The sequence below is a fragment of the Lolium rigidum genome, chromosome 7, assembly GCF_022539505.1.
Source record: "Lolium rigidum isolate FL_2022 chromosome 7, APGP_CSIRO_Lrig_0.1, whole genome shotgun sequence".
Taxonomy (NCBI): domain Eukaryota; kingdom Viridiplantae; phylum Streptophyta; class Magnoliopsida; order Poales; family Poaceae; genus Lolium; species Lolium rigidum.
Window position 1 is genome coordinate 39,303,002 of NC_061514.1, and position 71,272 is coordinate 39,374,273.

Sequence of the window (71,272 nt, forward strand, 5' to 3'; positions counted from 1 at the left end):
ACATTTGTGATATTATTTTTTAAATCATTTTAATTTGTGAAGAATAGTTACTATGAAATTTCTAATAATACCATGTCACATATTTGCTAATTAAAAATATTTTGAAAATGACTAGAAGAGACCGGGCCGAAAACAAAATAGTGCACGGTTACCAGAAAAGTAAAGAACGGACACGGCGCGCGAAAAGGGAATTGACTCGCGCGGGTGCGAACCCTTCCGTCGAGGCGTCGACAGGAACCAACCGGTCGAGCAGTTGAGTGCGAGGGAGGGATTTCGAACAGTATGGGCCCTATCCCGCTTCGCCCTTCTTGCCCTGGACGAGGGCCGGCCCTGATGTATTGCTCCATGGAAGGCAAACGTAACTATGAAACGGCAAGTAGATCAGAATCTACGGTGCACGGGATGCTGCATGGAAGGCGAATGTAATTATGAAACGAAATTGACGAGGGAGGTAATCCAGGGATTAGCGATACTTTCCATTGTTCGCTGATCGCCTACTTATTTTCTCGCCTATAATCTCCTATATAAACAGCGCATGTACTTACGGGGAATAGCACGTACGTCTTCGAATTGACCAGAGCAAACAGGAGTAAGGGTTGCGAGATCCAGCAGCAGTACAATGCCGACGGTTGAACTCCAGATGGACTGCTACGGCTGTGCGAAGAATATCTCCAAGGCCCTCAAGAAAGTAGCTGGTAACTATCCATGCATGCATGCATATACTGTATTACACATACGTACGCTTCAGTTCATTAGTTGATGATATCTTGGTTGCAGGGGTGGAGGACGTCTGGTGGTCGAGCTCGGAGCAGAAGGTGTGGGTCCAGGGCACGGCGAGCGCGCAGGAGCTCAAGACGCGGCTCGAGACCAAGCTGAGGAGGTCCGTCAGCATCCTCTCCCACCGCGTGATCGATCCGCCGGCACCGTCGCGCAGGGCGCCCTCGCCTCCTCCACCTAGTCGGCCGGCACCGTCGCGGAGGGCGCCCTCGCCTCCTCCACCTACTCGGCAGGCACCGTCGCGCAGGGCGCCCTCGCCTCTTCCACCTACTCGGGCACCGCCGATGCCTTCTCCTCGCTACAGGCCGCCGACGTCTCCTCCGAACTACCCGCCGCCACCCCCACCTCAGAGCAGCTACGGCTACTACGACCAGTATGGCGGCAACGGCTACTACGATCAGTATGGCGGCAACGGCAGCAACTACGACCAGTACGGCGGCAGCAACTACGACCAGTACGGCGGCAGCAACTACGACCAGTACGGCGGCAACGGCAACGGTAACTACTACGACCAGTACCGCGGCAACAGCACCGCCAACCTCTACCACAACTACGTCAACTACGTCGGCCACCCCGCGGGGCCTCACTACGTGCCGAACGACGCGCCGGACACCTTCAGCGACGAGAACCCCAACGCCTGCTCAATCCAGTAAATGACGGGCGAGCAAGACGATCGACGTCTGCGACTACGGATCCAAGGTTGCACACCACGTCCAGTTTCAGTTTTATTAGAGCTGCTGTCCCCTATGCTATGCATGTACTAATGCATGCATGTCGTGCTATATATATAATATCGAATAACCGGGATGGAATAAAACCCTATCACCGATCGGCAAGTACCCATTTCTGATTTGCTATCTACAGTTCGAGGAAGGAACAAAACATCCATCGGTGTCTCACCAGCATACTCCTGCCGCCCGAAAATTACGTGTATCAAATCTAAATTAACTGAATATACTTATATTATAATCTGTCCTTACAAGGAAATATACTAATTCACCTTCCAATTAACTCCTGCCTCCCGAAAATTATGTGTATCAAATCTAAATTGTTTTACACTAGTGGAGAAGGGCCAATTGTCCCCGCCCGTGAGAGGCTTTTGTCCGGGCTAGGCAACCGGGACAACAAATCCCGACCCGCGGGGACATATAGTCCAGCATGTTGCCGCCGCGGGGCGCCCAGGGGTCACCCCCTTTTGTCCCCGCTGGTAACACAGACCGGGACAAAAGGTCTTCTACGTGACACGCACATCATGCTACGTACTCCTTTAGGGTTTAGGGGGCGTTCGGCAGGGGTGCAGCCACCCCCGCCACCACCCCCTTTTATTTCCTTTTTTCTATTTCAAAATAATTTTCATATATTTGTACACTACTACAAGCTTTACATGTTCATGCATTATGTATATATCAGATAACTTGTATTACGATCGAGCAAATAATATACTTCCTCTGTTCCTTTCTATAGTGCCTATAGATTTTTGGTATTTGTTTCAGAATATAAGGTTGTACCTTGGCTTTTTTTCAATTACCCCCTCCCCCGTTCAGCTTCCACACAACATGCGTGAGAAAAAAATCCATACAAAATTGGAAACAATTAATTGAGATTCCTAATGCATGGCCCAACGATTCCTTAAAATTAGGCAGCAATGTTTTACTTTCTTTAATTGAACTTGGATGCACATATATGGAGAATCAACAAGAGAGATTTGTGGGATTTGTTATGGTAAGTTAGGAAGATATGGATTTTCCAAATTTTACGTTGATCTCAAATCGTTCAGCTAGAGGGTCTTGTGTAAAAAATACTCTTGCGCTAATTTTTGTGACAAAAAACTTAGACACTATAGAATGGAACAGAGGGAGTATATAAATTTTGTCCCTTACATACATGGAGCTCAGGACTACCGGGACTAGAGCCCGTCGTCTATTTGAACTATTACATGGGGATCATCAGAAGCTCCTATTTACACCAATCAAGCCCTTGTCATCTATTATTTCTATCTTCAACAGTCCCGCCAGTTCCTCCGTAATTACTAGTAGGCGTTGCTGTGGTTGAGTTCTCCCGCATGTACTCGACCTATATAGGAAAATGAGATCAAAATGAATATATCAATCTTGATAACAAAATATTGACGGTAATAGATTAAAGTTGTGAATGTATTGCTTACATCAAATCTACGATCATTCATCTCAGTGCTTAACATGCGAATGGACTCGCAAACATAGTATCCACATAGATTCGTCCCCTATGACTGCTGGGCGCACGATACATGAGTAAATGTTAGCTCCTCTTTGAAGGTAGTACCCTTAACCATCTTCTTGAACCCTCTCCAAACCCCGCCAGGCAAAAAAATGATTGAATGAATGGATAATTACATGATATCTCACGAAAGAGATCGATATAGCGCGACAATGATTGAAATTACCTCTGGAGCAACTCCTGCAATATGCGGAACCCTTCCAGGCCTCTATTCAATGGGTCCCTTACTTCAACTATTCCCTTATCAACTTGAATGTCCAGCAGAACCGAGTGAAAACTGCACATGTTTATATATACGTCAATAACTCATGAATTACACTTAACACCGAGTAAGAAAAACTGATTGTGTAGAACAGAGTAAGACTCTCACCTGTAGTTGTAAGGAAACAATATTGAATCACAGTAATGTTGCTCCGTTAAAAACCTTAGCAGGTTTCCCCCCGTTTCATCGGGGTTATCCCTTACCGTCTCATGATGTACTTTATCTGGGTCAACAAACCCAATATTGTCTATATGCCTTCTTTTACATTCATCGATCTTCAGCCTGCATAATAGAGTACAAAAGGATATAATGAGTATCATTACATGCAATGAACAGGAACAACCGAATGAACTGAAACTTATATGTAGACAATGAATTCAACAACTTACATGCAATAGTAACTCATGAGAGATTTGTCGAGGGCATCTAAATTGAATAACTACCAGAGTTCGCACATCTTAATATGGATATCCTCCCTTCGGAAGTAATATTCTTCTAGGACATTCGTCACGATGTATCTTTTGTTGACCTTGCAGGCATCAAGGTACCACTGATGCAAATTCCGCATATGCGTTGGCAGTTCTTCAAGCCTCTTTTTGCTAACCAAGTCATCCCCGTACACAAATTTAGGGACTATATCACCAAAGGGTAGTGCATTATCTTGGGAACTAAGCAATTGCTCCACAGTATAATTCATTTCAGCCGCTAGCTTCGCAGCTACTTCTATATCCAAACCACCCTGGTACACCGAGGGAACATTATCACCTTGAGGGGTGGGATCGATTGTTTGGCCTATTCTCCGAGCTGGGGAACGTCCTTTTGTCGTGGATGTAACCACGGCAGGTGCTACATGGTGCAGCACTTCATTGATGCGGGAGCAAGGGGACATAGCCATCTGCGGAACGAGGTAAACCCCCGAGCTAAACCGTAGAACCATACCATCAGAGATCCAATCTCCCCCTCATTGCACTTGGCGTAGCCGCCGACTGAGCACCCCCATTGTGATTCTCCACTGAGCAATATGATCTAGTAGGACGTAGGCTTTTTACTCTCCGGAGGGGATGAACATGGGTAAAACCTTGCGTCCTGTGCACCTCGTTATCTCTGATGGTATGGTTCTACGGTTACATGGAGATAAGTCTGAATCATATCAGTTGCTACTAATCCGGGATTCGTTGCTCCTCTTCCAAGCAAGCTTCGTCTTCAGTCGCCTGGGCCTTCAGCCCAGTCGCCCCTGAGGGTTTTTGGCCCAGTCACACCAGGGGCTTGGGGCCCAGTCGCCCACGTCGACTGGAACTCTCCTTTGGGCCTCCTTTCCTGCGCCGAGTGAGACTGGTGACACACCCCCTAGGGTATATCCCCATCTCCTTTATTTTCCTGTTTGCTCCTCCTTGCTGGGCCTTGAGGGGTGCACTACTTGTACTTGATTTGTTCCCGGCTGCACTTTTAGATAATGATTTGCTCTCGCTAGCACTTTTCCTCTCTTTCTTGCTCCGCTCAATTTACTTCGCAAGTGTGCGTGTATAATCATCCTGCTTCTGGTGTAAGTCATATTGCGATGGTGTATTAAGAAAACCAAGAGCATATTCTATTTGCTTCTCGGTGTATGGCGATGGGTGCTCGGGTTTTTCCTTATGAAAATGTGCATGTAGTTGGCTCTTTGATATGGCGTTAGTTTCCTCATCAGTACGATCGTAAGCACGGGGGGGGGGGGGACCTTTGGTACTCTTGGGAGGGGCGGCTGTTGGCGGATAGGACTCTTATCACACTTCCGCTTACGGGTGTCCGCCGAGTCTTAGCGGGCACAGTCGGCGTAGATGGCTGAGTCGACGGTGGAGACCGAGATGGACTAGGGCTGTGGTGGTCGTAGTCATGGGGTGATCGTGACCTGTGACCACCCAGAGGAGGTGATGGTGACCTGCGACGACTCGGAGGAGGTTATGGTGATCTACGACGACTCATAGGGGGTACCCAGCCTGTAAGCTTGATGTTTTTCTTCTCCCAAAGAATGATGTCACCCAGTACTTCTCTGAGTGTACCTTGACCTTCACCTCCAGGGATTACAAGCTCCATTGACTCAAACGATGGTACAATTGTATCCACCCCGACACGAGCATAGCCAGGTGGAATCTCATTGCCATGCCATAGTGCCGGCTTACCTTCAAGTCCTAATGAAGGCAAAACAAAGTAAGCCGCCACCTTCAGAGATAGGTTCTTGAACTCCTGATGGACATCACAACGTGTCTGCTCCTTGATTCCATCTACGGGGTAGCCGGGACCGCCATCTATCATCCATGCACTGACAGACAGGTCCTCAGAGTTAGCCATGTTGCTTTGCCGTTGAGATGTGCCGGCGGAATTATCTAGTTGGCGCCCTCCTCTAAGTTCGTCAATCTCCCGCTGCTGCTGGTTAAGTCGGTGTTGGAACTCGGAGAACCGGTCATTCTGCAGCTCCTCCTATCGTTGTTTTGCTCTCGCTCGGCTTCTATGAATCTCCACGTTGTTGGGAAACTCAATCGGCCACGGATAACTAGAGCCGAGGCCTCGTGTTCATCCTCCCTTTTCGGGATTCCCGAGGACCAACGTCAGCAAGTCATTCTCTCTATCGGGAACAAACTTAAATTTCCCCTTTTTAATATCTTCCGTCACTTGAAGTCATCTTTCCCTGGGTATCTTAACCTTGTCACTTTGAACAAGGTTCCCTGTTCTTACGTCATACTCACACCCATGCGCAAGGAACCAATTTCTTGCCCTCAAGTCCCAGTTTTCTCAGATGGGTTCTGGAGTGACCCCATTCCGCGGCATCTCAGCCTCTTGTTCAGCCCACTTAGGCATGGCTTTTTTGTAGCCCCCTTGCCCTGTTTTATGGTGATATACCTTTTCATCTACATTCTTCTTGTTTTTCTTTGACAAGGCCTCAGCATCCTCTGAGGTCTTGTACTCCACAAATGCATCCCAATTATGCTCCTGCTTCGCTAGATAGCCTTCGAATTTTGGAGCTTTCTTGTCCTTCTTATAAGTTTCCCATAATCGCTTCTTCCACTGCCGAAATAGTTCGCCCATCTTCATAAGAGCCCACTTCTTCACTTTCTCTCTTTGTTTGTCCAGCTCAATCTGCGTCTCCAATTCTGGTAGGGTGAAATGTGCCATGAGGTCGTCAAAAAGATTGTCTTTGAATCTATCGGCAACAAACTCACTTTGGGGCATCTTTCTGGTCTCGTTCCATTCTCTAACACTGAGCGGGATGCGATCCCTAACCATAACTCTGCACTAATTTCTAAATATCGTTGCGGCCTTTGTGGGTTATCGGTTCGCCACGAGCTAATATAACTGTAATTGTGAAGTTGTCTTTTTTGCCCAACTTCTTGGTCGGGCCTCGTTTGTCAAAGTTATCTTGGAAGGCCTAAGAGAATAAACATTCATTAATTTTTATATATATATATATATATATATATATATATATATATATATATATATATATATATATACATATATAATTTCATTAATGGCCCTAGTGATCATATACATGTATATATACCTCGCCGAAGCCGTCGGATTCTCCTTCACCAGAGCCATCGGCTTCTCCATCACCGGAGCCGTCGGCTTCTGCATCAACGGAGTAGTTTAGATATTGCGATGGAGATTCGGCTTCTCGGTCGGCTTCGCAGATTATGTCCTCGACCAAGTCTTTCTGTTCGAAGTCTCGACAGAATGGATCCATTGTTTCTGCAAAATATTAAATCGATAAGTACATGATTAATTTCGACTTAATCGTGAGTACATGATAATAATGTCGGTGTAACGTAATGGATCAGACTTCAGCAACTAAACATGGTTAAGCATATCATATATACGGCTCTAGCGATGCATACAAGATCAAACCTAGTTTTGCTGGAAGCGGTGGATCAGGAACTTTAGGCTACAAGGATGGAATATGCACACATAGGATAACTACAACTGCCAATAAAACATATTTGACGTGTATGCAATATGTAAGTACCAGAAGTAAAAGCATTTCGAAACCATATATGAACCAGTTAGGGCTTGCCTTGTCCCTCGTTGTTCGGGTGCTGCTCTTCGGTGGCGTTGATCTCAGGCTCACGTTCGGTCCCTATCGAGAAGAACCAACTACCGGAAAGGAAGAGCACAATCAAGACATGGCACAATGCAATGCACAAACAATATGATGACATGTCATATTAAAGGGGTTGGGCAAACCCTAGGTGCATTGACTGAAATTAAAGGGGAAACAGCCGAGGAACGTGCGCGCGACGGAGGCAGGGAGCTACCGTCGGCAAAGAAGGGCAGCCTGGCGGCGTCGGGTGCGATTTTGGCCTCCAATGTCCCGGTCGGTGGCTTCGACCAGTATAGTGGTTCCGCTTATATACCCCCCCTTTTGACCTGGCTGGTGGCTCGGGCCGCGATAAAAGACGGGGTGCTTTTGTCTGGGCTGGTGGCTCAGGCCGGGACAAAAGGGGTGAATCTGTGGCATCAAGAAGATCCAACCGGCCGTTTAAATCCAATGTCCTGGAGCTCGATCCGTGGACTGGGGCTCCAGGCCAGTGGAGGATTTTCTAGTGTTTTTTTCTAGCTTTTTTTTCTAGTGTTTTTATGGGTTTTTTCTAGTGTTTTTTCTATTTTTTATAGTGTTTTTAATAAGATATTCATTAAAATCGCGTGGGAAAGTTTCCCACTCCCGCCATGACGCCGCGCTGGATAGTTTCCCGCTTACACGCCTCTATAAATAGCTCCTACGTCCCCGCCTCCCACTTCACTCACCGAACCCTAGCCCATTTCACAATGCCCCTGCTGTCGCACCCGCCGCCGGTGGAGGTGGACCAGCAACTTGCGGAGATAGAGGAGTGGGAGGCGGCGACGCTAGGGGCTACCATAGAAGCATTTGAGAGGCAGAATTTCCAGGATCTACATAAGCGGTGGCGTGTGGCGGAGCTGGATCGTGAGAAGATGCATAAGCGTCGCCGTGAGGAGGAGATGCAGCAGCTGCTGCGGCAGGAGGCGGCGGCCAGGAGGGCAGCGGATGCGCGGAAGAATTAGTCGTAGTTGTTTTAGTTTAATTTTAGTGAAAGTATTTAATTAAATTTCAATTAAGTTGTAGTCATTATTTTAGTAAAATTTAGTTAAAATATTTAGTTAAATTTCAATAAAGTCATTGTCCTTGTTTTAATTTAAATTTAGTTAAAGTAATCTGAGGGAGGCTTATCTGGGGTGGTGACTTTGACCGAGATGGTGGGTTAGTTTATATACCCCCTTTGTCGAGGGTGGGGGCTCAAACCAGGACAAAAGAGGGGGGGCTTAATCTGGGGGAGGCTTATCTGGTGTTTTCCTTATCTAGGGAGGGCTTATCTGGGGGGCAGGGGATTATCTGGGGGCACACCGATATATATTGCTCATGGTACAAGAGGAGGGGAGAGCAGAGAGAGCTTTCTGGGAGCTGGTATACACCCGGCGACGGTGACCAGGAAGGAAAGAGCCTCTCCGGCGGAGCTTCTCGAAGATGTCTTAGATGGCCGGCCATCTTAGACATCTTCGGAAGCTTCGCCCGAGGGAACTCTTCCCGCAAGCAGGGCTCCCGGCCGGGAGCTGCTAGTACACACCCAACAACCAATAGCTCAGGTTACAAGAGGAGGTGAGAGCAGAGAGAGCTTCCCGGGAGCTGGTATACACCCGACGATGGCGACCATGAAGGAAAGAGCCTCTCCGACGGAGCTTCTCGAAGATGTCTTAGATGGCTGGCCATCTTAGACATCTTCGGAAGCTCCGCCCGAGGGAACTCTTCCCGCAAGCAGGGCTCCCATCCTAGAGCTGCTAGTATTCCGACTGCACATAACCGAACTGAAACCGAAAATCGAACCGAAAAAAACCTAACCGAAACCGAATTTCAGTTTTTATGGTTTTATGGTTAGGTTACAGTTAGCAAAAGTGCTAACCATACACAATTAGGTTAATTCGGTTTAAAACCGGAAAAACCACGGTTAACCGAAAAAAACCGAACAGCCTAGCCCAACAACGAATTTTACTTTCAAGGCCATCCCTAATTCATGTAAAACGTTTATATTTGTTGACAAGTGCATAATACACAATAGATGTGCCACAGCGTGGTGGTTTGTATGCAGTACTTTACGTGAAATGCTTGACAGGTCTTGAGTTCAATTACTTAGCAATGCTTGACAGGTCTTGAGTTCAATTACTTAGCGTGCATTTTTTTTAAAATTTGGTTGCATTCTCATTTTTTGTAAGTCTGTAATATGCATCATTTTTTAATTTGGCCACATTCTCATTGTTTTAAGTCTTAAATGTGCAGCATTTTTAAATTTGGCCGTATTTTCATTATTTATCATTTCTATCTCCTATCAGTTTGGCCTTTAAGAATATAGAACCGAAACATATGCCCATAAAAAATAGGTGTATTTAAAAATTCGCGTCAACTTTGGTTAATTTGGTTATTACCGAAACCGAACCGAATTAATATGGTTATTGCCGAAACCGAACCGTATATTTATACGAAACCGTATTTACCGAAGTATAGAAACTGTATTTACCGTAAAACCGTATTTACCGAACCGAATTAACCATATTAACCGAACGCGCAGCCGGAGCTAGTATACACCCAACAACCAGTCGCTCTGGGTACAAGAGGAGGGGAGAACAAACTGAGCTTCCGAGGCAAATTTTGGCCAAAACAGCGACGGATCCAGTTCATGTTTAGGTGTTGCATCTTCCAAAAGGAAAAATGGAGGGTTCTCATTATTACATAAATATAGAGATTGTCTTGGGAACTATTTAAAATACATTATTACATAAAAGGTTTAAATATCACCAACATCGCCATCTACTGGTGTGGTTTTCTTCTGCGCCATAGCTATGGAGAATCTTCATCATTTAGCAGGATGCTTCAAGTTGTAGTGTCCACAAGTGAATTGATAAGTTAAGTGATCATGCTGGCTGTATGTATATTTCTTAAAGCTAATAACTAACGTAAATATGTAGTTTTAAACTTAAAATAAATTCCAGCACTGCTAACTACCATTTTTAGTATTAGCATGGTACCTGTTCTGCAAAATATTACAAACTGATGTGTTCCATATTTATTCATTATTTGTTTTTTCTTTAACGCAAGTAAGATTGTTTTATGCAGAGGTATAATTATTTCTAACTACCCTGATGCTAAGAAGTACATATTTTGGCCAATGTTGAACAATTATTGATCGTGATACAAATGGTTTAGTACCCACCTTTAATTTGTAAGACTGACTAAATGAATACTCTTATTTGAAGATATATCAGTGATATTTCAAGTTTTTTTTTTGCAGAAAGTACTTTTGCAGAATGTTAATGAATCACACCAGAAGACCACTTGGATAAAATCTACGTGATGCACTGAAGACCCATCAGTGTTGATGTACATGGAAAAGTTTAGATGGATTTCAAGCTAGTCGGAAGTACATTAGTACTTAAGTATTTTTTTGTTCGTGCCCCTCTATCTGTATGTATGTACAATTAAGTTGTAAAGGACAAATTTTCTCGATTAATATATTTATTTTCTCTATCAAATTTCATGATTTGCAAGTTGTATGTATTTTCTCCATTCATCACTACATAAGGCGATAATATGCTGAATTTAAAAAATTCAAATGATTTTGTTGAATAATGCACGCAAAGCCTTGGTAGCCAAATGCACCATTAATTCCGAAGTTTCCATTAATGTTTCTTCCGCGTAGTATATCAAAATTAGCGAAGAACCTTACATATTTCCTTTGTTTTTTGGCTAATGCCATGGGTTGTCTTACAAATCAACTCAAACATGCACCATTACATTTTTTTTATTCCAACTCATACCACTGAAAACCTGTCGAAGTAAATCATATGTTGATAGAACTGGATGGAGGCACGCAGCTCTTGCAAGCTCAGTGTGAGGGGAAGGTGGCCGAGACGGGACTCCTCACGGTGTGCGTGTCCGACACCCACCGGATGGCGCCCTGCACCGCCGTGGCGCTGGCCTTTATCGGGAACACGAGCACCTTGAATTTCTGCATCTGGACCTTACCGCCGAACCAGAGCACGTTCGGCGTAACGGTGACGTTCACGGCGCTGCCTGCTGGCATGTCGACCTCGGCGCGGTACATCGTCGTCGCCTCCCCGACGTTCTTCACCGTGCGCTCGACTACCACCGGAGCCAACGGGTTCCAATCCTTCACGAACGCCACCGATATTGACGGGTAGTTCAGCGCGGACTGCGAGATCACCGCCACGGCACTGCAGTCCACTGGGCGGCGCGCGATCACCGAGCACTCCCGATTAGTGTACAGCCCGCAGAGGTAGCCGATGTAGCCATCGTTGTACATGTCGTAGACCAGGCCAGGGTCCACGGCCTTCTCCGGATTGACGAAGCCGGCTCCGGTGGCGAATAAGTCGGCTGGCTTATGCTGCTCGTTGAGAATCGGTGCGCCAGAGCGGTCATTGAAGTCGGCGGTGGTCATGATGGCGGACTTGATCGCCGCGGGCGACCAGTCTGGGTGCTTGCTCTTGATCAGCGCGGCGATGCCGCTGAGGTGCGGCGTCGACATGGAAGTCCCGGAGATGATGTTGAAGGTCGGCCGGAAGTCGAGCCTTGGAGGGCCGACCTGAAACGGCCACGCCGCGAGAACGCTGACGCCGGGGCCCGTGATGTCGGGCTTCAGGATGCCGGGGTTCTGGATGCTCGGGCCACGGGAGGAGAAGGAGGTGATTGCCGGCGCCGGCGACGTGCCGAGCACCGTGCCTCCGAATGAGATCTGGGCCGTCGGGTTTGCCGTAGAATTGATGTAGGTTTTGATCGCCACTCCCGCGGCGTAACTGACGTGTGAGGCTGGGAGCACGTGCGCGTCAGCGAGCGTGCTGTAGCCGTCGATGAACTGGTTGGTCAGAATCATGCCGGCGCCTCCTGCTCTCAGCACCTCGGCGCCCTTGTCAATCCTCGCGACGTTGTTGCCGCGCTCGCAGAGCACGATCTTGCCCTTGACGTCGAAGCCATCCAGTGAGCCGTTGCCACAGAACTGGGCGAAAGGTGTTGAGCTCGCGCCGGCGTAGACCAAGGGGACAGCGGCCGACGAGGTGTTTGGCTGGTACACGGACTCGCCGTCGAAGGAGACGCCGTTTCCGAGGATCACCTTGGAGAGGATCAGACGGTCCATTGTGCCGGCGGCGACGGTGAGCATCCAGGGCGCCTCATTCGACAGCGTGCTGTTGAGTGGACCCGAGTTTCCAGCCGCCATGCTGACGAATATCCCCTTCTCCGCGGCGGCGAACGTGCCGATGGCGATGCTGTCTTGGTAGAACGGCAGCGACTCCCCACCCAGCGACATGGATATGACGTCGCAGCCGTCAGACACGGCAGCGTCGATGCCCGCGAGGATGTCCACGCTGGCGCAGCCAAAGTCATCGCATACCTTGTACATGGCTAAGTGCGCGCGTGGCGCCATCCCGGATGCGATGCCGCTGGCCTGACCGAGCACCTGAGCTCCCGGCACGATGGCTCCCGCCGCGGTGCTCGACGTGTGTGTGCCGTGCCCTTCCTCGTCCGTCGGCGGGGTGCCGGGGCTGCTGCCGCTGATGAAGCTCAGGGCGCCGATCAGCTTGTTGTTGCATGCGGAGCCGTTGAAGTCGCACCTGCCCTTCCACTTGGCCGGCGGCAGCGGCATGCCTGCGCCGCTGAAGGAGGGGTGGTTGGGAAAGATGCCAGTGTCGAGCACCCCGACGATGACGCCGTCGCCCAACCCGACGGAGAGGTTCCTCGTGCCCAGGTCCGTGTTCAGCCCGAGGAACTGCGGGGTGTGCGTCGTCTGCACATGGTAGATCACGTTCGGCACCGCGGCGAGGAACCCGGGCATGGCAGCGATCGCGTCGAGCTCGCGCCGCGTCAGCCGGGCCGCAAAGCCGCTAGCGACATGGTGGTACGAGTGGAGCAGACGGCCGTGCTCTGGGAGAAAGGACTGGTGAAACGCCTTCCGGTCGTCGGACGTGCCGAACAGGTGGCTCTCCTGGGGCTGCACGTGGATGACGTACGCGCTAAGCTCGTCTCCGGTCTCTCCCGCGGCGACAAGGGCGAGGAGGAGGAAGGGGAGAAGGAAGGCCAGCAAGCAGAGCTTGAAGCTTTCCATGGCTAGGTAAAGTTGCTTGTGATGGTCTCTGTTCTAGTGCGCGCGTACGTGCATGGGTTTTATAAGTGAAACGCTACTGTTAGATTGCAGGCTCTTGTTGTGGCTGTACGTGCGTAGCCGCGTAGGCATCGGTGTGATCGAGACACGGAACTTTGCAGCTGTGAAATATCACAACAATCTGGAGATGTTTGCGAGGAAGACTGTGTATTGGAGATGATTTGGCTGCTTGGGAATTTCCGTACGTTCGGAGGCATGCACAGGACAAACTGGCGACCAATCTGATATAGGTCGCGCTGAGCGTCCCGGAGATCAAATTGATCCCTTGGATCGCCAGCCGTATGATAGTCAGAGTCACTACCGAAAACCTGTACGTTTTTACACGCGCCGGAGTCTATTCCTCCAATCAGGCAACGGCAGCGATGCAAGTACATATACCCTGCCCTTTTTTGTGTGTGGCGTGCCTACTTTTCAATCCACTAAGAATTAGCTTCATTCTCAGTTAATCAAATCATGGCATCAAATCTTAGTTGAAAGTTGAAATCCATGTTATAACTCATGACTAGCACAGATTTTAAAAGAATTCAAATAGTTCGGAGCATTTTTCTTAGTTATATCTCCACTTGTAATTAAAAATATATCTCAGTTGCATCCCCACTTGCAACTGAAAAACTCAGTTGCAACTGAAAAACTCAGTTGGAACTCAACTTGCAACTAATGCATGAATCACGATGCAATCGAATGGTGTAGAACTAGCCGGTGCACAAACCTAGCTGAGAATTAGCAAAACTGAAGATGATGCAGGGTGCTGCTTAGATTCTGTCTTGTTGGTTCAAAGACTATGTTTATTTAGTTATATCATTAGTTTGTGATGTCTGTAAACTTTATCATGTGACTATAAATGCTTTTGCAACTGAATTTAAATAGAATTTGGTATTATTGTGAGTTTGACATGTCTGCGAATGCTGTGAATTTTATCAAGTTATTAGTGCATTTGTAAAGGGTGCAAGTCCTCCTACTCCAAAGATGCTATTGATCACATCTACAACGATAACTTCTTGCAAAAAAATCATAACTTCTCTTGTTTACAAATATTTACTAAAATTCGAGCTTAAAGTATAGCTCTAGATCACATATTTCTCTTGTTTACAAATTTTTAAAATACTAACAACACATCTTTTGAATTCGAGCTAAAGTTATAGTTCCGTGTCAGATATTTTGAATTTACAATATACCTTTTCATTTGACTTAACTTATTTTTCAATTAAATTCGAGCTAACCTTATAGTTGTAGATCACATATGTTGAATTTACAAAAAAAAAATCATTTGATTTATCTTTTTTAAAGTGTGTTTATATATTAATCACACAGCATATTATACATTACAATCACGCTCGATCAAGCTCACCACGCAGGGAGGCGCTGACCCCAACATCACACCTTCAGTTACATTACTATGACAAAGCCTAGCTAGGTGGTGAGCAACTTCGTTCCTTGATCTATGTATTTTTGACAATTTGTATTCTGGCAAATTTTCCATTAGGCTTCTAATACCCCTCACAATTCCTAATATATCGGATTTGGTGCTTCCATCTCCCATAAGCTCTATTAGAGAGGAACAATCATTTTCCATGTGGATTGATCCTGCATATACAAGCAAGATGACTCCGATGCTCTGTAGGCCCACGATGGCTTCAGACATTCTAACGGACATCTATCAATACTGCCCCAAGCAGTTAGCAAGGTCTATCATGTATCGTTTCGAAGGATAGGACCCCATCCTCCTTTGTTATAGTTGGCATCCCAGTTTAATTTCACCCAACCCACATTCGGCTTAGCCCAAGTACCTGGTACCTCATTATCATTTGTATTTCTGCAGTTAGCCTCCGGGAGTATGGACCTTTTTTCTTTTGGATCAGATAGCATCTCCATATCTGTTTTGTCATGATTTGTAGCTAGCATAGATTGCAAAAAAAATAGAGGATTGTTCAATTTTGCACTTACTATCGTCGAAAATTAAATTATTTCGTAGATGCCAAGATCTCCACCAAAGAAGTAGGAGTTTAGCCGCATCCGTTCAGTCATCTGTTCAGTCATCTGACTCAGAAGAACTACCACCCAATCCTGCCCAGTATATCTGAAGGTTTGTTTGTCAGGTAGGTCCCAGTCTTTCCTCAAACACTGATGTAGTGTTTTCGCCTTAATACAATTGACCATGGCGTGATAACTAGTTTTGGCGGGATATCCTTCTAAATCATATTCCAAAGCTCCCTTTCTCCAGCATTTTTGTTACTCAAGCTAGAATCATTGTTCCTGGATTTTCGGTCCATGGCCAACCTGTATGCGCTCTTAACTGTGAACAAATCCAATTTTTCATAGTGTCAGGCTAGGTAGTCCTCTCCAGAAAAGAAAGGCAGTTTGATCTGTAAAATATGTCCGAGCATCTGGTAGATAAAAGATATTTAGAATCAGATCTTAATTCCACATTTTAGTTGTTGGCTCAATGAGATCAGACACCCATTTCCATCTATTTCGCGACGCTTTCCCCATAGTTTTGAGGCTCCCTAGGAATCAAGTTATCGCGCCAAATCTTAACTTTTGTTCTGTTGTTTATTCAACGGATCATACCCTGCTTTAGGAGGTTCAGCCCATGTACTATGCCTTGCCAACATTGAGAGGAATTCTGTATGAAAGCAGTGTCAATCAGATGCCCAGAAGGGTAGTATTTTGCCTGAAGAAGCCTAGCACATAAGCTGTTTGGGTAGGGATGGCACCCGCAGGGTATGGGTACGGGTAGAGCCATCTCATACCCGTACCTATCGTGTTCAATCATATCCGTCACCCGTACCCATACCCGGCGCCAACAGGTACAAGTTTTTCCCATGTCCTTCACCCGGCAGGGTAAATGGGTACCCGCGGGTAAAAATACCCATGCTTAAACACATCAAATTAATCAAAATAATATGACATGAGATGAATCAATCATAATAAGGGCTCTAATCATCACTAACCTACCAATGACTGTGAGACCGAGAAGCGTGAGGTTCAACCCTAGCAACGTAAAGGCGTGATTAGGAGTAAAACTAAGTACTTTAGAATATTACAGAGGCTCACTTGTCAGATTTAGATGGGTAAATGGGTACGTGGGTATGGGTTTTAAGATCCCATACCCATACCCCCTCTACCGGATGGGTATAATATTTTCCCATTTACAAAACCATGGGTAATGTCCCATACCCATATTCCTATTGGGTTTTTACCCGGCAGGTACGCGAGTGATGGGTACCCATTGCCATCCCTATGTTTGGGTACTCAATGCCTACCACTTTCGGGGAAAACCCTGGCAATATACAAAAGGGAGTCCGTCCACCACTTCAGGGTAGAGGCTAAATTGCGAAATAATGGTTCTTCTTCTCCACCGCGTAACCTCTATCATTTCATAGTTTTCCCAAAGTCTCCGCCTTATCACCGAGCTCCACCGCACCACATCCCTGCACCGACCCATCACGCCACCGCCCTCCAAAACGCTACACCATTCCACCTCCCTCCACCGTGTTGCATCTTGTCACACAGATCTCTATCTCCATCCACTGCACTTTCCGAGGATCCGCGTGTAGAGGGTGCGCCGAGGATCCGCATGGCGAGGGTGTGTCAACTATCTGCGTGGAGCGGAACTATGGTGAATCTACGTGGAGTGGCAACGAATGTGGATCCGCGTGGAGTGGAAACAGAGGTGGATCCGCAACGCTCGTTCCTCCGACGATTTCCAACCTCCAACAACGAGGGGTTGAGATCCTCTTCGTGTGTGTACTCTTCATCTCTCTGCCAATTTCACTATAATTTGGTCAATTATTCCTCTACCGATGCAACTCTGGTAGCGCGTCTGGAGTGTACGAGCATTAGTGGTTTCTTGGAATGATTCATGCGTCACTCTAGGGAGAGAATAATTGGCACGGCTTGTTGTTCCCGCGTCACTGCATAGGAACTTAGTTTATATGCCCTAATTATTTCATCCCTGCATTCTAAATTTCTTATTGAATAATTGTTGGATATTAAGATGTCTTTTAGGAAACCTCTAAAACCATTTAACTAACGTACATGAAAAATTATACTGTGATTGTACTTATAATTTTATAGTGAGCGGAATTCATTAAAAATGGATAAGGCTTGGATGCAAGCTCCAAGGTGTCATGATGAATTTACAGCTTGGAAAAGAATAAGATCCTTTGCCCATGCAAAGTATGTGGCAACAGATTCTAGTTTGATTTAGAAATTGTCTAGGACCATCTTATTTGTGATGGTTTCATGTCCGGATATAAAAGTTGGTTGTTTCATGGGGAACAGGTTGTTAGAAATGAACCAAATACATGATCTAGTTCATAGAGGATCCTGGTGATGTCAGAGATGAGAGTGAACAACTTCTCTTAGATGTATTTAAAATGTACCTATGATAGAAGTTCTTTATAGTCAGCAAAAGAAGAAGGCAGTGATATTTGTGATGAAAGTGAAGATGAAGATGTCAAATCATATATGAGGTTAGTCAATGATGGTGGCTTGTTATTGTACCCAGGCTACAAGAACTTCTCTAAACTGTAGTTTCTAGTGAGATTGCTCAACGTAAAAAATGCTAGGGGAATGACGAATGCTGTCTTTGAATATGTGTTGACACTACCATAACTTGCAAATGAAATTTCATGAAGCTAAACGGTACATCAAGAGGAGTTGGTCTTGGATATGATACTTATGATGCTTGCTTCAATGGTTGTATAATTTTCAGACAAGACCATGCCAGTGCTAAGGAGTGTCCAATGTGCTAAACAAGCAGATGGAAGACTGAAAGAACTGTAGTAGGTGGGAAGAGAATTAGCAAGGTGGCAAGGAAGGTTATTAGGCATTTTTCACTTAATATGTTGTTATTTTTATTTAAAAATTTAGTCAACTTTAAAAATATTTGACTTCTAAAAAAGGAAAACGTAGACTTATTCGCGAACGGAGGGAGAATGCAATGTGGATGGGCTTGGTTTCGTTACAAGCCTAACAAGCTATTCTTCAAGATTGCAAAGTCTAGTTCGGCAGGAATTTACTTGGGCTGGAATCTAGAACACTACTTCGTGTATCAGCCAACAAGAAAGATGCATGGCCACCAAAAGAGAAGGGACAAGCTAAGACGTTTGCATCATGATGCAGTATTACGTTGTAGATCATATGAAAGGAGTCTCACATCTCACGTAATATTTAAATATATTTAAATAAAAATATTAATCGGGTGACACATGGGTAGCGGACACAATCTTATACCCATACACTACCCATGATTAATCGGTCGCCATGGTACGACCCGTGGGCGAAAAAGATGACCCATACTCTGTCCATTCAAGTTAGGTGCCTATGGGCGGCCGAACCGATGGGTCAAACTGCCGGATGGGAGGACCAAAGATGAATTCATGAGGCGTCTAGCTGATTCACCCACTAGAAAAAACTTTGACAACAAGTACAAGTGGGTCAGTAAAGAATCAAGGAACATTAGATTCGGATTAGGAACAGATGGTTTTAATCCATTTAGGAACATGAACCTCTCTTACAACATCTAGTCTATCATTTTGATCCCATACAACTTCCCACCTCGGTTGGCTGTCATGAATTTTAGCGCCTAAGGTAGTGAATAAGTGATCTATTTCAACAACCTTTGGACTTATAGGGTGCAGACCACGGTCCATTTTGCTATACCTACTTGGTAACTCTTGTTTATAACACAAATAATGCAACTACGCATATATTTTTTAGGATAGCTCATATTAGATCATTTGATAGTTATAATAAAAGCAAATGGTGAGGCGAGCCTTTCAATCTTAACGACAAAGATTCCTCTTTTATTTCGGATAGGTACAACACGCACGATTATTACATTTCTATTCGAGCTCCAACGTGTCGAAGGCAACTAAATATTGACGTTACGGAAGAAGTTGCCAAGCAGTCCAAAGCTCTATTCCGCAGCAAAGGTGGCTGAAATGGGGATCCTCACGGTGTGCCTCTCCGACACCCAGCGGACCGCGCCCTGCACCGCCGTGGCGCTGCTATTCGTCGCCGACACGATTATCAGGAACCTCTGCTCGTGGTTCGTCTGGGCGAACGAGAGCGAGCTCGGGAATACGCTGACGCTCACACAGCTGTTCGCCGGCATGTCGACGTGGGGGTAGTACACCGCCGGCTCCTCTCCGACGTTCTTCGCCGTGCGATACACCCACTTCGTAGACATCTGCGCCTCCTGCGTGAACAGTACAGAGACCGACGGGTAGTTCAGCTCGTATTCCGAGATGGCCGTCACGGCTGAGCAGTGCACCCGGCGGCGCACGATCACCGAGACCTCGTGGTCCGTGTACTTGCCGCAGAGGTAGCCGATGTAGTCGTCGGTGGAAATGTCAAAGACCAAGCCGGGGTCCACGGCCTTCTCCGCGTTGACGTGGCCGGCCCCGGCGGCGAAGAGGTCGGCGGGAATGTGCTGCTCGTTGAGTATCGGCGTGCCGGAGCGGTCGGTGGCATCGGCGGTGGTCATGATGGCGGATTTGATCTGCGCCGGCGACCAGTCCGGGTGGTTGCTCTTGATCAGCGCCGCGATGCCGCTGAGGTGCGGCGTGGACATGGACGTGCCGGAGATGATGTTGAAGGTGGGCCTGAGGTCGAACCTTGGCGGACCGACCTGGAATGGCCACGCCGCAAGCACGCTCACGCCTGGGCCCGTGATGTCGGGCTTAAGAATGCCGGGGCTCTGGATGCTGGGTCCGCGGGAGGAGAAGGAGGTGATGGCCGGCGCTGGCGACGTGCCGAGGACCGTGCCTTGGAAGAAGGAGATCATTGCCTCCGGGTTCGACGTGGATTTGATGTAGGCCTTGATCTCTAGTCCAGCGACGAAGCTGACGTGCGAGGCCGGGAGAACGTGCGCGTCAGCGAGTGTGCTGTAGCCGTCGATGAACTGGTTGGCCAAGATCATGCCGGCGCCTCCGGCTCTGAGCACCTCGGCGCCCTTGTCCACCCTTCCGATGTTGTTGCCCCGGTCGCAAAGCACGATCTTGCCCTTCACATCGAAGCCGTCCAGCGAGCCGTTGCCGCAGAACTGGGCGAAGGGCCTCGCGCTCGCGCCGGCATACACAAGCGGGAAGAAGAGAGGCCCCGAGAGGTTGAACGCCGGATGGTACACTGACTCGCCATCAAAGGAGAGTCCGCCTCCGATGATTACCTTGGCGAGGATCAAACGATCCATGGTGCTGGCGGCGACGGTGAGCATCCAGGGCGCCTCGTTTGACAGCGTGCTGTGGAGTGGACCCGAGTTGCCGGCCGCCATGCTGACGAAGATACCCTTCTCCGCGGCGGCGAACGTGCCGATGGCGAGGCTGTCTTGATAGAATGGCATCGAGGGCCCGCCAAGCGACATGGATAAGACGTCGCAGCCATCGGACACGGCAGCGTCGATGCCGGCAAGGATGTCCACGCTGGCGCAGCCCTCTTCGTTGCAAACCTTATACATGGCTAAGTGCGCACGTGGCGCCATCCCGGACGCGTCTCCGCTGGCCTGACCAAGCACCTGAGCGCCCGGCACGTGGGCTCCTGCCGCAGTGCTGGAAGTGTGCGTGCCATGCCCTTCCTCGTCAGTCGGTGGACTGCGGGCGCGGCTGCCACTGATGAAAGTCTGAGCGCCAATGAGCTTGTTGTTGCATGCGGAGCCTTTGAAGTCGCACCTCCCCTTCCACTTGGCCGGCGGTGGCGGCATGCCCTTACCGCTGAAGGAGGGGTGGATGGGGAAGACGCCGGTGTCGAGCACCCCGATAATGACGCCTTCCCCGAAACCGACCGACAAGTTCCTCGTGCCCCGAGCCGTGTCAAGCCCGAGGAATCGCGGCGTGTGCGTCGTCTGTGTCTGGTAGATCACGTCTCGCACGGCGGTCACGAATCCGGGCATGGCGGAGATGGCGTCAAGCTCCCGCCGTGTAAGCCGCGCCGCGAAGCCGCTGGCGACATGGTGGTACGAGTGCAGGAGACGGCCATGCTCGGGGAGGAAGGACTGGTGAAACGCCTTTCGGTCGTCGGTCGAGCCGAACAGGTGGTTCTCCTGGGGCTGCACGTGGATGATGTACGTGCCGAGCTCCTCCCCGGCATCCCCGGCGGCGACAAGGTTGAAGAGGAGGAAGGGGAGAAGGAAGACCAGCAAAGAGAGCTTGAAGCTTTCCATGGCTAGCTAACTTGTGGTGTAGTGTAATGCATGTACGTGCATGGGCTATTTATAAGCGCGTGCTCCCGTTAGAATACAGTTTCTTGTTGTGGCCGAACCAACTAAGTGGAACATCGTTGATTCGGCGTGGTCGAGATAAGGAGCTTTGGAACCAGCTAGTTGAGAGCAATGGTTCGAGATGGATTGGCTGCTTGGGAATTGCCGTTCCGCGGCATGCACAAGAGGAACCTGACAGCGATAGTTCGAATAACATGAATGTAAACTTCACACGCGACTCCGAACAATATAATGGTATGTTCTGTCAGTCCAGCAATATTTCTCTCTCTCTCATCTTCCTATTTCATTGATTGTTTTGTGCTCGATGAAACTCTGGTATATATGCGTCATGCGTCCATGCATGGAAAAAAACGAAGAATAACTGATGACGAAATTGTAATTTGCATCGTGTATGGCGTATAACTTGACTATTTTCAACTACTTAGTGGTTTTCCGTTGCTTACCTAGGGGGTTTTGCCTCTTGGTTTTGTTCCAAGAGAACCTTAGATCAATACCAAAAAGATTTTTATGTACCACATACTTCTCATCAATCATACATTATGGCAACTTCAACCACATTATAAGTTGTAGATGTTCGTGAAAATTCACAGCATATATATATAGTTATGTGAAAGTTGAAGAGGGTGGAAGACGCTCATGTTTGTCGTGGTACAACGTTCTTAGCTTCTTACAATGTCTACACATTTTTTTTCAACTGACGTGGATTTTTGTTTCTACCCATGGCAAGACCACGGGTATTTACATAGTAACATGTAAACTTAACATGCGAGTTCGATCAATAATATGAGTGAATTTGATTACCGAAAACATCACAGACGCACTAGCAAACTTAATCATAGACATCATACTAAGTACATCTAGCATTCACTACAAGAAAAATGTTTAGTAGAGACATTTTTATAGAGGCACTCTCTACTATGTCTCTTAAAACACAATCCAATTTACTATAGAGGCATAAGGAGTGACACTTTAAAGAATGACTTAGCGGTGGAGACATCAACCTAGAGACATTCTTAAAAATGTCTCTTAGTCAACGTGTAAAGGCATTGCACGAGACATTCTTGAAAATGTCTTAACAATAGAGACACTTTCTTCGAGACACTTTTAATAATATTTGTTATCTATGCGTATCGACATTAAGAGAGACATCTTTCTGAATGCTATTATAGTAGAGTCATCTTCTAAAGACGTTACATATGTCTCTTTTACGAAGAGAGACATATTGCAAAATGCCTTAATCTAAAGATGTAGAGTCCCTTTTGTTTTATCCACCAGAGTCCGTCTACATCCTCGATCTACAACATCAATCATCTCAACTACATTGGAGAATCATAGGTCTAGATCTATTCCCCAAATCAGAGTTTCCTACGATTTCACACTTGAGACAAGTATCTAGAACCAGAGCAAGTATTATACTCCCTCTGTCCCAAAAAGATGTTGCAAATTAGTATAAATTTAGAGTTAGATATATCTATACACGATTTAGTGTGTAAATAAATCCAAATTCAGACATATTCTACGACATATTTTTTAGGGCGGAGAGAGTATTATATTTCAACTACTTCTTCTTATTGTATTTTTATAGATAAATAAAAATAAAATACTAAATAAATCCAAATTCAGACATATCTACGACATCTTTTTTAGGGCGGAGAGAGTATTATATTTCAACTACTTGTTCTCATTGTATTTTTTATAGACAAATAAAAATAAAATACTATGCCATGTCATCGTTGGTAAAGGTCATCTTTTTAATCAATTTTCAATAATAATTATACATATATTCATATGATCAGACATAGAAGTGTTATTAGAGCACCGTGTGAAAATAAACAATTCTTCACACGGATCGGTACACCGAGCCAAACAAAAAGTTACACCACGCAACACCGAACGACCTGGCGTAACTTTTTGTTTTACACTGGTGGCTTATTTTCTCAAACAATTAGGTCGTGGGGTTCTGGAGCTCCCCACTAACCCCGACATCTGATTTTCCGCCTCGTGGTTTTCTAATCGAGAGCACACGGCGATGAGGGAGTTGGAATTAAGTGTGGCAGCGACGAGCGGCTGGGCGGCCAGCGGCGATCCAGGGTCTGCGGGTCGGCGCTTTGCGTCTCCCGCTCTCCATCGTGGTCGGCGCTTTGCGTCTCCCCCTCTCCGCCGTGGTCGGCGGGTCGAATCGGCGGCGCCGTGGTCGGCCGGCTGAACGGCAATGGCGGCGTGCTGACCGATGGGTTTCCGTTGCCAGGCAACGCGACGAGTGGTGGCTGCAGGTGGCTTCGGCCCGTCGGTGGGCTTCGACGTCAGCGTATGGTGGCAGGTAATCCTCTTGCTTTCAGAGTACATCTCCATTTATATGTCATGTTGACGCATAAAATCTTCTGATTGTGTATTAAGCTTGTCATTTAGACTGACATTTTTGCTAAAAAATCTGGACCTTTTGGGCCAATCTGTCTCGGATGTGCATGTTTTTTTCTTAATAGTTGAGGTAAACTGACCACTCTGAAATGCAGCCATATCCGTATTGCTATATCCTGCAGATGGATGTAACAAGGAGACGAGGGCAGGTTGAGAAAGAAGGTCGATGGTTTCACCAGAAGAAAATTGATCAGCACCAGAAGGCAAAGAGCCAGGAAGAGGCATCAGTTGATAACAATGGTGATAGTAACGAATAATAGATGGACTTCGTAAATGTGCTATATCATTGATTCTGTAGAATTGTTTCAAGAATGGTCTTTAGGTACAGGTAATCTAATGCCAGTTGCAGCACAGTTTCTAGGGACTGCATTGTCCCGTTTATTAGATAATAGGTAGCCATGTTTTTTCTTCCGGTGGAAATAGATTGGCAATTTGCAAGTGGCATGATTAGGAGTAGATTACTTTTCTACATACCTAGCGATACCTTCTTGACCTGTGCATGGACGCAATTTGTCATGTTAATCACGTAGTAGGCATGTATGTATGTATGTATATATTTATTGCTCTCTAATTTCGGCTGGTCCTTTTCCCCCAATATTATGTGACCCTAGTTGCACTAAGGTTTAGAAGATAATGGATTAGGGTAAATTTTGATTTAAACTGAGGGAACAATTCTTTCTGATTTAAAAAATTCTTTCTGAATTTGATATCTCAGTAAATTCCACAAAGGTAATTTATTTGATCTCTGGACCTCTCATAGGAGTACAACATTTCTCTATCAGCAGTTTGCTCTTTATGCTGAAGTGACATTGGCTTGGTGATTTCAGTGTTTACATATTTGACTCTATATGGTGGCAGATTGGCTGGTGATAAGATCTCCGAAGGAAACTCTGAAGTGCTTGGCCAGTTGATTTCGTGGTGTGTAGTATTCTTAAGGTTATTTTTTTGTGCACTCTATGATGTTGTCCAACAAGGAGAGGTCGTTCTTGGTGCTTGTAAAATGTTTTTCTGTTCTCCCTTTCATGGGAATCTAGCGCATTCATTTTGTTGTTAGTGTTTTATATATTAACAAGTACTGAACCCTCTGTGTGTCTATATTGTTCAATTTTGTAATGACTATTCATTTATCTTTTATTCTGGTGTCTTAATAATATTTGGTACATGTATTATGCTATTGTTGAATCTCAATCATTTCTAGTTTTAAGAGAGGAAACGCATATTAGCACGGACGTATATTTGCATCTTTATCTCGGGAAAGACATAAGGGAATGTCTATATCATGTCGCACTCAGGACATGCCAAGATGCCTTTATAGAGACTACAAGTGTCTCAAGATTAGAACAGAATGTCATAACAAGGTGCTTCTACATTTTATATGGGGCAATTACATATGACACTGTCTTCATATTTTTAAAGACTGAATAAAATGCCTCACAAAAATGTCTATGCATTTTTAGAGACGGCTAATTTGCCACAAGAAGATGACTCCGATTTTGGGGGCAAGCTAACATGTCGCATGAAAGTGCCTACATAACTATACATACATCGTCCAAGTGTATGTTGAAGTGCCTCTATGTGCGTAGACGCACAACTCTGTGTGTCTCTACAAAGTGACTGCATGTCATCTATAGACATTTGTGAAATGCCTCTACAGTTCACACTGGATGTAGTGACACTCTTGTGACATTGTGGAAAATGCCTCTACAACTATGTAGAGGCAACTTAAGTGTCTCAACATGTCCAAAATAATGCCTCTACGGGCCTATTCTCTTGTAGTGATTTCTGAATATGGAGCAAGTACTGGTGCAAGATAGGAGAGTATGAACACGTACATCATGACCGGGAAGGTCGCCACACCAGTTTCGTTGTTGAGGTCGCTCATGGTGTTGTCGGGATCGCCGAATCCGCTAAGGTCGGTGAAGACGAAAATAATCTGACGATGAAGAACTTGTACATCAACGAGCAGCCGCGGCGACGCACTTCCTTAACCTTACCGTCCGTCTCCTAGTGTAGGTTCTCGATGAACGGAGTTTCGGAGACCTGCTCTCCTGAATGGTCATGCATCGTAGTCACTTGGATGAAGAGGACTAGATAGCAACTCATCAAAATGAACTGGTCACGGGAGAGAGACATAAAGGAGTGGAGAACTCTCGATCTGTTATGTCTCTCGTCTCCTTGTAGCATGAGAGGGTAGGCACCGACCCAACCGTCACACGTTCAAAGACAGGGACACGAGGCGAGCATGCACACACACACACACACATTGATCAACTGAACAATGGACTAGGCCTTGAATTCCAGCCTTGTGCAGCAAGTTTCACTCAATATTGGCACGGTACTAGGCTAACATAGGCTTCGCCTCGGGTGGAGCTTATAAGTCATACTCCTCGGAATTTCATGAGCTTTATAGAGATTTAGTCAAATTTCACACATTGTGATCATCAATGTCGCTCATATAGGTGTGTTCTCTAATGATCGCCTTGTATGACCACGTCTTCGCTCAGAAGAAGTCGCACATAACTCATTAAGACATAGTTAACATGTCTTATAGTAACTATAAGAGAGTTGCATTTGCAATAAAGTGGGAGTACGTATTGGAATTTTCTCTTAACACAGATGATCTGGTTTGTTTTCATATGTCCTACTTCACCGGATCTCCGATTGCATAGGTTCGGTTACCCACTCGATAACTCACATGGGTATCAAACCCATCTCCCTCGATGCATGGTTTGTCATATTTCTTGATAGTTTGCCAGACTATTAGCTATTTGGAGATAATCCAAAACTATAACTCCATAGTTTTCAGTTTTCTGACAGATTTTAGTCTTTTCTTGACATGTTTTGGACTCTTCATAAAACCCTTAGAACTATTCACTTTGACAATCATTGTTTGGTTGTCACGGTTCATGAGAATAGCCAGTATTAGTTTTCAACCATTTGCAAGTTTATCAAGAGCCCTCAAAGACTGGAAAACATATCGGCTTCAACAGTTGAAGTATCTAATATTGTGAGTTCTGCTTCCGTTGTTGACCTTACTAAGATGGTCTTCTTACAAGAGTTTTAGAAAACTCGCCACCAAAAAGAGTGAATACATGTCTGCTTGTGGTCCAAGCAGGCGATGACTGAGACGAGGTTATACTGGAGGTGCAGCTAGAGGTCTGCGAGGTCGCGCAGGGTGAAGGTGGAGAGGTGCACTGTGACGAGGCCCGCGAGCGGAGCACAGCCAGGTGCACACGGTGGGTTATCAGGTAGTGGTACCCGAGCTTCACGTACTTAAGCTTCACTGACTGCGTGAAGTCCGACATCCTCGCCGGCGCCCTCGTCGGGGCAGATGATGTCGTTGTCTCACATGGCACGGCCATCACGGTAGTCGTGCCGCGGGAGGAGCAAAGGTTGCCCGTCATGGTCTGCCTTCATCTCATCAGCATCTGAAATCCAATTTGAATCACTATAACCTTCAATTGCTCTTGGATACCAGGTATAGTGTATCCCTTTAGGTAGTGAATCACTCACTCAAGAGCATGCATGTCAATGATCATCTGTTGGGTTGGTCACAACCCAGCATAGTTTTCTCACAACAAACGAGATATCAGGTCTTGTAGTGCAATCTAAATACATGAGCGGACCATTGATTTGAGAGTATGTCAATTGATATCTAGTTGCTTTGTAATTCTTCAAAGCAACACACTAGGATCAGAAGGCATGGAAGAAGATTTTCACTCAGCGTATCAAAATATTCTCAACACTTTCTGAACATAATGAGATTTCTCTATGTTATTGCTAAGGTGTTAGTACAACTCTTCATTAAGTCTTGTGAAATCACCTCGAGCCTGCAAGGTGTTAGCAATAACATAGTACAGATAGCGAATAGCAGGGCACTCAATAGAATTCCCCCAGGGGAGTGTGCTAGATACTCTCATCCTAAAAATACGTGCTAGGTGAGGGGTTCAAAGTAAAGCATGCATAGCGGTTGGCGGTGGCGTTGTTCTCAAAGCCAAAGTGATTGCACCAGTCATCTAGAGTCAAATCATACTCACGGTTCATCAAACGAAAGGATATTTGGCCGACTCCAGGTTGATTCTCCTCAGTGTTGTAGTAATGGTTCACAGTGTGCTTCAGGGTGCTGAGGAACTCAAGTGTCAAGCGGCGATACGTGGCAGCCTCCTGAAAAGAAAAGTCAAGCAAACCAACATTGTTGCAAAGAGTATTGAAATTATCGCGTAGGCATAGTTGGTTCAGAATATGGGGCATGCCCATTTTATGGACTTGATCTCGAGGTCCTTGAGACGGCTGAAACGGTTGAGATGACGGCGGTCTTCGAACTCGATACCGAGCGAAGCGGGTGATTCTTCAACCGGTAGTGCAACTTGTGTAGCCACAGCGCGCTAGCGGCTCCTTGTGTTCATCTAAAATAAATAAATAACATTTTAGTATCTTGAGCACAACTAATTTAACAAAAATAAAAATTTGATCCGATAGAAATAGACATATGATCATCCTCTACCCATCTTATAAAAGAATCTCTAAAATTGAATTCTAGCGTGCTCATTAAGGTGATGAAGTTCATGCTTCCATAATGACAAAAGCTAGAGCATGCATTCACGGATAAAAATTTGGGGATCGGAGGAGAAACTTACCATACTTCGATGGAGTTCGAGGAATCAAATAAAAAACGAACAAATTTGGAGATCCAAATGAGTGGGTTTTGAGTTTGGAGGAGGAAGAGAGAGAGAGGATATGAAATTTTTTATTTGGTTACCTCTTTCCTGCCTGTTTATGGCGTCCGATACGTGGTACGAGCGCATGGTACGGGCGCATCCCGCCCGTACCAGGTGCAGCCGCCTTAGGGCTAAGGTGGTCGACGCAGTACGGCTGGACGGTACGGTCGTATCACCCCGTACTGATGGTCGTTAAACTTACATGTTCCTTACCACAAATTTGGAGTTTCGTCATCGAAGCGGTACGTACGGGCGCACGGTACAGTCTGGTCTGCCCGTACAGATGATCGCGAAAGTTATAGATGGTTTTGGCGAAACTTCCAACTTTTCTTCCTCGAGGCTGCGGATGCGGTACAGGCGCGTGGTACGGGCGGCTCTGGCCGTACTGATGATCAATAAAGTTACAGTAACCTGCGAACTCAAAAATTTATGCGCAATTATCACGTGCCCTTGTGCATCAACATTACCTCGAAAATAACTAAGGAAAAACAACAGTATATAATATCAGGAATGCGCAACCGTTAGTATATAAAATCAAAAGGCATTGTTGCTTATTTTCCTCTCCTCTTTTTCAAAGGATCTCATGAACACTCTTTATTAAAAACAAAAACAAACGAAAGAAACAAATAAAACAAAACATTAAAATAAAATAGGACTAGATAGAAAACTTATTGATCATGGGTTGCCTCCCATGAAGCGCTTCTAGTTAAGGTCAATTAGCTTGACCGATATGGTGATCACTTAAGTGTTGGAAGCGGAAGACCCACTCCAAAGTAATTAGCTTTCAAAGTAATGATCCCATCATCACCATGTTTGGCCTTCTTCTTTCTAGGGAAGTGTACTACAAATGGGTCTTTGGATGGTAGTCCAATTCTCACATTCCTTCATGTAAATTGATTAGAGCTTTAATAGTTCGAAGAAATGGCCTTCCTAAGATTATAGGAGCTATAGTATCTTCAGGCATGTCCACAATAATAAGATTAATAAGAGCAGGACATCCTTTAATCTCTAGTGCAATATTCTCTTTTATGCCTACAGCTTGTCTATCGGTTGAATCAGCTAAGTGAAGTCTTAACTCAGTAGTTCTAAATGGCTACATTCCTAACTTATCAAATAAGCTCTTTGGAATTGTGGAGATGCTTGAACCAAGATCACAAAGTGCAGCCACCTTATTTGTTCCAAAATGAATCTTAATAGTGGGCTCAAATATATCATCAAGCTTAGCTAGAAGTTTTTCAGCTAGCTTCTTATATTGTTGTTCTAAAATCACGGACTTTGCATGCTACTTCATGAATAAATTGACGGTACCTTTCACCATTATCTTCATCGACTCCGGGATGTCTTACCGTGACCATTTTTATGAGATCTTCTATGGAGTACTCTGGTGTTGGAGCATTGCTATAGTCCTGTTCTTCAAGTGCTTCTTCTTTTCTTTCAATCCTCGTCATCTTGAGGTCTTTAACGGGGTTTGGTTCTGGCTTACCTGCAAATCTTGAAAGTATTATAGTTTGGCTTTCATCTATCTTCCCCAGTTGTGTCTCAAAGGTCTTCGTCTTTTCCTGTAGAACTTGAACATCATTCTTAAGAGAAACAGTTTGGTTAGATAAATTCCCTAACATAGTGCTATGATTTTTAGTAAGCTTTCTAAGGGTACTATTTTGTTCATCTTGAGCATGCATAAACTTTTTAAAAGTACTTTCAATTAATGGTACTTTATAAGGGTACCATTGCTTGCTCCACTGCCGTTGGTGTAATTATTATTTGGAACTCATGCATTGTTGTTATATTTTTTAGGAAAATTAGAGCCATAGTTTTGACTCTTCCATGCAGGGTTATAAGGATTTCTTGCTATGAAGTCTGCTTCCTCAACATTAGAGTTGGTGATGGCATTAACTTGGGTACTTTCTTTACCCTTAAGAATATTTATAAGCTCATCTATCTTTGAAGTAAGCTCTTCATTGTTAGCTTCGGTGATTGCATTCACCCTTCTTGAGGAGGATCTTTCTACATGTCATTGGCCATGGTTGCTTTGCATATCATCTAGAAGCCTCCTTTCTAGTTCAACTGGCTTGCTCATGAATGTTCCTCCAGCTGCAGTATCAAGCATAGACTTTGACATTGTGTTAAGGGCATTATAAAATAAATGTAGGATTAACAAATCCTCCATTCCACAAATTTAATAGTTCATGGTGGCTTCCTTCATCCTTTCCTATGCAAGCGCTAGTGGCTCGCGGTCTTCTTGTCTAAAACGTGTAATGTTAAAACGTTGTTGCATAATCTTTGCTGGTGGGAAAAATTTAGTCCTGAATATATTAGTACATTCATCCCATGAGGTTATAGTGCCTTTAGGCAAAGCTAACAACCAGTCTTTTGCTTTTCCTCTTAATGAAAATGGAAAGAAGCGTAATTTTACCGTATAGGGGTCAACATCTTTAATGCACATCATATCACGTATTTTAGTGAATGTACTTAAGTGCATGCATGAGTCCTCAGCGGTTGAGCCTCCAAATTGGTTCTGTTGAACCAAACTTAAAATGTTAGGCTTAATTTCATAGTTCTCCGCTGCAACAGCGGGCTGAGTTATGGGTGCACGAATAAAATCATCATTGGGGATAGCATATTCCCCTCTTTTCTGCCATAATGATTATACTTTTGGTATTTTCTTCTATGATTGTAAAAGAACAAGTAACTATTTTTTTTGGGTTTTCAAGTAAAGAATAAAATTGTAAACTAATAAAGGTAAACAAAAACTTAAAACTAAAAATAAGATGACTAACAAGGTCTCTAGTAACCTTACATGAATAGCGAAATTGCTTCCCGGCAACAGCGTCATAAAAAGGATTGATACCTTCGATTCGGATTACAGATTATAGGATGATAAGCTTTTTCCCTAGAAGATCTTGGTTTAATCGAACCTTGGGAAGCACTGCTAAAATGGTGTAAACGAAACGTCTACAAGACTTGATAGTGTATTTTATCTTCAGTTTACCGAAACTATATGGTTTACTTTTAAGGGGGTTTCGTTCAATGATGGAAATAGGCCAGGGTTAAGGTTTCTTCTGCAGCTATGCAAACATATATATAATTGAAGCACATATATGTAACAAATAAAATAGAGATAAGATATTTGTGAGTAGCACAGCCGTAAATACTCTTGCCCCTAAAGCCAGAGGGGACAAGATTCTAATGGTCCAACCACTATCCTTACAGCGACAAGAAACAATAGTTATTAAGTAAATGAATACAGACCAAAGCCTTAAGCTATATGATCGTGCCATAATCCCAAATGAATCACTAAACATGTAGCGTTACTTTCCCCTTTTTGTCACTGATGTTTCACGGTAGCACGCCATTTTCCACTCATCCCACCTCTTCCCTTGATGAAATCGAATGATAAGGGTACCTGCGGATCACCAAGACGAGGCAAAGAGACAAGGATAGAAGATTGCAAAACTCCTATGCAATCCTTACACATATAATAAGATTAGATGCACATGAATGCTGCGAGGATTCACCCCAACCCACAGCCCGTGAGGACTACTCACACATAATATCAAGATCAAATACAAAGATAGACATCATTATGAAAAATACTTAGATTGAAATTACAATATTCTTACCATTGTCGCCAATTCTCAAGGAGATCTCTATTACAATTGTGATGGCTATGGCTATGGAGGAGATGGGAGATGGGATGGTGAACTTACAAAGATATATATCTCTGTATTTGGTGGCGAGGTCGCTAAACTTACAGTGACTTTTCCGGAAGAAATATAGGTTTCCTCATTACACAATAGGAGCGGTACGGGTGGGTGGTACAGGTAGATGTGCCCGTACCAGTGCCTGCTAAACTCCCTGTAACTTTGCAAACCACTCATTCTTCTCTGAAAATCCACTAAGGACATGAAACATTAGTCCAGCATCCAAAAACGCATGCATATATTCTTTAGAAAAAATTTAACCAGGATATGCAACACATCATTTCATCAATGATTAATTCTACCTTTTGAAATAGTCCCAAGCCAACTCTAATAGAAAATCATGCATGTATAAAAGTGCTAATGCAACATGAATGCAATTATACTGAATACACAAAATTAAGAAAGACACTTAATAACTTCCGGGTTGCCTCCCGGGAAGCGCTTCCTTTAAAGCCATATAGCTAGGCTTTGATGCTCCATTATTAAGTTAAAGAATCAACTAGAATTATGCATTTTTACCTTCATGAGGTTTGGAGCATCTCATATCGGAGTATGTTAGAAGTCGTACCCGCGGTGCATCGACATCTTTTAGATGAATAGGTTCTCGCTCTCAAGCGAGTGTTGATGCACCAAGCATGGTGAGCATGCCTTCTTATGTGGCTGAAACAAAAAGGTTAGGGATTCATGAATAAATTTTAAAGCTTTACCTTGGCTTTCATTGTAGGGAAACAATTCATAGTATTCTTCTTTCGCATCAGAAATTGGTTCCTGCATATTAGCATCGAAAGATTCATAGCAAGGTCCTATCTCTAGTTCATCATTAGTAATGCTCTCCTCATGAGTATCTAGGCATAAAGCCTCCGCATATAAATTATATTCAGTTTTAGCATTTAAAAAATTAATCATAACTAAAGATAGATGCATCATTAACAATAATAGAATTTGTAGTGTGCAACTCGTTGTCAACCTCACCTTCTTGGTGTTCCTCCTCTTTATCTTGTGAATCCTGCAAATGGTTATTTTCGGAAACTACTCATCATAAGTATCATAATTTTTCGGAGTAGCTCATTGGCACCTCCATAAAGAACATACATTACTATAGAAAGATGCCACGGATTCATAATAAGTATTAGAACATTGAAAGCGAAAATATGAGGCGCACATACATTGAGGACATATTATTTGATAAGAAGAACATAATGTGTGGGCACAACATATCACTTGATAAAACATATCGTTTACCTGTGCCTAACCACTAGTTATGTGTTCTTCTTCATTGTACACATTGTTCTCTTCTTGAGCAACCATGTGTAGGTATTCATCGTATCCCTGCTCCTCCATTGCAAGCTGCATCTGTTCTCGGATAGACAGCTTGGAAGACATGATTAGTAGAAACAATTTTTATAGTTTTTCGTTTTATAATTTTTTTGTTCTTTTCAAATAAGTAAAAAAATAAGATAAAAATAAATAAACAGTAATAACTTGAAGCTAGTAAACAACTTTAGTACCACAATGATAAATTAATAACTAAAGACAAAGACCAAAAGTGTTGAGCTCCCCGGCAACGGCGCCAGAAAATAGCTTGATAACTGCAAGAACACATATCGATTGTAGCTAGTTTCGAAATAAGAGTATCGAACCACGAGGAGCTACTGGTTAGGGTCTTAATACCCCTTGTTACTATTATCTAGGGGGTACTTGTAGGTTATTCTAATTCCAAGACAAAGTATATAAAAGTTGTTTGTGTTGATAGCTAAAATAAATAAGAACAAAGAAATAAACTAATGTAACCAAGAGCTAGAGAGTGTTGAGAGTGTGTTTGTGGTACGGTTGAGGGGTTCTCAAGGAGTGTAGGTTACACCACTAGTATTGCTATTACTTATGATTAGAATGAACTATATCTTTGTCAAGCTATGTGTGGGAAGAGCCCCATAATAATATGCGCCCAGAAAGCCATCGGTCATCGCATCTCTAAATAGCCACATCACCTAGTCTTCTGCATGCCACATATTGACTATTGCTATTAAGGGTTTTACCCCATGTTTATCGATATGAGCTTAGTGAATCCCTCCTTATCCCCCTCATCCATGTGTTAGAGCACCGATACGGTAATGTTACTTCCCGCCGTTCACTCTACCGCACTTCAAAGGGTAGTTCCCTCCTTGTCCATAAGGCAAATATTATGTGGTGCACTTCACATAACATCAAGAAGAGAACTAACACACATTCATAGATCAAAGGTATAAAACATCTTTATTTCACACCATAATATTACTAGGGTTTCTCCATATCTCCCCAAGAACAAAGGGACTACTGATATATGAAGGGGATCAACATCATGGCAATATGAATATGAAGGTACAATTGCATACAATGTAAATCCTAATAGAGTTCAGATCACAACCAAGTAGACAAAGGGGATTGGTGATGGAGACGCTGATGATGATGATGATGATGATGATGATGATGATGATGATGATGATGATGATGATGATGATGATGATGATGATCGATGATGATGATGATCGATGTGTTGCTCTTCAAGATCCTAGCCTCCTCCTCCTCTTCTATGTTGGTGGAGATGGTGATGGAGGCGGCGGCTATGGAGACGGCGACGGCGGCGGAGCAGAAGGGCTTCGCCCCTAGAGCGTGGATGATGAACTGGTGCCTCTCCTTGCCTCCTCCCCTCTTTATATAAGCACTGGAGGTCGGTTTTGCGAACCGACGGAGCCTGAGGCTGAATATGCCCATCGGGCCTTCACAAATGTTGTTCCGTTTGACGAAACGGACCCAACGGAGCCTGGTATGGCCGGACGATACGGGAGGGGTTTGCCCGTACCGATGGTCGTTAAACTTGGAGATTCTTTCGTATTTTGCTAGCCAATCTTCATCCGGACTCCGATTGAGTTGTTCTTCGGCTTGTTGAACTCGTATGGACGAGGGCTACAACACTATGGTATCAGAACTCAAATATAAGATGTTGGAAAAATATCATTTTTCCTACACCTTATATGGCCAAGTCTGGTGCCTGTTATTCTCCCATCTTGTACCCTCTTGGTCCCTTTTCCTCCCTTTTTCCATGATCACCAATAACACCTAAACACATATCAAAGACAAGGGAAACATAATAAAATCCTACTAAAACTACTAAATATGGCAAGCTCGTATGAAAATGAACAAGAACTCATAAGTATGCAAAATAGGCATAAGTGTATCTAGCGGAGCATGAAATGAGTGACAATATGAGTAATAGTATACTTAAAAACCTCAGTAAAATAGTGCTAAATTTCGAGCTATCACGAAGGTATCCTCGACGCGGAAGACAGCGGATGTCCCATATGCGACGCTCCCCTCGAGAATCCCAGCCATATCATGTTCGGATGCGCTTTCGCTCATCGCTTATGCACGCTCTCGACGCCCGCAATGGTGTCCAGCCCACGGTCACCGACGCGGTCACCTTATGTGCTTCCTCCTTCCGCTACTATGAGCACGGCCTTGACCATGCGCCTCCCCTTCCTTTGGCACCTATGGAAGCACAGAAACAATGTTGTGTTCAACGAGCTCGCTCCCTTGCTCTCTCTACTCCGTAAGAACTGCAGGGATGACATCGTTCTCTGGCGCACACGTCTGCCAATGGATCACCTCGACGTTGATCTTTGGCTCACCTACCTTGTCCCCGTGATTGTTTAGTTGTTTTTACTCCCCACGAAATCACCTCCTTGCGTTGGGTGTGTCTCCCTCCCAAAATCCCATGTACCCATGCCGAAAAAAACTAGATTTCACGAAAAGGTGAACACTCATAAAAAAAACTTGTGGCAAAACTCTAGTTTTATTTATGGGATTTGCTAGTTCTTCGCTAGCTAAGAACTAAGTTCGTGCTCAGTCAAGTCCTACGCAGTATGATTGGATCGTGATTCGTGCATATAAGGTATAAGTTGGGTTGTAACTGGGGTTTTCGGTTGCAAGTAAAGTTGCAAATCAGAAAAATTATATAGGCCGTTAGAATTGCTTCGTGATTCGTGCTAATCACCAGTTGAAGCATGAGTTTATTTGATGACATCATTTTACGTATGAACTGAGAAATAGTCACACCCTTCATTTATATATAAAAATGGAGCCGGGGCAAGCCACTTTTCATCTAAAAAAACACCAGCGGAATACTGCATTGAGATACTAACAGCATTACAAAAGTGAGATTCTCCTTGGAAAAATCCTCTTGGTTACATTTTAGACCATGTGACTAATTTCTGCGACAGAAAATGATGCGTGGCGCTGGCGCCGAATTCCCGGGACAGGAGACGACGCATGCCGCATTGACGGCGGCACGACGTCCTGCGACGTGAGGAGCTTCTGCACGACGGCGTCCATGCTGGGCCTCTTGGCGGGGTCGTCGTCCACACACGACACCGCCACCTCCAGCATCATGGCGGCCTGCAAATAGCTGAAGTCGCCGCGGAGCCGCGCGTCCACGAACTCCTCCAGCCAGGCCTCCCGCAGGTCCCTCACCTCCTCCCTCAGCAGCGCCACGAGCCGCGGAAAGTCCAGGCGCAGCATCTCCTCTCCTGCCGCGCCGTCGTCCACCACCGCCCAGTCGCACACCCTCTGCCCGCGGAGCAGCTCCAGCAGCACGACGCCGAAGCTGAACACGTCGGCCTTGCCGGTGATGGGGAGGTTCAGCGCCCACTCCGGCGCGATGTAGCCCCTGGTCCCCTGAACCTTGGACAGCATGCGGCCGCGTTCGTCCCGGCGGCTCAGCAGCTTCGCGAGCCCGAAGTCGGTGATCTTTGGCTCCAAATCGGCGCCGAGCAGGATGTTCTCCGGCTTCACGTCGCAGTGCACGATCCACTCGAGGCACTCGTGGTGGAGGTACGCCAGCCCCTTGGCGACGCCCACCGCGATCCCGAACCTGGACTGCCATCCCAGCGCGACGGTGCTGTCCTCGCCGTCGAGGAAGAGGGCCCTGTCGAGCGAGCCGTTCTCGACGTGCTCGGAGACGAGGAGCCGGTGCGAGTCCTCGGAGCAGAAGCCCCAAACCCTTACCAGGTTCATGTGGTTGATCCGCCCAATGACGCTGAGGTCCGAACGGAACACCTCGTCGGCCTGCGTCACCGCCTCCAGCCTTGTTACAGTGACACTCCTGCCATCGCCCAGCACGCCCTTGTACACTGCCCCCGACGCGCTCCGAGCGACCTCGTCGCTGAACTGGCACGTCGCGCTCGACAGCTCGTCGTACGTGAACCTCCTGAAGTGGCTGAGCACCAGGCTGTACCCTTCGTCGCGGATCTGCCGCGCCGCCGGGTCGGCCCGGAACACGAACAGATACCCGACGGCGATGAAGATGACCTCCATGACGAACAGCCCGGCCAGGAAGGAGTAGAAGTAGACGAAGTTGATCTTGCCGCCTACGGCTCTCCGCAGGTAATTGGCCGCGCTGGTGTTGGCTCTGACCTCGCGCACGGTGCACGCGTGGCCGCCGAGGCGCAGAACGGAGGGGTCGAACTTCTTCTCGAGGCGGCGGGGCACCTTGAGGTAGATGACCTGCCTGAAGTCGGAGATGCGGCCGCTGAAGAGCGCGATCTTGGGGTAGCACTGCCCGACGCCCTTCTTGTAGCCGAAGGCCTCGCAGTTGCAGTCGTCGAGGCAGATCTGGCGGCACGTGTGGTAGGTCAGCCCCTCGGTGTAGTTAAAATCGAAGCCCCAGAAGTCTGCGACCGGCATGGGCGCGAAGTCCACGTCCTCGCCGCAACTGACATCGAACTCCCGCCGGCAGCCTTTGCTCCAGTCGCTGCCGTTGGCCACCACGAACCCCTCGGGGCAGGAGCACACCGGCGCGCCGCCCAGCTCGTACGTGCACAGCCCGTAGCGGCCGCAGATGCCGTGGATGTCGCACGGGCGCGACATGGCCACCCACGTGACCTGCCACGTCCCGGCGCCGGAGCCGTCGAGGCTGTAGACGCGGAGGTTGCCGTCGTAGTCGAGCGTGAGGCGCCGCATGACGACGGCGGGGTCGCCCAGGTCGGAGGCGTTGAACTGGAGGTTGTCGCTGGCGGTGAATCGGCCGGCGGCGTCGAGGCTGCCGTAGCGGCTGCTGTTGTAGGCGGTGCGGAGGTTGACCCACCACTTGTTGAAGGGGTCCGGCCAGTAGTTGCTGCTGATCTCCGGGCCCTCGTACATGAGGTTGAGGATGTTGTTGCTGTCGAAGTAGAAGTTGTAGAAGCCCGAGGACGGCAGGCCCCTCGCCGACGCCGACACGAGGCGCCGGTACCGCGTGATGGGCTGGCCCGGGAGGAGCGTGTCGGTTGGCCAGTCGAAGCTCTGCCACAGCGCGCGCCCGGACGCGTCGGACACGACGAGGTTGCCGGTGTCGAGCAGCTCGGCGCGGTCGGCCTTGGTGGCGGTGGTGTTGGTGCTCCACACGACGCGGCCGTCGAAGTCCTCCAGCGCCAGGCCGGACCCGTCCTTCCGGAGCTCGAAGCGGGAGCCCCGGCCGTTCACCGGGGCGTCGCGGTTGGCCGTCCAGGCCACGGTGGCGTCGGCCGCCGCCGTGATCCAGATGGCGAACGTGTAGGTGTTGGTGGCCACCTCGCGGAACCCGCACGCGAAGTTACCGCTCCGTGACACCAGGACGTGTCCGGCGTCCTCCACGGCGAAGGAGTCGCCGCGCCACATGACGCTCCGGTGCTCGCCGTCCGAGAGAGCGGCCCATGGCAATGTTGTGAGTACGAAGAAGGCCGTGGCGAGCACTAGCAGGACACGGGGCGCCGTCATCGTCATCGTGCTACCGCGAGCGTTGGTGTTTGCTTCTCCACGGCGAATTAATGGAGATGATTGCGTACGGGCAACTTGCCAAGAATGAAAACGAAGCTAGACAAGAGAGGCGTCTGCTGCAGCGAGTAACAAGTTGGGTTGTCTTCATCATGGGTATTTTGACGGAAGCAAATTTGGTGCACATGAGCACCAGTGCTCTCAGTTTTTAAAATATTTAAAAACTGTATTTCTACGTTTCAAAAAATCATCACATTTATTCCATGAATACATACACATGTTCTGAATATTCATGCAAAGTTTCGGTAGAAATTACATTGTATTTTGAGCTACAGGAAAAAAACAAATTTGTGGCTACGTATAGACGTATATATTTGTCAGAAATTTGTCTTTTTTGTATATCTTAAAATATAATATATTTTTCTCCAAATTTTTTACCGTACCTTCAGAATGTTTGTATGTGGTAGGTATTTAATTTCATATTTTTTAAAGTCTAAAAAGTATGATTTTTTGAAATCAGGAGCACTGATGCTCATGTGCCAAATACACTTTTCGTATTTTGACCTTCTTATATGGGAGCACGCACGTCCGCAGGTGTGATCGTTGACAGTTGCATTTCGATTTTTAGTATCCAGACGTTGATTCTGTGTCTTTGGGTGAGCATGGTCAGGCTGAAGCGACTACAGTCATGTTCCGCTGGTCAAGGCATTTTCAGACTGAAGTGAAGTATTTACGTTCATTTCATAGCCGCCTCCCCATGTGCTGAGTTTTGTGCATGGACTGCCAAGGTTTCTCAGGTTCTCAACATCAGAGTGGAATTAGAAGCATTCCTTTGCAGAAGCAGACACACTTGACCGGGTTGAAAGTCAAAGGCTCAAGCGGTAAACATCAAACAACAGGACCATGAAATTAGGCCAGTTCGTTGTGTTAGTACTTGGTTTAACAATAATTTTCTCTTTAACATACACCAGTTTTTTTTTTTAAATAACAACAGGAGAACTGTTATATTCATCACAACAGAGGAGAAGGTCAAGACGACCGGTTGACCCAGTTTATGAGGAAAACCGAGCCCAAAAACCGTACAGAATGACCCCATTTTGAGGAAAAAAGGGTCGAAAAACCGCACAAACAACAGAGCCTCGTCGCCCACACGACACAAAGCCACCATTGCACAAAACAAACACATCCGTGCCCAGAGCCGCCACTCCGGCTTTCCCCTGCTCGGTTTCGAGCCGCAACGCCGCACGGACTAGACGCCTCGTAGCCCAGGCTACACTAGACGACCATCCGCAGACCACGAACGCCTGTAGTTGCAAGGCCGTTCGAGGCCACCACCTCGACGCACCAGTTGCAAAATACACTAGTAAGATACCAGTGGGTATATAATCAATTCCACAATTTAGCCCTCAGAATCGATAGTGATGTATTTCGAAGAACTGAGACAAAACAGAATGGTTCTCAGTCAAACAAAAGAAGAGCCTCCAAACATCACAGCTAAATGCTCATGATTGAAAAGGTCACTAATGCAGTCTTAGATTATAAGACTAATTTGGAACGCACTGGGGCGAGTAGAAAAGGCCATCAACATCTGCAAATCTAGACACATAGTTGATCCCAGTAAGTCACAGAACCTCTTAGTGGCTGCACAAGATGCTAAAGGCAGCTCATAATTACACATCAGTTCAGTTTCGACAAAAGGAACCCAGACTAAGCAGTTTGAATCAGATAACTTTGCTGGGCACGATTTCAACTAATAAAACGACTTGCTAACATGTAAAGTATTTCAGTGGAACTCTCATGCTTCAACCATAGGCTCAGGCACAGGTGACTCTGGAGCACTTGTGTCTGCACTTGTGCTTGCCTTGTTTTTGCTTGACGGGTGCACAGAGTTGAAGAGGATGTCCTTGATCACCTGTAACCATCATGTACAAATTTGGGGCAGGATTAGAAAACTTTACCAGCAGAATCAAAACACGCAAGGATTTCAGACATGGATTATTAAGACTTATATACCTGTGACATGAGACCATGAACCTGTTCAGCAGTAATTTTGGAGCTATCCCGGGTCACCTTAGCCAGCGGAGACTCCTCTTGCTAAATCCAAGAAAGAAACATAAGAAAGCACGTTCAGTTTACACAACAACGAAAAATGCTTTTAAAAAAGAGCGCTGAACAAAAACAAAAACAAAACTGACAAACTGGCCAATAACAAGATTGCATAGCCATAAGAACTTATCATGTTCATGAATTAAACAGAGCTATGTTAAAAGGTCCAACATTGGGACAAAACTAGGAGTATTAATAAAATTAACAATGTAAGTGGGTAATAATCATGGTGTTAAAGATACATATTTACAAACTATAATAACAAAGCAAATTAGATTCACATAACTGTTCCAGTTCAATCAGATATGCACTCAAGCTCAAGAACCCTCTAATCAAGTAATGGACCAAACACAGTTTCACAACTATTAAGATATGACAGCATGGAGCCAAAGTATCTCACAACTATAAGATATGACAGCACGGAGCCAGAGTATCAAACCCATCAGCATTTCCTAGGGGATCGACAACCATCAGAACTTCACATCTCCTTTATCCTCACAAGTTCTTCTACAGCACAATTAATCATAACTTCTTTTTAAAGCACACCTACACAACTGTGCTTCATGTCTACTATACTACTATACTACAGTTTCACAACTACATATTTACAAACTATAATAACAAAGCAAACTAGACCCACATAACTGTTGCAGTTCAATCAGATCTTGTACAGCTCAGATCTTGTAAAGCTCATAATTTTATCCTCACAAGTTCTTCTACAGCAAAATTAATCATAACTTCTGTTTTTCAAGCACACCTACACAACTGTGCTTCATGTCTACTATACTACTATTTCACAACTGCATATTTACAAACTATAATAACAAAGCAAACTAGATCCACACAACTGTTCCAGTTCAACCAGATCCTGTACAGCTCATAATTTTATGCGCTCAAGTTTAAGAACCCTCTAAATCAAGTAATGGACCAAACACAGTTTCACAACTATATGACAACATGGAACCAAAGTATCAAACCAAGCAATCAGCCGTTCCTACGGGATCGACAACCATCAGAAGTTCACATCTCCTTTATCCTAACAAGTTCTTCTAGAGCGTTTTTCAAGAACACCAACACAACTGTTCTTCATTGTCTACTATACTATATGTGCTCCTGGTTCCGAATTTTAAATAAACAAATAACGGAAACCAGATTTATAGTTTACTATAACATGCAGATGAAGAACACATGAGAAAGTTACTAATGCATCATGTCACAACTTACACACAAAACCCAATGCTAGTGCCTCGTAATTAACTTGATTGAATTTATTCTGAATGGTAGTTTGGCAATTATTCATACACATTCCAGGCATAAAGGGTAAGGACCATCCACTTATTATTGATGGTGACAAAGAATAGCAAAATGATACAAGTAATCACTAAATAAGAATATACTATTCTGGCAAATAAAAAATGCAGAGAACTGAATCAATTACAAGCAAAATAAGACGTGCGATACTTAATCAGAATGGTACCGATCTTCACAAGGGAAAAAATTAACAATGGCGTCAACTAACAGTAACTAAGTTTAGAGGCCATGAATACAGAGACTGACCTCTTTCTTTCGTTGTGATGGCATAAGTACGCCAAAGCGACTGTGTGCCAGTTGACCTTCAGCTTGCTCTAGTTTATCAGCTGTGTTGCACAAAATTATCTCTCAATATATTGTAAGATGAAACTAGATACAAAAACATGACATCCTACACATCTTCATAGAAGGAAAAGCCTACCTAAATCAAAGATTTGTCCAGCAACATAATCCCTGTTGCCCAGAAGTGGAGATGAGGACAATGTGTTGACCCAGTACTTGTTCCAGAGTAGATCAAGGAGGTGAGAGTCCAGGGATGACTTGAAATAAGTTATATCCAAGGAATAGTACTGTATGGACGACAAAAATACAGTTAGAAGAGAACTAAACTACACATCTCTGCAAAATAAAAAATTGACAATTAGTCCAGTTACCTGTTTGCAGTGAACACCAAAATCTTCTATCTTGTTGAGTGGTATCGTCTGATACTCGGACACTGCCTCATCCGGTGGCTTGTAGTCTTTTGGGTACGTCCTGAAAGCTCCAATTTCCACTTTACCAGCAGAAACAGTCCTTGTAGGGTCAATCACAACAGCCAAGAATGGCTCTGTGTACTGCTGATTAAGCATCTGAGTTGAAACATCAATGCCTGACAGCCAACATCCATAACCAGGGTGCGAGTGATACCAGCCAACCACATTCTCCAACCTTCCAGCCTAACCAAATGAAGAATATACACAAGTAAGATTTACTGTTTATTTAGCATTAACACAGCTGCACGTGAATATTTCATCACAACATAGCTCAGTCGCAGTATATATTCACTAAATGGTCATTCATCAATGTAACATCTATGTAAATGCATATTTCCCGAAACAGATTCAACAAGAACAAATGCACAATCATGTATGTGTATCGTATACAAGCTCTCAACAGTAAGTGCATAAACCAGAGATTGACTACAGAGGATGCTATAGATAAATTCGATGGTGAGAGGCAACAGGGAACCATTGAACACAGTTAAATTCCACACCAAAAGCAATGGCGCCAGTAAGTAACTATCTATTAAAAAACACTAGTACAATAATTAGAAAAAAGTAGCCATGTTTTCAACTAAATCTGTATCAGATTATTACCCTTTAAGTTGACAGCCTCTTAAGGATCACTACACATCTGAGAGACAATATCAGTTCTCAGTATGTTATACTGACACTTGAGAGCCACAAACTAAGTCAAGTTATCAAATTTTACATAGACTGGACAAATTAGCTGCACTGCCAATAATCGACCCCAAAACTTCACACACGAAACAACACAATTGCAACTAAATAGCACAAGCTATAACAGAAACACATACAAGTTTAATAACTATGAAGATAACACAATCAAAAGGGGTTACTTTTGGCCACTTTTAACTGCAGGTGCGCATCAAATTGGGAGCACTGCCAACAATCCAACCAAAACTTTACAGCACAATCGCAACTAAATAGCAGGAGCTACAACAATTTTCATGCGGTAAACTATATATAGTCAGTCTATTGGGCAGCAACATTGCAATCTGACCAGATCGAGAGCCCCAAAATAAATAAATAAACAGTGGTGGCGGAGCGAAGCGAGGGAGAGCCATAATACCTGCTTGTTGATGGTGGAGTACTCGACCATGTACTCGTAGGCGTCTGCCTGCGCGTTGACCCTGGTCTCGGTGCCCTCGACGGGGAGCGCGAAGGCGTCCATGACGATGATGGAGTCGCCGTCGAACTTGCCCTGCATGAGGCCCATGATCTCGATGGTGCCGCCGGAGCGGGCGTGGACGACCATCTTGAGGAGCGCGAGGGCCGAGATCCTGGCGCGGCGGAAGTGGTGCGGGTCCGTGGCCCAGGGCTTCTCCTGGTGGGCCCGCGCGTTGGCCTTCTCGTCGTAGCGGTAGATCTCGTCCTGCGCGTCCGGGTCCGCCGGGATGTTGTTCTCCAGCTCCCACGTCTGCCGCGCCAGCGCCGCCGACGAGGAGGACGAGGACGAGGGCTCCATCGCGGCGGGGGTGCGGGCGTCGCTGACGACGGCAGGCAGGCAGGCAAAACCCTAGCAGCGGAGGAGGAAGAGGAACAGGAGGGGTTTGGTTTGGGTCTCGCTCGGCTTCTGAATCTGTGGAGGTCGTCGCCAGGCGGGTATTTATTGGGCTGGATCCTCGGTGGGCTTTACGTTTCCAACTCCACTACCTGGTGGACCTGGGCTTTACGGGCAAAACCTATACACCGACCAGGTCGGTGGCTACCGGCCACCGCACACCCCTGGTCGGGTATGGGCCAGGACCATTTGGGTCTGTTTAGCCTGTGCAGTTCGTTTTTGCTTTTTCTTTTTTCTTTTCTGGTGTCTTTTTTCTGTTTTCTTTTTCTTTTTTCTCTTTTCGGTTTTGTTTATATTTTTTCAGATTCGAAAATTTTAATTTTAAAAATTGCTCAAATTGAGAAAATGTTTAAATTAAAAAATGTTCAAATTTGAAAATCTTTCAAATCTGAAAAACGTTCAAATTTGAAAACCGTTCAAATATGAAATTTGTTCAAATTCAAAAATTGTTTAAAATTTTAAAATGTTCAAGTTTAAAATTTGTTCAAATTTAAAAAATGTTCAAATGTAAAACTGTTCAAATTGTTCAAATTTAAAATTTGTTCAGTTTTGAAAATGTTCAAATTTTACGGAATATTCTATCTCAAAAAAATAATTTTGTGTTTCCAAAAAATTTGTTAGATTTTAAAAACGGAAATATAAACAGAAAAGATAAAACATAAAAAAGGAAAGAAAAAGGAAAAAAAAAAAGCTTACCTGTTGGGATGGGCCATGGCCCACTGAACCGCCCCGAGTTGCGGGGGTGTGCGGTGCGTTGCACCGACCGACCAGGTCGGTGTATAGCACGTCCCGCTTTACGGGCCGTGTCTCGACCGTTTTTATCTCTCCTTATGATTGGGAATCCCTATTCCCTGCCCATTAGCGTGCGTCGTATTAACGCACGCAGAAAAAAGATGAGTATTCCAAGGCCCATTTAGTTGGTTGTTTTGAATCGAGCTGTGGGAAACGAGAGATGGTCTGCGATGTTCCCGTTTGCTGCAGTAATTAACGAGGAACACTCCCGCTCCGATCACAGACCAATAGTGATCGACACTGAGTATCATGTGGGCATGTGCACGTCTAGAAGATCCGCACGGCAATTCGAAGCGAGATGGTTGAAAGAAGAAACAGTTGAGGAGATAGTGAAAACGTCTTGGCTGAAAGCCAAAGCAAGGGCTCTGTATGGGGTCATGGAATGCACGGCTGAAGTCCATAAGGACCTACATACTTGGGATAAAAATATTCTGAAGGGGCCCAAAAATAGGATTCGGAAATTCCAAAAGGAGTTAGAAGAATTACGGAAGGGGCCTATATCAATTGAATCAATTGTGCGCCAGAAGGAATTGCAAGTGGTGATCGAAAATCTACTTGATCAAGAGGAGATTGCATGGCTACAGAGGGGAAGAGCGATATGCATGGTGATCGAAATACGTCTTTTTTTCACCATTCAGCCACGCAGAGGAAGAAAAGGAATCATATTAAAAAGTTAAAGGATGATAGTGGGATATGGAAAGAAGATGTAACTGATCTTAATAACCTAGTTACTAATTATTTTGCTACTTTGTTTCAGTATGAGGTTTTGGAACCAGACCCGGAGGTTATTAACAAAGTGCATCGGAGAGTCACAGCGGAGATGAATAGGGACCTACTCGATCCTTTTACCGCGGATGATGTACGTAAAGCTCTCTTCAGCATTGGAGATTTGAAGGCCCCGGGGCCAGATGGGCTACACGCGATCTTCTTTAAAAGATTCTGGACAATGATGGAGGATGAGCTGGTACAAGAAGTCCTCAATGCAGTGAATACAGGGGTCATACCTGAGGGATGGAATAACACAGTTATAGTCATGATTCCAAAGGTACAGAACCCTGAGAGTGTGGCACAATTTAGACCAATCAGTCTTTGCAATGTCGTATACAAAATTATTTCCAAAATGCTGGCAGCACGGCTGAAACTTATTCTACCGGATATTATCAGCCCCACACAGAGTGCATTTGTTCCCGGACGCCTCATCACCGATAATGTGCTTGTGGCCTATGAATGCTTCCATGCTATTAAGAAAAGGAGGGAAGGAAAGCAAGGTTTTTGTGCAGTAAAACTTGACATGCATAAGGCTTATGATCGTATTGAATGGTCTTTCCTGGAAAAAATTCTATTGCAGATGGGCTTTCAACAGAGATGGGTGAAGATGATCATGTCTTGCGTTTCTACAGTACAATACCGTGTACGTTTCAATTCCCAGGAAACAGAAATCATCAAACCAACGAGGGGACTCCGACAGGGCGATCCATTATCGCCTTATTTGTTTCTCCTGTGTGCCGAGGGTCTCACAAGTCTGATTAATCAAGCTGAGCAAGAAGGTGAGCTGCAGGGTGTTCGAGTCTGTAGAGGAGCTCTGGCGGTCACTAACCTGCTATTTGCGGATGACTCACTCATGCTATTGCATGCAAATGAAGAGAATGCAAATTGTCTGAAAAGGATTTTGAATCAATACTGTAGTGCTTCGGGCCAATTGGTGAGTGATGCTAAATCCTGTATCTTCTTCAGTCCGAACACCACAGTGGACATGCGAGCCAGGGTATGCACAATTCTGAATATTCTTACTGAATCTTTAACTGATAAATATCTTGGATTGCCTACTCATGTTGGAGCTGATAGGAGCGATTGCTTTCAATATTTGGTTGATCGTTTATGCCAACGTATTGAAGGATGGAAGGAGAAAATTTTGTCTCTAGGAGGTAAAGAGGTGCTTCTTAAGGCGGTGGCACAAGCCATACCATCATATGCGATGTCGGTCTTCAAAATCCCTAAATCAATCTGTAAGGGAATAATAGATGCGATGTCTCACTACTGGTGGGGTGACGAGGAAAACCAAAAACGGATGCACTGGTTTGCCTGGTGGAAGATGTGTGTTCCGAAAGAAAAAGGTGGTATGGGTTTTCGAGATATTCATTGTTTTAATCTGGCAATGCTAGCAAAGCAAGCGTGGAGGTTGATTACACACCCGGACTCCCTGTGTGCAACTATCCTGAAAGCCAAGTACTGCCCCAATGAGGATCTGCTCTCTGTGAATCTGAAAAAAGGGGCGTCTTTTACTTGGAAGAGCATTATGGCGGGAGTTCAATGCTTGAAGAAGGGATCGATTTGGAGAATTGGAGATGGACAGAAGGTTAACATATGGGAAGATGCTTGGATACCGGGTAGTTTAAACAGAAAGGTCTTAACTCCCAAAGGCAATTGCCTCTTATCGCATGTGAATGAACTCATTGATCCTATATCCTCTCAGTGGGATGAAGAATTGGTGCGAGATAATTTCTGGACTATTGATGCAAATAGGATCCTAAGAATACCCCTTACCGATGCGGTGGAGGATTTCATAGCGTGGCATTATTCGAAAATCGGTATCTTCTCAGTTAAATCTGCTTATCATGTGGAATGGGAACACCAACATGGACGGAAATTGAGACGTACGTGTGGAATGTGATCAGCGGAAGTAAACCCAATTTGGAAGGATCTGTGGAGACTCAAGATACCGGCGAAGATTAAAATTTTCAACTGGAAGGCGCTACATGGAACTCTCCCGTGTTGGCCAATCTTGGCTGATCGACATATGAAGGTAGCAGCGTAATGCCCAGTGTGTTTGAATGGAGCTGAGGATATTCGGCATGCTTTATTTACCTGTGATAGAGCGATACATGTCTGGAAAGCCCTTGGCTAGACCAACCCATCGAAGAGGCCTTGGCTTATGATCGGGCGGGGTCTGTTGCTCTGGAGTATCTCATAGGCTCAGGTCGACGATCACCACCTATCATGGGACAGCCGGACCTGCAAACACTGGTTGCGGTGGGCGCGTGGTACATTTGGTGGGAGAGAAGACAAGTCGTTAAAGGAGAAAAAGTGCCACCACCCCTAAGATCGGCAATGTCAATCACAGTGTTATCAGCGAATTATCTAGCAGCCGCAAGATCGAAGGGAGATGGCAGAATCTGAAACAATGGATGGGAAAAACCTCCTAAGGGGCTGGTTAAACTTAATGTTGATGCAAGCTACGACGAGAATAGCAAAACTGGAGCTACTGGAGCTATCCTTAGAGACTCCAAGGGCTTCTTCATTGTAGCAAGTAACCAGTTCATTGCATATACTGAGGATGTTCTCTCAGCAGAAGCGATAGCGCTGAAGCACGGCTTGGAGCTTGCATTAAACTTGGGATGTAACCGTATTATGGTGAACTCGGACAGTCTGATGATAATTGAAGCTATGAACAGCGCTGAACCGTTTCTAGGCCCAGCTGCGATAATTCTGCTAGAGTGTGCAAGGTTAGCTAGTGAGTGTGTAATAGTTACCTTTCACCACTGTCCAAGAGAAGCTAATGGAGCAGCGGATGAATTAGCTAGGCGTACCAATGCTTCTGCCTCAGGACATTGGATAGACGAACCTCCGAACTATCTTAGGCCTCAGCTTGTAAAAGATCTGACCCTCCTAAATGATGTAACTATTGTGTAATCTTTGTGGCAGCAAGTTTCAGACGCACTCTTTTCCTTACCAGGGTACCGAAGGGGACTGGAAGGTTTTTAATGAGGCGGCTTGCTAGCTTATTATAATATATGATGTTTCAAAAAAAAAATAGTTGGTTGTTTTGGTTTTTCTGATTTCGGTCGGTTCTTTCGTTTTTTCTGGTTCGTGGTTCTTTCCGATTTTTCTTCGGTTTTCCTTTTTCTCTTTTTCCTTTTTTTTTTCTTTTTCTGATTGAGATTTTGTGAACAAAAATTTGAATTCGAACAGTTTTTCGAATCTAAGCAAAATTTGCTTCAATTTGAAAATTTGCTCGAATATAAAATTTGCTCGAATTTCAAATTTACATTAAAACTGAAAGAAAGAAACAGGAAAAAAATCCAAAAAAAGAAAAACCAGAGAAACCGCTGGAGCCGAGAAAAAACCTGAAACTTTGCAAAACCGGAAAAATCCAAACTACTGCGCGTTAATGGGCCGGCCCAAAAAGCGAACACACGCTGATCCGCCCCGCTAATGGGCGGGGAATAGGTTTTCCGCTTATGACTTCTCAACAACAACAACAAAAAAGTCGCTCCCTTATATACTTTTTCTCTCCGGATTTATTCTAAACTTGGAATACTCATCTTTTTCCTGCGGGGATGAATACTACTCAAATCGAGCGAAAACTTTGTCTTGCTCGATTTAGTACATTTCAGGGCTACCATTGCAGTATCATGAAACATTTTGTAGTTGCTCTACTTTGTTATGATTTTAAAAAAGGAGGAAAAAGTTTCGCATCATTCATAAATTAAGAAGAGAGTGTCTAGTTTTTACCAAAAATCTACAACATTACCGCCAAGCTCACACAAACAAAGCAACCCACACACATAGCTAAGCCTAACATGCAGTATGGTTGTGCTCACTCTAGCTAACACAAAGGACCACAAGGCGACACAAACGAACACTCCAACACCGCACCGAGAAAAGACATGCATTGAGGGACGCCCATCAATTAACTGCGGATCCATGGTGGGCAGCAGTCAAGGTGACAAGAAAATCGGAAACATCTCTGGTGACGAGAACTTTGTGTACCATTGCCAGTAGTTCTGACTTAGCAACCCCATCAGCAATAGGAACCACATGCCTGCCGGACTCAGGTAATATGGGGAGACTGGAGCGTCAACATCACCACTCTTCTCAAATCCAAATGTCTGACTCAGCGGAGAAGTCACAACCGAGACCTCGTGCAAGCCGGACCTCAATTCTTCAACGGAAGGAGACATAATCACACCATCACATAACTCTAGGAGCTCGAGCACCGCAGATGAATCCCCACACAACTCATTTATCTCTAGTGTGATCTGCAGTACCGGAGTGAAGATCCCATCAATGCGCTCGCTCTCAGCGAGTGCCGACACAACAGGCTTCGGCGACTGGTAGGGACTACCACGAGGAGAGAAACAACTACATAGATGTTCTTCCTCAACTCGGGCCAGCCTAATGGTAATGCCACCTTGCTTCCCGATGACTTCGGCTCAGCAGAGCCAAGAGGAAATGGAGCATGCACGGTGGAGAGCTCCTGCCCACCACAAGAACATGCCTCGATCGGCTTGAAAGAGAAACCAGTGCGTGACAACAACAACTTGTGACTTGCCACCACTTCACGAAGGGGGCAAGACACCTCCTCAAGGCGGTTAGAAACCAACTGGGCAAGCTCCATGGGCAACAAGGAAAATTGACACTAAAGGCAAGAGTCAAAACTAGTTTTGACATTGAACTCCTCGCAACACCTTGGAGAGTGCCTTGGCGGCAATGTTGCAGGCGACGACGAGTAGCACACGATCTCAGACGAACTCTGGGATGCCAAGGGACGACGAGGTTGAGGGGACGGAGGTTGGATCCTCTAGCAAGGAGCACGAGTGTCCGGAACAGGCGGCGGGAAAGCATGCACGGAAGTATCGTTCCCAATGACAAGGACGGCAACATCGGATGCATCTGAATGACTCACGGCATGTGCCTGTCGAAGCATCAAAAGCATATGCCCCGAGCCCAACACTTGAAGGAGAAACTACGCTTGAGGTTTTCCTTTCAAAGCAAAGACATTGGCTCGCGCCCGGGGCGGCCGCCCCGACCCACTTATACCCAATCTTCGTCGTCTCCAATAGCTTCAGCAGAAGAGAGGCCACCACAGGGCTCCGTCGGCGCCTCCTCATCATGGCGCATATCAGCGATGTCACGAATCGGAAAACAATGCCTTGGTAGCGGACAACAGAAACCACGGAGTCAACGCTTCATTATCATCGTCTCGTCGGAGCCCAAAGAAGGAGCTTGGAGGCGGCAGCGCATCAACGGTAGAAAAGGGGACTTCGGAATGGCCACCCAAGGCAACCGAACGGCATACTTTGTTATGATATCTATTCAGTTTCACCCATGTGTTACAATTGGTCCTAATGGTCAGGAGCGATGTATATACCATCTGATTAATCAACTCTAAATTGCTTAGCTGACGAATCTTTCGTGCATGTTTGATTACCGACAGGATCACTTGAGCTGATATAATACGGTATCACTCCGTTTTAGCAAACTAAAATATGGAACGGAGGTAGAGTATACGGAGTAGATAATAGTACTACATGGCATGGTCAAGTATAGGAGCGTTTTGTTGTTCTGCCATCTGCAGTCCAAGCAAAAATGCAGCCGCGCACAGGTTATCTGCACCCAGCTTGATTGTCGATTTTTCACACCTACGAGTCTACGACCATGCATGGTTCGTTGTGCTTGGCCGGTATAAACATTTGCAAAAATCTAGCATCGTATCTTCATTGGATGAATAAACTGAAGACGCTGCCATTGGAGACTTTCGTGCGGTAACCTGGAATGGCCAGTCTGTAGTGTTTGATTGTTGATTTCGTCGCCAGGCATGCAGGTTCAGAGGAAGCTTGTAAATTCAATAACATGGTCTACTTTCTTGCTAGAAACGATTCTACCATGTTAGCCAGTACCAAAGTAACACGGTATAATCTTGGCTATATCTGCCTAACATAAATAAATAAAACTAGCACTCATTGTGCAAAATGGCTAGTCTGTACTGCCTAATTGTTCGTTTCGTCCCCATGCCATGCAAGTAGGCTTTCTTTTTTTTTCCAACGTGGGAGGGGCCACGTGGTATTTTTAATAGCAGGGGTACAACATCACCGAAATTGCAAGCATGAGGACTTGAACTCGGGTGGGTGGGAAGGCATCAGCCCCTCCCCACCACTAGGCTATGCCTTAGTCTGTCCATGCATGTAGGCTTCAGATCGAGGAGGCTTGTATACTCTGTTACTACAGAACATGACAAAAATGTTCTGACTACTAGCTAATGACTAGTAATATGGGTCTACCATGGTTCCAAATTAACATGGTCAGCTGGAAGATATTCAGCGTGTATGTGCTGGAGTGTATGTCTAGTAGTCTAGTACTACTAGTACGTAGTGCAGTAGAAATACTAGCTGAAGAATATATATACCATCCGATTAATCAACTCTGAATGCCTTAGCCGAATCTTTCATGTATGTCCGATCGCCGACAGGATAACTTAATAAGCTAATATAATTCCTACAGTACATTGCATGGTCAAGTAGGAGTGTTCTGTCGTTGTGCGATCTGCAGGGCAGCCGCGCGTACCTGCAGGTTATGTGCACCCAACTTGATTTTTATCACGCCCACGATTCGCTGCGTGCTTCGTTGGCCAGCCGAGCGCTTGTAAAAATCTACGGATGAATACGATATCCTGGGCAGAGGAGAATCTCTCGTGTGGTTATCTGCACCGGCCCTTGAAGATGGCCAGTCTGTACTCTGTACTGTCTGATTGTTCGTTTCGTCGCCATGCTCATGCATTCAGGTTTAGAAAGAAGCTTGTCAATTCTGTCGTTCCAGAGCATGACAAAAATGTTCTCACTACCTAGTGCCTAGTAAAATGGTTCTACTCCGTAGTCCGTACCATGTTCCAGATTAACATGTTCAGCTGGATGATATTCAGCGTGTAGGTGCTCAAGTAGCTCGCATGGTAGAAGTACTATCTACTAGTAGGCTACTAGATGTGTGTCTGTTGAGCAGATGTGTAGTTCCATTATGCAACTCTATTCCCTGGAGGATTGCGCCACGGGCACACAGCAACGCATGTTAGGCTGGGTAATCTAGCCGCCGGCCGGCCAGTGTGGCAACCTCATAACACGACTCGCAGCGTTCATAGAGATTCTAAGCTAGCCGAGACAGTCGCAGCTAGCGGCACTGTTGGTGCCGGGGATAACCTGGTCCTGCACTGCACTTGTGCCATATTGTTACTGTTGCAGCACGTATTGCCCCGGGCCGGCCAGTGTTTGCTAATAATCCTACTACATGCCATGTTAAGCTGCCATGAGCCAATGGAAACCGCATCCGCGCGCCCATCATGGCTAGGTAGGGCGCAGCATAGGAGGAAGCTAGGAAGAGACCTGGACCATAAACCTTTTAAGTTTGGTGTCAGCTCACTCGCTATATATTTAGTTCATATGTAGACAGATCTCTTTCAGGCGCTAAGAACAAACGATCACTGCTCACTGGTCGTCTCTTGCGATGCGATGCAGAGTAGAGCTTTATTTTGAGGAAAACAACGAGTCTCTCCTGCAAATATTCAAAAGCCCCAAGGCAAACAAACTGAAGCTTATTTTTCTAATAAAACCATGCCGGTTTGGATAAATTAGTTTCATGATTTACTACATAAAGCCTATTTGCTAGCAGTCCAGTGACGATCTTATGGTACAAACCATCAGTGGAATATGTTTGAAATCATAGCAGCTTTATTTCTTGGAATGAGGGTAATGAGGGAGTTGTTGATGATTTGCAGACATAAGGATCCTTGATGAAGTCCTTCGCATCTATCACAAAAATCTTGCTTGATAACATGCCAGTATTTTTTTTTTGATAAAATCTACGTTGAAAGCATCAAGCCCTAGAGATTTATTGCAAGGCTATGCAGCATCAACGTCATCAATTTCCTAACTAGAACAAGGGTTTTCGAGAAAGGAGAGATCATTGTGAGCGGATAAGAAATGATCAAGGTAAAACTATGATCCTGATGTGCTTAGTTTGTCCTAATCTTTCTAAAGCATGTAGCAACAATTGGGCCATATCTTCATGCTTAGCAAGAAGATGTCCAACAATGTGATTCCTTCTATTTTAAATAGAATATGTAGAAGCAGAGAGCAAGCGATTTTAGAGTTCTCATCTCCTTAAGTAACGCCATTAATTTTTCCCTCCGCTTCTAGTATAGCTTTTGCTTTTCTAAGGACCAAAGCAAGATGTTCCTTCAGGTGAACTCTAAACCTTAATTTTTCTGTACGTTTGATCTCTAGGATTTTCCACAAAATCAAGACGACATATCAAGCCATATCGCCACGGCCGGCTGAACCACCCCTGTCAAGGCGGTCTTGACAAGTTTAGTCGTCTACTTCATCACCATGCTTGATGTGCCTATAGAGGTTCTCATGAAGATTTGATAGCTTAAGAAGGGTCTTTCTTTGATCGGCATGTGACAAGATTTCCAGACGAAAATATAAAATGAATTGGGAGATGGTATGTAGACCCAAAGACAAGGGAGGTCTTGGGATCCTTAACCTCAAGAAGTTTGTCACAACTCTTAGGTTGAGGTGGCTTTGGTATGAATGGAAAAATGAGGCAAAACCTTGGGTTGGGCTTGGAAATCAAGCACTTCACATGACCATGATATCTTCGGGGCAGCCACTAAAGTAACTATTGGAGATGAAAAGAAGGCTCGCTTTTGAGAGGAGACTTGGATTAATGGAGCGAGACCCAAAGATTTGGCTCCGCTCCTCTTTGCTTGTTCAAAAAAGAAGAAATGCATGGTGCATAAAGAATTGGGAAACGAATTTTGGGTCTCCCAAATAAATACCCATGATAGCCTCTCCTTTGACCACATTGCCCAATTCTACAACCTTTGGGAAAGGCTTGCCAATGTCCACTTGGACCCTCAAGCTCAAGACATAATCTCTTGAAAGCTCACCAATGATGGATGCTACTCGGCAAAATCGGCCTACAAAATGCAATTCTTGACTTCATCCCCGATGCCTTCCTTAGTTTGGAAGCCTTGGGCGTCTTCAAAGTGCAAGATCTTTGCTTGGTTGGTCCTACAAAACCGTGTTTGAACGGCAGATAGGCTCACACGGAGAGGGTGTCAAAATTGTGGCCTTTGTAAGATTTGCAGTCAACACAAAGAGTCGGCGGCCCACCTTCTTTTCAAGTGTCGATTATGAATCCAAGTGTGGTCCAACTTAAATAATTTGCTAGGTATCGATGATGTCGAACCAATAACTTGGCATGGCTTCCACAAAGTCAAAAGGTGGTGGATTGAGGTGATTCACAAGAGAGGGCAATCAAGAAAGCTTTGGCCTCTCTTGCAATGCTTGTCTCTTGGGAAATTTGAAAAGAAAGAAATATTACGGTATTCCATAACAAGTCCATCACCGTCAGTATGCTTGTGGCGAAAATGAAAGAGGAGGCAGAAATGCATCGATTAGCCGACGCGAAGGCTCTAAGTAATATAATGCCGCGAGAGTAGTTGTTTCTAGTCTTTGGTCTTGGCTTATAGCTGAGACGGGTTATAAACTTTCTCTTTATTCAATGAAAATGGCAAGACTTTTGCCTTGTTTCAAAAAAAAAGACACTACATAGATAATATCCTCTATAATCTCAATGGTCCAATGGATGGATCGAAATATCTGAGCATGTAATGATGTCTATCTCTTGAGCTCGAATGGATCAGTTTGTTGTGCAACTAAGGGTGTGTTTGGTAGCCTGGGTCACTAGAGAATAACTATCTACACTCATACAAGCTGATCCTAGCTAAGCTGAGTTGGGATATCCTCACGTGTTTGGTACCTCGTGTGTCTTGAGACATGTCAAGTGCATCTGTTGTTTGGTGGACTGTATGGGGTGAGATGTGCTGAGAAATTGCACAGAAACCCCTGAATACCAAAATGAAAGGCAATGGAGTCCCTGTATATAGAATAAAAAAGCAATCGGGTCCCTGTACACATAAAAAAAAGCAATCGAGTCCTTCTGAAAACGCAATCGGGTCCCTTTGCTGGTTGTGGCGACGCTGGCCCTCGTCGCGGCCGTGCAGGGGTTCATTGGCGTGGGCGGCGTTCTGCTGCGGCGCATTCGTGGAGGTGCTCGTCGAGGTGCTGCAGGTGGAGCTCGATGGCGTGGCCGGGCTGCTGCGGCGTGTCCGTGCTCATCGAGGCGCTTGAGGCGGACTTGCTGCCGTGGCGGAGCTCGTCGAGATGCGCCGTAGGCGGAGTTCGTCGAGGCGCTGGTGCAGAGATTTCTGCGTGGACGGTCCGCTGCGGTGCGCATCCGTGCTCGTCGAGGAGCTGGAGGCGGGCTTGCTGGCGTGGCGGAGCGGAGCTCGTCCGTGGCGTTGCGGGAGGGGGCGACGCAGGCCGGCGTCGAGCGGCGGCGCAAGCCGGCGTCGAGGAGGTTCCAGCGGGGCTCATTTGGGCGGTGTCGACAGGGAGCAGTTTTGGGGGAGAATGAGGGGTGGGGCGGTTGACCCCTGCTAGTCTCAAGCCCACGGGAGAGGCGCGCGTGGGGTTTTCCGGGCGAGGTCAGCCCTGCCCACATGTGAAGCTCGATTTCAGCTTCTCTACCGGGCAGGGCTGAGAGCCCTTTTTCGGGTGAGGTGGGCACTACCCAGTTGGACCGACCCACCCTACCAAACAACAAAACGTGGAAAAAAGTAGGATGAGATGGTAGAATCTGACTACACCCGGTCTACCAAACACACCCTAAGTGATCTGTATTCCCTGGACCATGATGCCAGCAACACAAGCCTCGGCAGGAAAGCAACGCATGTTAGGCTAAGTTAGATCTATACTGGTAACATCATGGCTACCCACATTGCTACATGTACGACGACGACGGACCATAGCTATGTTGTACTACTCTTGTCCACCTGATAAAGTTCGCGGGGGGACGTTGTAGCCAATCTTGGATCGGTCCAGTACTACCTGGCTATGTGCGAAGGCGTCAGTCGATTGAAGTCACATGGAAGTGATCAGAAATCGTAACTTAAACTGTCTGTACTCCTCTACAGTCTACCCCATGAATTGAGACGCATCATTGGTACGTAGTACATTACTCTCCGTATGACGGTACAAAATTAGTAGAGTCCCGGATCGAGGCCCCATATGCGTCGTGCGCGATGCTGCACACAGGCAGGCAGGCCTCTGTCTGAGATAACCTGGTCCTGCTAGCGCCACTGTTGCAATGTTGCAGCGAGCGAGCAGCAGTGCAGCACTCACCCACACGGGCAGCAGCACGCCAGCGCCGATGCCCTGGCACTGGCCGGCAGGCCATCGCGCTAATCATGCACGCCCTAGGCAGGGCACATCGTTTCAGTACGAGCCTAGCTAGGAGTATAAATATCGCGTCTCGCTCAGGCCTTACTTTGTCTGTACTACTCTGTACTCGGTTGTCTTTGACTCTTTGTACATGCTCTTCAGAAATTAACTTCCTCTGATTCGTCGATGGATGGTGTCGCTACAGTTCTAAAAAGGGGGTATGTTGCGTGGGCAGATCTAGGCAGATCTGACGACGATGAACGAGTGGCCGTCGAGCTTCCGCGATGCAATGTAACTGTAGTGCAGTCCACGGCTACAGACAGGTCGCTGGCAATGGCTTCTCTACGCATCCTTTCGTATCAAGTATCTCTATGCAGCCGTTTTCACAGCAAGAATTTGGCCTCTGAATGTCCCTGGCTATGGTTGGTTTGGTTGGCACCTGGCACGGCTGTTTGAGCCTTCCTATCTGAACTCTGCCCGTCCACCAGCTGCACGTACTGGAGTGAGTCTTCAGCTAACCGAATCTAACTGCCTGTCTCCCGCATGTGGTTGCTTAATTTGCTACTTACTAGCTAACAACCAATCACCAGCACTATTTTCGCTTTAAACCCCAGATCCACCCACAGAGAGCCCTAAACCAACAACACTCCAGCCGTTCAGGTCGGTTGGAGAACAAGCCCCGCCCTGCCTGGCGCCTGCCACAGTGGCAAGTTGCCAAGCAGCACTGACAGCAAGACCATCCGTCACTCTCAGATGACAAGACAAAACGATAGTGTTGTTAGCAGGGGTTTACGGAGGGAGATCCTGATCTTGCATTGCGTGCAGATGGAGGCACGGGAAATAATGGAAGCCACGGGCCTGATCGAATCCCTACTCTTAACTTGTTGCTGCTAGTTGTTTCTTGTTTATGTACACTAACATAATCTCAAGGACCATATCACCTCTAAGAGACTAAGGCAAAAAAAAAAAACCCAAATGGACACTTGATCTACTGACAGCTGCAAAACGATTTCGGGGGGCCTAATCATTGGCGTGGATGCTGCATGCTGACGAGGGTATCGAGGGGGAATCAGATTCGCCGTCGTAGTCATCGTCGTCGTCCTCGAAGTCGGTGAGATCGTCGAAATCCCAGAACTCGTCCTCCACCGCCTCCTCGGGCATCTGCCATCGTTCCTGCGATATCTCCCCCGCCTCCAGCAGCTCCAGCACCTGCCCATAGATTACCCAAGCGAACCAAGTCAGTTGAAGTACAAAATTCAGAAACAGATTCTCGAAATTCAAAATGGCGACCAAGTTATCACATACTGCACGTGCACTCTGAACTTCTCTCAAACTGAATCCCTAAGAGCAAGTACAATAGAGTCTAGTCAGCTGACTATAAGACATTAAATAATATATTTTAGATGAGTTGGAGGAGAGAGAAGAGGAGAGAGAAGGGAGGTGGGCTACTATGCAATAGCCAGCTCTTGCACGTGCTTCCTAGAGCACCTTGTGAGAGTGAAAGGTGGGCCATATATTAGTAAAATACTACATTCTTATAGCCAACTATTGTACATGTTAGCTATATGATGACTACAAATGATATGACATCTTGTTATAGCCAACAGTTGGCTATACTATTGGAATTGCTCTAAAGCGTTCGGGGAGTCGTGCGGTCTAACGAGAGTATCTGCCGAGTGATATAGTTTAAGTGCCAGTGGTGCAACGCATCACTGATAAACTAATTCATGATTGGACTTCGGTTAGAGCAGACCGGCCTTGTATATGCCCATTTGCGGGGTGGCATGTTTTGTTGGCTTGCCCCAAGATTTGCGTTCTCGAGCTGTCAAATGTCCCCAACCTCCGCTTGGCCATGCTCGGGCTTCCCGTGAGTCAGTAGAATGCTAGTAGAAGCAACAGAGCATCCTATGCCATGTAATATTACCAAGAAACCGGCCATTCTTGGGAGTTGGGATGTGGTCAAGCAGAGCCATTGTCGTCTTCCAAAGCTCAGTATAATAGCCAGATCGCTCTGCTATTGTCGTCTTCCAAAGCTCAGTATAATAGCCAGATCGCTCTGCCTCTTGTCCTGATCTCCACGCACTCACCTACTTCCTCGCAACAAGAGCTCCAATGCAAAACAGGTTTTCCTTGTAGCTTCCATAATAAGTTGAGTAGGTTGAAAGGACAACAGAGAGAGGAGAGCTGCCTCTTTTGAGGCCGTGTTTGGTGAAACACTTTAATTTCAGCTTAGGTCAATTCCAAATTCCAATTGCTTTGTTCAGGCTGCCTTTCCCATGGTGGCCATGGCGATAATACGCAAGTTGATGGCCCTGTTTTCCTGATGGTGGTGGTACAGCATACATTACTACTACTACTACCTCAGGGCGTGCCCACAGGTCGAAGAGAGTGGTGAGACGAAGACAAGCAAGAAGCGCGATCAGGTTTGGTGCGCTGTTACTCGCCAGATGGTCGGCATACGCGTCTTTGCGAGCTGCGCTAAACTAAAACCCCAAGGGCGCGCTGTCACAACTGACGGCGAGCGTAGACGTGGCGGTATTTAACAACCGTATGCATGAGACAAGTGGACGACCCTGACAGAAATGCTACCACAACCACGACGGATACAAGCTATCACCATATTCTGGTTGTATTCTATCCGGTTGCTATCCGATTTGATGAAGCATACAGGGATTGTTACGTGGCATAAATAATAAGTTCAGATACAGTAGGAGAATTATAGTTGAGCGAGATGGCTACCACGCACCAGACATCATAAAGAAATGGTGACTTGCAGATCGGAATGGCTTGACTATTGCCTCCTCTGGTTAGAGAAACCTGCTAATTAAGACCACTTCCGATCATACATCGGCGCCTCTCGATTAGACTATACCCTTCAGGCAGTTTATGCAATTATTCATCCTGTGCCGGTATTTCTTTTTTCTGTTGTGATTTGTCCATGCCATTATGTTGTATGATGGAGCTGGTGAACCTACCGTCTAGACCGTACTCTACCTTGTAAGAAATTCTTCAGATATAAGCCTTGTCTGGTTGATTGGCAATCTAACTTGGAGAAGCTTGTACGTAGCTGTTGCCGGTTGCGATGTATGGTGAGAAGTTTCGGTTGCCTGAACTAGCAATGTTGCCACCAAATAGGAACACTGCGCTTGTGGTGATGGCTGCAGATTTCTTTGGTGGCCCATGGAATGGTTATGGCGCAAATGTGGATACCCTCTGTCAGACCTAACAGTCGAAAGCTAGACGGTTGCAGACTTGCAGTGTTGGGTCTAGAGCAATTAGGGCACCAACTGTGGAAAGCTACGTGCGTTATTTAGTAGTGATGTCGGCAAATTAAAGGCTATACTGTGTTGGTACAAGAATTTTGCTGCATTTGTTGTTTTATAGTATTCCAGAAAGCAAAGCACTTGAGCAAGTGCGGAGGAAGTAACAACAACTAAGTTTCTGTGACCAACTGTCGCTGATGCTGATGAGAAACAAAAGCGCTGTAGCAGTGTAATTACGTGCAAAGAAGAGTTTACATGTAGCTAATTATACTACAGTCTGGTATGGGTTGTTGTTCTTAATTTTGCAGTGTCCCTAATTCGGACAAGCTAGGACAGCAAGTGCAGAGGAAGTAGAAAACAAACAGGTGCGTACCTCTGTCATGGTGGGCCGCCAGGCGGCGGCGGGCCTGGCGCATAGCGAGGCGACGAACATGAGCCGACGCAGCTGGCCGGCGTCGTAGCCGTCGCCGAGCCTCGGGTCGACGAGGCCTTGCACCACGCCGTCGTTCAGGTAAGGCTTGGCCTACACGAGCAATGAAAACTCAGCCACGTCGCACTAATACATGTGCCGCTCATGACACGTAATTATAGTATTTACCCATGCGAGTAGGCTCATGTGCGATCCGTCGACTGGCTTCCTCCCGGAGATGAGCTCGAGGAGGAAGACGCCGAAGGCGAAGACGTCCGTCTTCTCGTCCACGATGCCGTGCGTGAAGTACTCCGGCGCCAGGCACCTGTATGCGACGGCCACCAAGAAGAAACAATCAATGGCAAAAATAAAATAAAATTCCACGTCAGCATCATCTTGAACGTTACGGAGTCGTGCTGGCCTAGTAGTGGGGACAAGAGTCAAGGCGGCAGGTGGACTGACCCGAAGGTGCCCTCGATTGGAGCGATGGCATGGTGCGTCCATTCCGACGGCAGCCACCGGGCGAGCCCGAAGTCGGAAATCTGCTTGAAGAGACGCCGGTCAGCCGCCATGGTCGAACAGGGGATGTACTACAGCCCACCGGAGCAGAGTATAACGTACCTGTGGCTCGTAGTCGGCGTCGAGGAGGATGTTGGATGCCTTGATGTCCCGGTGGATGATCCGCCGCGCGCACCCCTTGTGGAGGTACCGGAGCCCCCGCGCCGTGCCCACCGCCACCCCGTGCCGCTGCCGCCAACTCATAGCCGGCCGCTTCTCGTCTGCAAATACACCATTCGTCAGCTGAGTACATTGGGGGGAAAAGAGAGCACGCATGGCATGGAGAAAGACTGGACTTGCCGTGGAGGTTAGCGGAGACGGAGCCTCGCGTGGAGAACTCGAAGACGAGGTGGAGGCCACGGTCGACGCAGCATCCCAGGAGCGACGACACGTTGGGGTGGCGCACGTGGCCCACCGTGCCCAGCTCCGTCAGAAAGTCCTTCTCCTTCTTCTCGTCCGCCGCCACGGCCGCCGACGCCGCCAGCCGCTTGACGGCCACGGCGCGGCCATCGTCCAGGATCCCGCAGTACACCTCGCCGTACCCGCCGCGGCCCACCACGTTGTCTGCGCGCGCGGGCGACCCGTCAATCCCGGGTTAACGACAACGCCAAATTAAGAATGGGGGGAACGAAATTACAGAGTAGCGTTTTTGTCTGTTACGGTTACCGCACGCACGTACCTGGGTGGAAGCCATTGGTGGCGCGGTCCACCTCCTCGAAGGAGAAGCACCGCCACGTGGGCTTGGTCGGCGGCGGCGTGAACGGGTCGGCGTCGATGACGAGGACTGCGTCCTCGTCGGCGCTGCTCCGGCGGCCGAGCGAGAGGAGCCTCTTGAAGCTCCGACTCCCGAGGTAGCTCATGGTCCGGTGCTCCATCCATCGCCCGGAGCACACGCCCGGGGTTGCCGGCGGCGGGGGAGGCGAGTCGGCGGCGTCGGCGAGGACGCAGTCGTCGTCGGGGTTGCTCCGGCGGCCCATGGACATGAGCCGCTTGAGGCTCCGGTTCCGAAGATAATTCATCTTCCGATACACAGCTAGAGCAGTGTGTGTTTCCGAGGAGGCGAAGAAGAAGATTGAGAGGAGGGATACGCGGGGGGCATTGAATGGCATGAGCAGCTCAGGCCATTGGAGGGAAACTGCTCCGTTTTCAGCAACGCATTAAATTGGACACGAAGAGCAGCGTAACTGCCTCCCTGCGTCGTCGCGTGCCTGCTCTGGTATGCTCTGCTCTGCCGCGCTCAAGTACTCACGCGACGGAGCAGAAGGTGGAGCGGATGGCGGGGAGTGTGTCACTGTCCTTTGCCAGTGCCTACTGCCTCGGCGGGCGAGGGAGGAACTAGGGGAACAACACAGCACAGCACGGCACAGAGAGGAGGAGTGGCGGGTGAGGCCGTTCGCTTCGCTTTTTATATCTGCCGCCCGACTGTTGGGACCCGACCGCCAACTGAAGCCAGATACCAATTACTACATATACAGTTTTTTTTTCAAATAAAACCATGGCCATTAACAAAACATCTAAAAGTACAAAGCACCCAACAAAAACGAAAAATACAATGAAATATGTGAGATGCCCTTCGTTTCCAACCTCCACACCTTGATGAATGCGCTACCGTTCATCCCTGAATCGACCTCACTGAACAAGTCAAGAAGACTACATCCGTCACGGAAACAAAGAAGAAGGAATAATCGCTGATAAAGCTCCATGGAGATCCGGAGAACCCCCAACTAGAAGAAATTCTCAATAACCACACCACACACACACAAGTTTCTCGACGTTGCCGTTGAGGTGGGCCTGAAGCCGGGAAGAATCTATAGGAGAAGAGGCCGCCACTTCCACCTAAGCGCCCCCGCCGATGGGGACCTAGATCCACCCCGCCTCCATGGCCCGAAGGCCACAAAGCGCTCCCGCCGATGGGGACCTAGATCCACCCCGCCTCCATGGTCCGAAGGCCACATAATTGGGGCAAGTCGATAGCCGGGAACCCTAATCGCCTCCTTGATTGCATCTTCGGTGGCGTATTGGTTCATGTACGTATAGGTTTTTCAACGACAAAATATCCTTTAAGATATTACAGATGCACACAGCTCTATTACAAAACCAAATGCAAAAAAGGTAAAAAAAAATGCGGTGTTCAACACCTTATAGCCGCAACACAAAGAATTTTCAAGACGACACCCAAAGTTCGTGCTCACAAAAATAACGCCTTCAACAAGTTCATTGCCATGCACAACCAAATAAAGCCAGACCTTAGATTTTAACTTGGACCAAGTTCGTCGTCTCAAAATAATGCCTTCATGAAAGACATTGACAGACACAAGAAACTAAGACTAGACCTTGAATTTTTACTACGAAAGATCAGACTATGATCTTCTCCTATGATATTGCCCCCGCTTGGGGATGTCGCTGTTGCAAGTCAAGAAACACTAAGCAAACTTCTCGCTGTCACGAAGACTCGGTCCAACATTACTATACCTCCAACCTTAGCTGCCATGAAATTCTCCGCCATTGTGTTCTCCATGAAAATCTGGAACCGACATGTCCCATGATTGCAACAGCCAGCGAAGCTTCGCTTGACTCCCTCCTGAAGCCGCACGACCAACAATGTGGGTGCACTCGATCGAATCACATCCAATCCAGCAATGTACATGCATGCGCCCAATGGAGATCGCAGACCGAGCTTTTCTTAATTCATCACCGGCCAAATCAATGAGGGCCGACAACAAACAGAAGAACTCAAGGACCGCTTCCTTTGTTAAGTAGATCGACATGCCCCCACGTCGCCGTCCACCGACTTCCAACAACAGAGCGGAGATCTTAGCGGGAACTGCCACCACCCGCACCACGCGGAGATGAGGAGCTAAGCCATACTGAGTCCCCCAAACTAGGCGTCGTGCTGCCTTTGCAACTATACTGTCGCCAAGGTCGCCGGAGAAGTCCGGGGGCACATCGATGCTCCGGCCGAAGATTCCACCATGCGAGGAGGAGACCCCGCCACCCGCCAGTGCGGACGCACAAAAATACTCCAGAGTGGGCACCATATCTGGCCATGGGCAGCCCGGCCCGAACGGCCCGGCCCGGCCCGGCCCAAAATTCCCGGGCTGGGCCATGCCTTATCTGTCTGCTGGGTCGGGCCTGGGCCTGGAAATTTGGCCCGATGTGTAACTCGGGCCGGGCCTGGGTACTAATTTTAGCCCGAATTTGGCCCGGCCCGGCCCGACCATCCTACCTCTACTTCCCACCTCAGCCCAAGAATGGCCCAAGAGAGCACCACACAACCTAACCAGCTAACCCCCACGAGGCCACGACCTCATCCACACGAACAAATCACAACCTACGAGAATCCCCACCGAGATAGAACCCTAGCTGTTAGCTCCACCCGCACCTCCTTCCCGTGGAGCGCCGCCGCACCTCCGTCCTCGCTGCAGTCGCAGCCCCTACGTCGTCCGCAGCCGCCGCCCCTGCGTCGTCCGTAGCCGCCTCACCTCCATCCTCGCCTGCGGCCGTCGACCTGCGCCCTCGCCCGCGGTCGGCCGAACCTCCGTCCTCGCCAGCCGCCGCCGCCCCTGCGTCATCCGCGGCCGCCGCACGTCCGTCCTAGCCCACGACCGTCGACCTGCCGTCCTTGTCCGTCGACCTGCGTCGTCGCCCGCGGCCGCCGCACCTCCGGCCTCGCCCACAACCGCTATCGTCCTCCGTCGCCCACGGGTGCTGTATTGGCCTTCGTCGAATCCTCGCCATGGAGGGATCTCGTCCACGCCGTTGTCAAGGCGGAGAAGTACACTGGCTTTTTTACTTCTCTGATGTTTACATGTAATGTTCTAAATGGCTTTTCTGGTCAGATTGCTGCTCAGATGACTCAGATCTAATAGGTTCTGTAGGTTCTACAAAAGTTTTGATGTTGTTTGATGTGAAAACAATGTAGTTTTGGTGTTCTTTGGTATCAAATCTGTTGTAAACTATGCTGCTTTGTTGGTATGTTCTGTTGTAAGCCTTGAACACAGATCATCTGTTGTAAAATAGCCATTTTTTTGCTGCTGAAAAAAGTAGCAAAGTATCAGCATCGGGCCATCGGGCCGGGCTCGGGCCATCGGGCTTGTGCGTCGGGCCGGGCTCGGGCCTAAGAAGCAATGAATTTCGTCGGGCCGGGTCGGGCCTGGGCCTGACCTTCTTGCGTCGGGCTTCTTTTGGCCCGGCCCGAAGCCCGGCCCGGCCCGAGATATGCCCAGGTATAGTGGGCACACACCTGTAATTTCTATATTTTTTTGACCGGGTAATTTCTATTTTTCCTGCTCATGTGTGATAAAATTTTGCTCAAATAACTAAATATAAAACGTTTTCTAAAAATTCAGGGTGTGCCACGGCCCACCCAGCCACCCTTCTGCGTATGCCCCTGCCACCCGCAGTCAGCCGGGATGGTCTTTTGTCTACCGGCGGGAAGGAGGGGCGAGGGTAGTGGCTGCTAGGGTTTCCCCGGAGGCGCCCTAGGAGCAACGAGAGCGATTTCTTCAAGCGAGCACGCGCAGTCACGGGTGGCGTTGGCTGGTGCTGTGTGCAGTCACTAGTGGAAAAGAGGCCTTTCGTCCCACCCTTTAGTCCCCGTTTTGAACCAAACCGGGACCAATAGGGGGTATTGGTCCCGGTTCATCATGAAAACCCTTTAGTCCCGGTTCGTTTGGACCCTTTAGTCCTGGTTGGTAATACAAACCGGGACTAAAGGGTGGTCTATGGGGCAAAACCCTTTAGTCCCGGTTCAGTATTACCAACCGGGACTAAAGGTCTACCCTTTAGTCCCGGTTCGTATTACCAACCGGGACTAAAGGGTTTTTTTGCCTCCCCACGCACCTCCACACCCCCCCCAGTGGATCGCCTTTTTTAACACTGTAAAATAGAAAAGAAAATGATACAAAATTCAAAAAATAAAATGTTTTCGGATTCTTGTATGTTATGCAACCTACTATTAGGGAAAATTACCAAATTTGAATTTTCACTTATTTTGCAAAAATGTTTTGAAAAATGGTAAAACCGCAATAACTTTTGCGTACGACGTCGAAAAAAAACGTATAATATATCAAAAAAATCCTGGGAAAAAGTTGCATCCGAATTCACCAGGGTTTACCCGGTTAGCCAATTTTTAGATTCTCAAAATTCCAAATGAAAATATGAAAGCAGGAAGATTTTAGTTTTTGCCAGAAATTCGGAATTTTATTTTTTAAATTTTTTTAACATAATAATTACATCATGCATAAAGATTACTATTACTTAACCATAAAGTTAGCCAATTTTTTAGATTTTCAAATTTTCAAGTTTGGCAAAAAAATATTAAAAAATAATAAATTAAAAAAAAACAATTATAATACAGATTTAAAAAATTATAATTATAATACCATTACCACAACATGTACGTTATTAGTTTTGTTTATTAAAATAATTATTTGGAATTCGAATAATAAATAAGTGTGACATCGACCAACATGTTAATAGGATTGATATGATACTAAGTATCACAACATGCGCGCGAAGCACTTGGAAGCGGGATGGGAAAGGAACTTGGAAGTTAAGCGTGCTTAGTCTTTGGAGTAGTGGGAGGATGGGTGACCGAGCGGGAAGTTGGACCACGAGTAAGTAATTTGACTAGAGATTAAGTGGAGTTAGAAACTAAACTAGTTAAATAACCGAAATACTAGAAATTCTGAAAAAATAGGAAAAAAAGAGGAGCGAAAAATAATTGGGAACCAAATAGATAAAAAAAAATAACGAAACAACCTTTAGTCCCGGTTCGTGTTACAAACCGGACTAAAGCGTTTTTCCTCGACGCGCGCCAGCAGCCCACGTGGCGGGATCTTTAGTCCCGGTTTGTTTTACAACCGGACTAAAGGGACTTTAGCCTCGCTTGATCGGTCCCTGTTGAAAACCGATCAAGCGCCAATGAACCGGGCCTATAGCCCCGTTTTCCACTAGTGAGTGTGGGCTGCTGCTGATTGCCGCGCGCCAATGAATGCCGAGCTATTTTGGCCTTGTGTGTGAGATCGGATTGGACAGCTATGGCGTTATGGGACTGGCCGAAACGCTGAGCGTGACATGTCAACCGCCGTCTGCCCTGCATGCATGCCGCCTCCTTTTGTATCGTGCTCTGCCATGTACGAGTACCTGATCGATGGTTGTGCTTGTGCGAGTAGAATATGTTTTTGAGAAAGCTTACACGCATGTGTCGGGATCATCTGATGCCCTTTGGACTGGGCAATTAGGCTCCCTGTCAGCTGACAGGTAAACGTTTCGACTTTTTCGCGTCGGGTGCGACTTGCGAATCAGGAATCCAGGGACGATGACTTGCGAATAAGCAAGGTCGTTGGGAGGTTTGCTTTAACCAGTTGGGCCGACTGTCATGGCCCGATAGTGTCCATGGATCACGTGGATTCGAGGGCAAATCCTTCCAATCGGTCGGGCGAGATGCAAGTTTCCCTCGAACTGGGCCTCATATAACCGATGTGTACCCTCCGCATGGGTACAGAAGTTGTTCAGGCCGACGTAGTACATATTTGGGACTTGGAGAAATCAACTACTGATCAGCTTTATTCACTACCAATTTCACATGTCAATGAAATTGATTATAACCCGAGCATCCTCCGTAGTAACTTAGTTAGATTTGGGATTAACTATTAATCATCTTAAGTGCGTTAGGTTGTTGACCAATATCATGTCACACTTTTCACAACCGGCCCACGGATAAGAAAATTGTATATAAACCATGTAAATTTCATTTTTGATCCGCTCCTTTTCTCTCCTGACAAATCTTGCATAATGTACTGTTTGAGAAATTTCTCCGCGTGCTGCTACTATTAATACCACTGTCAACACCGCCATAATGATAGCAGTTCCTAATGCTCTAGCGAGTTCACGGTCGTGGCTCATATGGATCCAATATTGATCGCTTATAAAATTGTATTTCAGTAGTATATCTACCCCTCAAGATGGTACCTTTTATTATTAGAGTATGCGCCCTCGAAGTTTGGGCGCCGATTTGGGGAAGTACTGTACATCAAGCTCGAGCCAGTGATGGACCTCTTCACCCATAATTAAGGTCCCACCAGATGTTACCTAAAATTACGCTAAATTTATTTTATACCGAACTTTTATTCTTTTGCATTTCTTAAATCAACACGCAATTTTAAAAGAGTATAGTTTATTTAGTTGGCATAATTAAAACTTCAACCTCATTCCCTACAACTGGTTGCGTATTTTTATTTATACAATTGTATATTATATTTGAATTGTGATTAACTTACCTCACGTTGTACCAAAATAGCTTAAGAAAATAGCTCCTTTATTTTTTATAATCGCTTAAACTACATAGAGAGGATTGTGTCTGGCTCGGTGCGATTTTATGTGCATTTTAGTATTCTTAAATATCTTGGTAGAGATCGTGGAAGGGTGTGCTAAAACTAGTATCCTAATAATGGTTTCTAGTGTTTTCTAAGCATAGTGCTCCTCAAATAGATTGACCATTGTTGGGAAAGTTTGCAACATCCTTGAAGGCTACAGCAATAACGTCATGATCGAGAAGTTCTTTCAGCATCACTGCATCAGGAAAGGCAGAGAAAGGTTGCTTCAGGTGATGGAAGTGACATGCAGAAATCTTCAAAAAAAAAAAAATACAAATAAGGACGACGTTACTCATGTGGTGCCCAGTCAATATGAGTAGGATAAAATTTTGATGGAAGAAATGTCAAGAAAGAAAGAAATGGACGTAGTGAAATTGCCACTTAGTTAGCACACTGGTAATTTTTCAGAGAGCGACATTGTAGCTGATGCAGAGAATCAGAGATGTCGAAGGGATAAGAAGAGTATGTTGCCGATGTACTAGTAGAGTACGATTGCATTGAGGATACATATGCTTCTGCCAGGAAAGTGGGAATAAGCGAGATAGAGAGAGAAATTGCTGAAAAAGAAGAGAAGGAGAATAGTGCACCTAAGAATGTGGCCGTCAAGCAGTATGACATTTGCTTTGCTGGCCATGGTGTTGAGGAAGAGTTGCTATTGAAAGAGGAACATGTTAGAGCTAAAACTTTGGAGGGGATAAAAAAGCTAAGCAGAAGGCACAAGTAGATGAAGTTGTAAGAAACATGAGCGTAAGAAACAAGAAGACTGGTGATGTACATATGGACAAAGTAGAAGAATGGCGAAAAAGAAAAATCTAGATAACTGTCTTAATCTTTTAAACTACTCCCTCCGGCCCAAAATGTAAGACGCCTAAACTTTAGAGAAAAGTCAACATCTTCTAAGTTTAATCAAGTTTATACGAAAAAATATGAATATCTACAATATCAAATAAACGTTTTGGGAACTATACTTTCGAGTGAATCTAATTATATTGATTTGATATTATAAATATTTATATTTTTACGTATAAATTTGGTCAAACTTGAAATATATTGACTTTTGACTAAATCTTAGATGCCTTACTTTTGGGATGGAGGGAGTATTATATACGAGTTGGTACGTCACTTTGCCTTTGCAAATTACACTTTGCACTTTGCATGGGTTCAATCTACTCCCTCCGGTCCTATTTAATTGACTCAGATTTAGTACAAAGTTGTGCTAAATCCGAGTCAATTAAAAGAGACCAGAGGGAGTACATCTGAGGGCACACATACTCCCCCGTTTCGAAAATCACGAACAATTAATATCTCTAATCAATTAATGCTCAAAGATTACTGCCAATTAATGTATCTGTCTATTTTCCTCAGGCGCAAAAGGAACGAAATATCGTCGTTGTTCCTCTCAAGCAGGAGTGCCGAAAAGCGCTTACTTTTCAACACTCACCCCCGATTGCTACAAATGAACTTACAAATCGGTGATGATTTCTCCGACCGTCCAACATTATGACTGGAAGCGTTTGGAGATTATATGCTTAAGGATCTAGTTATAGTTTCTCTTGGTTCACTCGGGGCCGGTCCCGAGATTTTGAGGGCACATGGAGACACTAAAAACTAGGGCCCTAGAAGCAACAAATGGTAAATTATAAATATACGTATGCCATGTTACCAATAAACATTTTAAATGGTACAAAAGAAATAAATATTGACTGCGGATAATGAATTC

General features: G+C 46.1%; 5 protein-coding genes across 6 annotated transcripts; all 5 read right to left on the reverse strand.

Moving 5' to 3' along the window:
- Positions 1-11,220: 11,220 nt before the first annotated feature.
- Positions 11,221-13,452, reverse strand: LOC124672252 (subtilisin-like protease). The gene has a single exon (XM_047208512.1). The coding sequence runs from the start codon at positions 13,450-13,452 to the stop codon at positions 11,221-11,223; it is 2,232 nt and encodes a 743-aa protein (XP_047064468.1).
- A 5,980-nt stretch (positions 13,453-19,432) lies between these two features.
- LOC124674429 (subtilisin-like protease) lies at positions 19,433-21,673 on the reverse strand. Its single transcript, XM_047210476.1, has one exon. It carries the CDS (start codon positions 21,671-21,673, stop codon positions 19,433-19,435), a length of 2,241 nt encoding a protein of 746 aa, XP_047066432.1.
- A 15,121-nt stretch (positions 21,674-36,794) lies between these two features.
- LOC124671212 (putative receptor protein kinase ZmPK1) lies at positions 36,795-39,335 on the reverse strand. Its single transcript, XM_047207621.1, has 2 exons — positions 38,682-39,335; positions 36,795-38,483 (listed from the first exon to the last, which is right to left on the reverse strand). Exons 1-2 carry the CDS (start codon positions 39,333-39,335, stop codon positions 36,795-36,797), a joined length of 2,343 nt encoding a protein of 780 aa, XP_047063577.1.
- Positions 39,336-41,102: 1,767 nt separating this feature from the next.
- Positions 41,103-44,996, reverse strand: LOC124674685 (COP9 signalosome complex subunit 5). The gene is made up of 6 exons (XM_047210731.1): positions 44,601-44,996; positions 43,403-43,684; positions 43,171-43,318; positions 42,996-43,075; positions 41,346-41,426; positions 41,103-41,244 (listed from the first exon to the last, which is right to left on the reverse strand). Exons 1-6 carry the CDS (start codon positions 44,994-44,996, stop codon positions 41,128-41,130), a joined length of 1,104 nt encoding a protein of 367 aa, XP_047066687.1. The 3' UTR covers positions 41,103-41,127.
- Positions 44,997-58,908: 13,912 nt separating this feature from the next.
- On the reverse strand, positions 58,909-63,491 carry LOC124677115 (probable receptor-like serine/threonine-protein kinase At5g57670). 2 transcript variants are annotated; one of them, XM_047213111.1, is made up of 8 exons: positions 63,067-63,491; positions 62,853-62,913; positions 62,474-62,737; positions 62,237-62,394; positions 62,078-62,157; positions 61,805-61,940; positions 61,580-61,729; positions 58,909-59,152 (listed from the first exon to the last, which is right to left on the reverse strand). In XM_047213111.1, the coding sequence occupies exons 1-8, from the start codon at positions 63,280-63,282 to the stop codon at positions 58,964-58,966; spliced, it is 1,254 nt and encodes a 417-aa protein (XP_047069067.1). In that variant the 5' UTR covers positions 63,283-63,491; the 3' UTR covers positions 58,909-58,963. The 2 variants fall into 2 exon arrangements, with proteins under 2 accessions (XP_047069067.1, XP_047069068.1); XM_047213112.1 differs by lacking the exon at positions 63,067-63,491 and having other exon boundaries at positions 62,853-63,033.
- Positions 63,492-71,272: the final 7,781 nt, after the last annotated feature.

Excerpts from the sequence above, each read along its gene's own strand:
- LOC124672252 (XM_047208512.1), bottom strand. The coding sequence starts at position 13,452 with ATGGAAAGCTTCAAGCTCTGCTTGCTGGCCTTCCTTCTCCCCTTCCTC.
- LOC124674429 (XM_047210476.1), bottom strand. The coding sequence starts at position 21,673 with ATGGAAAGCTTCAAGCTCTCTTTGCTGGTCTTCCTTCTCCCCTTCCTC.
- LOC124671212 (XM_047207621.1), bottom strand. The coding sequence starts at position 39,335 with ATGACGGCGCCCCGTGTCCTGCTAGTGCTCGCCACGGCCTTCTTCGTA. Across the intron at positions 38,484-38,681 it reads ACCCCTTCAACAAGTGGTGG|GTCACGTGGGTGGCCATGTC; the intron begins GTCAACCTCCGC and ends GGGACGTGGCAG.
- LOC124674685 (XM_047210731.1), bottom strand. The coding sequence starts at position 44,996 with ATGGAGCCCTCGTCCTCGTCCTCCTCGTCGGCGGCGCTGGCGCGGCAG. Across the intron at positions 43,685-44,600 it reads ACTCCACCATCAACAAGCAG|GCTGGAAGGTTGGAGAATGT; the intron begins GTATTATGGCTC and ends TCATTTGGTTAG. Across the intron at positions 43,319-43,402 it reads TTGGTGTTCACTGCAAACAG|TACTATTCCTTGGATATAAC; the intron begins GTAACTGGACTA and ends TCGTCCATACAG.
- LOC124677115 (XM_047213111.1), bottom strand. The coding sequence starts at position 63,282 with ATGCCATTCAATGCCCCCCGCGTATCCCTCCTCTCAATCTTCTTCTTC. Across the intron at positions 62,738-62,852 it reads CACCAATGGCTTCCACCCAG|ACAACGTGGTGGGCCGCGGC; the intron begins GTACGTGCGTGC and ends CCGCGCGCGCAG. Across the intron at positions 61,941-62,077 it reads CCAATCGAGGGCACCTTCGG|GTGCCTGGCGCCGGAGTACT; the intron begins GTCAGTCCACCT and ends CGTCGCATACAG.